Here is a 72,089-nt window from a genome sequence, read left to right on the forward strand (position 1 = left end):
TTGTTTCGTGCAATTTTCATAACAGTATTGACGATATACTGTAGAACTAATTCATCAGCTTTTGCATCTTTATCAAAAAAGGCAGATTATAAAAAATAAAATTTTTGTTTAGCTCATTCATTTTTTGGCAAGAAACGTACATATATCGTCGATGATTTCATAAGATTCTTCCCCGTTGATTTCTTAAATTGAAAAGAAGGATATACATTGGGACGTCATATTTGTCACAAAATACCTTAATGTTGTTAAAAAGGATAAAGTTAAGCCTTCAACACGAAACAAAGGTTTCATATCGCTGTAAGTATAAGACTATCCTTAGCATAAATTTTAGTTGATTTTTTACTAGTTGGCAATCATATGTGTATTGACTTACCGAAATGCAGGATTAAATCATTTAATACGAGTATTAGAATCCTGGAAATAATTAACCCGATAATTGTAAAAATATAGAAACAAAATAATAATTAAGACAACCATAGAACGCATAAAGTTTTGATTAATACTTTTGCAAGTAACAACTTACAAATAAGGCAAAACGTTGGTATAGGCTGCAAAGCAAAGTCCTTTTATAATGCTTTTAAATTCAAACCTGTTAAACAATGATTATCCATTTTAGTTTTTAAAATATTCAAAGAAATATCAGGATAAGTTTGTGTGGTTTGGTTTTTAGAATAGGACTGCAGAATTATGAATTATAAATGACACAAGTGGCGTTATTACTGCACGTTACATGTTGAATTACGAAAACATCAAAAAAAGAAATCAAAATTGCCATAATAACCAGAGTAAAGAAAAGTCTCCACCATCGGCAAAAAAAAATGCTGGTCATCGGAGTTTTTTCTTTTTTCTTTTCACGATTATTAAATATTTTTCAGGAAATAAGTCATTCCTTTTCAAACACAAATATTTCGAGTCATGTCAATTAAAATCAAGTGTCAGATCATATAGCTCATTTAGGTGACATCACAATAAAATAATATCGAACCTCATACAATATGCCCTTCCAAAATTGAATGACGATAAACTATGAAATCATCGAAAAAATTAACGATCGGTGAAATTATTCTGTATTTCAATTGGCGTGCTATCTTTTTTCTATTTCTCTCTTTCAATTTTTATTTTTTCAAAATATTATCAAAGTTCTTAAAAAGTCCATACAAATCTACTATAGGGACAATACTTCTAATACGGAGATATCTGAGATTTTTCTTCCATCATTGCATCATCTTTTATCAATTTTTCCCCTGTCAGATCCTCCTTTTGAAAACTAAGTGCATAAGAAACATGATCAACGAAATTTAATATAAATACAGTTGAAATTAGTCATGTTAAAAACTGGTGCAGTTTTGTTCAGACAATCAATTGACAGCTTCAAGTTTAAGAATGAAATTGATTGCACAAGTTAATGACGGACCACGGGCGTGGAGTAATTTTAGTATCTCAAATTGCTCAAATGACTCAAAAAGACAAACAAAAGTTATGAAAGTCTAAACGTTATCGAAACGATGAAAATATACAAAAAACCTATGTATAAAAGAAGTATATAAAAAATACTGAACTCCAAGGCAAATTAAAAAAGGGGAAGTCCACAAAATCAAACGCTATCAATCAACGGAACGAGTGTAAAACAACTGCCAGGAAGGTAACCAGCAATTACTCCACAAGTGTGATGTTTATTGCTGGTAAAAATACAAATCTGGTTAAATGATTTACCTTTGGATGAATAAATACGTTCCACCCTACTTCGTAAATGTAAATGTGATTTAATAAAAGTTCTAAATAAAGGACAGATAACGGAAACATTTCCTTGTTGTAATATTCAGACATTTAGACAGGAAATGATGTGCATTCATGAATCATAACATTACTTGATGTAAGATCAATGTCTGATGTCTATTAATTTTTGGGTTTTCCTGCATGTGATCAAAATCATACACATATGATATCAGACACGAATATTTACAAAATATAAACTTTGGTACACATTCATTAGGTGGGAATATTATTAAATTCAATAAGTTGTGTCCATTGCATCTTGGTTTCGTTGGATTGCTGTCATTGGCGTAAATAAAGGCAATAGTAGTATACCGCTGTTCAATAGTAGTAAATCGATTTAACTCAAACAAATCAGGGTCACAAACCAAAATTGAGGAAAACACATCAACTATAAGAGAAAAAACAACAGAAATACTGAACTGCTACAAAAACAAACGCCAACATACATAGAAACGGACTATTTGATAACAACTGCCATAATCCTGACTTGGCACAGGACATTTTAAGAAAAAATGGTGGGTTGAACCTGGTTTTATGTCTAACCAAACCTCCCGCTTATATGGTAATGTTACAAATAACGCTAAAATGGCAACATTACGTGACAGGAATACAGTACAAATAAATGCAAGAACACTCAGGACAGAGAAATACATAAAATAAATAATATAATAGTACATTTCAACATGTAAACCACAGAATAACAACAAACACCTAAAATAAGTTTACGACAGTACACAAATACAGCATAATAGAATTATGAACTGTACGTCACACGAATGTATCAACGTAAAAAAAAGTGACGTCACAGGTAAATTTCTAGAAATAGAATATAAATGGGATTAAGTTTGTAATGGTGTTCTTTGATTTTTTTTTCTAACCATTACAAGAATATTAATATATAATTGTGTTAGTAATGGCGTAATTATTTGTATTTATCTTTACTTTTACATACATATAGAAAAAAAATAGAATTAAAACCACAAACGATAAGACATAAAACAATATCCAACTAGAATTACAAATGAAACATCATAACTAAATACATGAATATTGGATGCATAAATTCTGAGAAACGTCTAATAGCAATGTAAATTCACACTCAGCAAAACAGTCATATTCGGGAATAACTCACGTTCAGTACTTTTAAGACCAGACGACGTAAACGCAACATCATATCATTTAAGCAGTCAAATATAGACCGCAACATGTTTACACCAAGTTCAAAGCTTAAATAATTAAACAGGAACGGCCAATAATCAGACATCTACATTTAAATTCTTATACTCTCGATAAGCAAAATATTGAAATTTTTGGTAAAGTTTGTTATTTAGAAAGTTACGTTTTTTTTTTTAGAATGGTTCTAAAAAAGTAATACAATTTCTAAAATAATATGAAAACATGATTTTAGATAATGTAATACTTTGCTGTGTTATATTTGGTTCTATACTGGTATATACAACTAAACAATGTTTCCATTCACATCAGTATTAACAAAAGTGTATGTACACACACTCGAATGTAAGGTATGTAAAACACTTTGTTCATCCCAATCGAATGAAAAGTAAAATAACAAAAATACCGAACTGCAAGGAAAATTCAAAATGAAAAGTCCCTTATTAAACGGCAAAATCAAAAGTTTAAACACATCAAACAAATGGAAAACAACTGTCATATTCCTGACTTGGTGCAGGCTATAGCTAGTTAATCTTCTCACTTGTATGACAGTCGCATAGAACTCCATTATAATTACAACAAACCAATGTGTGAGCAAAACAAACAGACATTATTGGTAACTATGTTAAAAATTGGGGTACAGCAGTCAATATTGTGCTTTAATCTTAATCACTTTAAAAACAAACAACTATGTCATTGACGAAACAAAGAATAACAAACTTGCATATAGACAATCTATAGACAAAGCATATATGCAAAAATACAAAAAAATGACCATAGCACAATAACACAATGGCGGAATGTATATATACCGAGCCATGCCAAAAGGATATTACAAAATATACACTAAAGAGTAAAGGTTTTAAATTATACAAAGACAAACAAAAAGAACACTATGAACTGTATGTCGTTTCATTTATGAGTAATCTTTCTCATTCTGGTACTCTTTTTGGTAAGTTTTCATTCGTAACCCATTGCCATCAAATCAGAAATTCCAATTGTAAATACAAATCGCAGAGGCAAATTTCTTTTTTGAGGTCAAAGTTATAAGAGGTGTCCATTGATGAAGAGTTGAGTACTTTTTTCGAAACTTATATATATAAAACGGCGTCCCAAACAATTTCTATTGTGTTATACCGCTCATTAAGATGGAAAAAAATATTGAGTACTCGATTAAACTAAATAAACTCTTCACACATTTAAGTGCCTATACAAAATCAGGAACCTTTTCAAAATTTGTCTTATAATATATGTATGGTTTTGTATTTTCTCTTGAAAATTGGTGGTCATGATATAGGTTACGAAAATGTGGTCAATTTGAAAATGATGTATCTCTTAACTTTTTATTTTGTTGATATGAGGCAGAATCAACTGTTATTTTTGAAGCCTTTGCTTCAATTGCGTTCAACATAGTCATCAAACTTTTAATAATTTAGTAATAAACATCATCTCTATAGCGGAAGGTATAGTTAAAAGATTATGCTAGCTTATTTTCATTCTTCCTCAGAAGCTCTTGTATGAATTCAGCCTAATATGAATAATGGAAGAATTGAGTAAATTGTTCATACCAGATTTCAGATTCGGTTTTTCCTGACCGTCATTCGCATTAACAAAGTTTATATTTTGTTTATTTAGTGAAGATTCGTGCTACGGGAATTCCAAGTAACGTCCAAATGCAACATTCTCAAAAGGATTTTCGTTTTCATAGTTTGAGTTTCCTTTGATGGTGAGATAGGCACGATCGTCTTCAGCTCGTTTATCAACAATCAGCGAGGTGTAAGGATGTTCATATCCATCATCAAATTGTCTGAAATATTTTTTTCCTTGTTCAAGGATGCTGATGTATGTTCTGTAGACACCATGAATGTAATTTTATTTTCAGTAATAATTCTTGTGACAGTTGATAAAATCGGGTTATCATATTCTGAAATAAGTAAAATTATAAGATATTACATTTATTTTATTAGCAACACAAGAACATGTATATTACAGACAACATCATTGAGACGGATTGTAGCCTAGTAGCCTTGCAGATTGTGTTAAAGACCCATAAGTGGCCTTCGGCTGTTTTCTGCTTTTTTTGTCGGGTTGTTGTCTTTTTGACACATTCCCCGTTTTTATCCTCAATTTTTCATGCAAAAGTTAAACATATTTACAAGTTTCATCATTTGAATTGTTTTGTTTATCCATTTTTGAATATGGTCAATTGTGTATGTTGTTTTTTGGTAAACAATTTATATCTAAAAAATATAAACAAGAAAAAGTTTGATTGCATATGCTATATCTTGATTTACAGAACAAGAAATCACAAACGTCTTTAATTAAATTGAATAGAATCTTATTTGTAATGCATCCGAGAGTAGTGGTGACTGGGTGTATATCAATAAATAACATGCAGACGTTCTTCTGAAAATATGATCGTCTTTGGTCAATCTAATCGACACCAGAACTGTCCAGAATTACTTCTAAAATAGTGTGCACGATATGTGTTCCTACAATTACCTTTATTTGATACGTCTGAGACCACGAATTCAAGTTATCAAATGGTCAAAATGATTCATCGAGGCGATCAAAATTACAGATGTGGTTCAATCAATGTTGCGAAATGTGGTATATGTAATGATACAACTTTTCCCTAAAATTATTTTTGTTTTTGGTCAAAAAATATTTATGTTGTCCTTTAATACACTTCAACTTCACCAACTTAGATCGAAAAAGGGTCACCTGAGCGGTGCACAATTGCTACTAAAATAGTATGCTCGATATGAATTTCTTGAATTACCTTCATAAGATACTTTTAAGAAGAGGAACTGAAGTGAACAAATGGTCACAATACTTTTGATCATCAAATTTGATAAGGGTTTCAAAAAGGTAACCAAGTGTGTTAAAGTAAAATGGACAAAGAAAATTGCAGTTCTAGTTTCATTGCACATACACAAATAAGAAACAACATTTACTATCGTAAAGTGATATCTAAATCGTATTAGTACGAAACCAATGAAACCAGAACTGATTGAACCCTTTTGTACCGCCTGTCGTTTAGAATTGCTACCTTCAAAAAGATAGTTAAATCCAATTGTAATATTATCATTTCTTTGGTAATTGTTTTAGTTTTAGTTTATACCTTGCAATATTGTATGTATCAGTTATCTCTGTATAATCAGCGCTTTCATCCCTAAATCCTTCAGGTTTTTGAAAACTATTTGCAAGTATGTTCCTAAAATGATCGTATTCATTATAATATTTAAATGTGAGTGAGGCAAGCACAATTCTTGAAAACACCATAACACCATAAGCAAATTGCTAACCACTTTACCAATTTTAATTTTGTAAAATGTACGTTTTCCAATTTGGAATTAAAAAAGGTGATAAACTAATCTAAAACATTAAGCATTACATTAAAAACGAAGGAATGAATTAAAACAAAGCATAACAAAAATGTCATGTTTCACCCAACAAAAATTTAGAATGTTCTACATGTGCAAAGACACAAATGAAATACATGACAAACTTTATGACTAAACGTTTCCGCCAAATAATAGATTACTGTCCAAGACCAATTTTGCTTATAGTCTTTAAATTCGGAGACAAAAAAATGAAAATTGAGAGTATCCACTTGATCTTGATATTCCTATATTATATCCGTATAAAAGAGAATTTCACCTTTTCTTTTGCATCTGTTTCATGTAACCTGAAATTGAAGAAAGAAAAATCTTACATTCCATTTATAAGCATTGACCGTTTATTTAGATGATAAATGATAACAGTCGTATTCTAATAAACATCGATCATGCTTACTGTATTCTTCGACATTGAACATAAGTGTTACTGATATCATCCTCTGTATAGTGTGTAACAATCAAAGACATATTATACAGTCATCATTAAATATGAATGAAAAGATTTGAGGGAAAAAAAGTAGTATAACATTTTCCCGTCATTCGGTTGGACTTTTTTGTAACCAAATGCAGGTGAAGGACGTCATCCTTGGAGTACCGTGATTAGATGTAAGGGTATAATATATTTTTTTATTTATTTATGAATAACTGTGGTGTGTTTACTTGCATATAAATTTTGAAACACAGGAAAATATTTATTTGCTTATTATTCGAAAGGGCTTCCAAATTTTCATTTTGATGAAAAATGACGGTTGCCATGGATACAATAAACAAGCTCCGTTTGAAGATGGTCATGCTACCATTCAATTTAAATTTACAAAGCAGAAAAATAAAGTACCGAAACTATCATTCATGAATGTTTTGGTCAAGATTTTTTTTTATACAAAGTAGTCAATTTACAAAATGTTAGTATTGTCGCCTATTGAGAAAAAAAACTACTGTTTTCCCTTAATACTACTGGTATTATACTCTATAATTATGGAAAATTAATTTCGTTTTGTCTTTGATTTGGGACATGAAGTCTAATATTTCGATGTTAAAGTTCATTTTTTTTTGTTATTTATTCCTATTACTTGTCATTACATTAACTAAACCAACCACTGTGAACTTACAAACATATAATCCAATCCCAGGTCATAGGACTGTAATAGTTATCATTAGTACTAAAATAACGATGCCTTGGAAATATAGTGGTGGAGATTTAGCTGAAATAGATAATACATATTTGCAAATTGTAAAGTAGTATATTTACTATACTAAGTTAAGTTTAACCAGTTACATGTAAACATACACAGTTAAATGTACTGTATTTGTTTCATAAATGTTAATGCATGCACTATCATTGAATATAATTGTATACTAATTTCTCTGTAACAATATTTTTTCAACTTTGTACCTTATTTGGACGTCTTTTATCTTAAATGATTTGAACGTCCTTGGTGAGTCTTTTGTCGTACACAGTTTTAACCCTGGTAACTAACTAAGTATAAACATTTTAAGGTTATATAGCTCAAAACATAATCAATCTGACTGATTTAGGATATTTCAGGTCCAAAATTGACATGAACAATTTATTTGTCATTGTTTATTATAGTATTTCAAGTGGAAACATGCTCTGTAATTATTACAGAGGATGCTTCCCCTTGAAATACTATGTTTGTGAGTCCTAATCGACGTATAACAGTTCAATAAAAATAATTAGTTATGTTTTTCAATATTATGTTTGGTTATTATTTTTTTTACGTTTCTAGTGCAAACGATTCAGTAGAAGTGTTTATTTCCTTTATATCTTTTGAACTATGAATGAAATGTATTAAAAATATTTTTGAGTTCAAAGTAACACAACTTATCCCTCTTTGAATTAATTCTCTGATTCGAAATTATCTTCATGATTTTGATTGAATATTTCTATTTATATTAATTTCATTTATTAAGCTAAACATATGGATTTTTTTGTATTATTAAGCATTTACTACAGTGAAATTAAAAAAGAATTGAACTTAAAATTGATACTTTAAGTCGGAAAAGGATAAAAAGGAACAAATTAACTTAACAATATTGATAGGTTATGAAGCTGATTAGAGATATTTGATCTTTTAAATGAGCTATTGGAGTCGTGTTCGAAAAGACAAAAATGGATGTTATGGGGCAGAATATTTTACCCTGTATCGTAGGAAAAACACCAAGAAGTCCAAACATCTTACACAATTTCCTAAACCTCACCTTAATACATCCTCTACAGTGAGGATTTTCTGCATTACGACCACGTAAACTATATATCGCCATTTAATTAGAAATATAGATGTTTTCTTTATTTGAGGCATTCAGATACGTCATCATGTATTTTGTATTAAAATTGGCATAGATTCCGCCGATTTATATTTTGAATTAAAAGATATTTATGAAATGTAAATCACTGAAAAAGATTCAATTTGTATCTTAATGAAAAATTCAAAATCATTTATTTGCTAATTTTCACTATTTAATATTTAATAACAATTACTGGGGACGGAGAAAATATCTTTGTTTTTGATAAATATGGTCCCCTCTACATAATTATATATAAAAAACTATGAATATCTTTTTCGTTTTTTTCAATGCTCTTCAATTTCTTTAATGATTTGGATTTCTTTTGAGTTTCACTCTTATGTGTACAAAACTCGCGTCAAGTGTTAGACATACTTCTTCAGGTAAGGTAAGGGTTTGGGACCTTGGAACATGTTTAACTCCGTCACATTCTGTATGCCAGGAGCCTGTAATTCAGTGGTTGTCTTAAATTGCTTTATATCATGATTGTTTTTCGTTCATTGTTTTGTACCTACACCAGGCTGTTAGTATTCTTGCTTAAATTGTTGTACATTTGTATTTTCGGGGCCTTTGTTAGCTGTTTATGCGTATGGGTATTGCTCATTTTTGATAACCGCACAACGGGTTTTTAATTTGTAATGTTTCCAAAATTAGGATGATAGTTGATAACGGCTCTGCAACCTTTACTGAATGAAATTTCAGGAACATTCAAGAAAACGTATATATATTGCACGTTTGATAGCACTGTGACCCTAATCACAGAAATATAACCCACGTTTCCTTTTTTTTTTTGTTTCCAAAAAGTGATAACAGTACATAATCAAAACAACATATTTACAAATACTTCCTGCTATTTGTCACTGGGGAAAATGTACTAAACGTATTGTTTTTGAATAATCAATGAGGTCAGTTTAATATATTGTTTTAAGCCCTTTCCTGTCAAAATAGGAAATGAAATATTTTGTTCTAAAGTAGGTATTGTTTTATCTTTGACATTAAAAACAATTGTCACCAGATAAAATCACTAGAATAACTTATTGAAATAAATTCAGTCGGATTTATTAAAAAAGTACTAATTACACTGTTGGCTATTATTTTGATTTTTTAAACAAATATGTTGGTTTATTAAAGGAATCAACACATTAATTTTCAACTTAATATGAAGCAAATTTTACGTCTTCTAACAGTTTTTAACTTCTTCGAATTTAACAATTGGTCACAACGACTACGAACAAACTTATATTTTATCTTTTTGAATCACAATCAGAGCTATCAAGTTTATTACTCTACGAATTGTTGCTTTTTCTTTTGTGTTTCCTTTAATTCCTACTTGAATTTTGATTGACCACAGTATGTATTAGAGAATCATTGATTTCTGTCAAAGAGTAGTTTTGTCATAAAGTACTCCGCTATACTTATACTCTTAATGAAAAGTACTAATTACACTGTTGGCTATTATTTTGATTTTTTAAACAAATATGTTGGTTTATTAAAGGAATTAATACATTAATTTTCAACTTAATATGAAGCAAATTTTACGTCTTCTAACAGCTTTTAACTTCTTCGAATTTAACAATTGGTCATAACGACTACGAACAAACTTATATTTTATCTTTTTGAATCACAATCAGAGCTATCAAGTTTATTACTCTACGAATTGTTGCTTTTTCTTTTGTGTTTCCTTTAATTCCTACTTGAATTTTGATTGACCACAGTATGTATTAGAGAATCATTGATTTCTGCCAAAGAGTAGTTTTGTCATAAAGTACTCCGCTATTCTTATACTCTTAATGAAATAAGACGATGAGGTATAATTGCTAATGAGGCAATTATCCACAACAGTTCAAATGACACATAAATTAACAACTATAGGTCAACGTATGACCTTCAACCATGAGTAAAACCCATACCGCATAAACATGATAAAAGGCCCCGAAATGACAAATGTATCCCAATTCAAACGAGGAAACTAACGGCCTGATTTATGTGTTAAATAATTAGCGAAAACAAATATGATATACAACAAAAAATGACAACCACTGAATTAAAGACTCCTAACATGGAACAGGTATATACAGAACGTGGTGGGGTTAAATTTTTTGAAGGAGCGCCAACCATCCCTTAACCTGGGACAGTGGTATAACAGTAAAACATAAGAACAATCAATTAAAAAAAGTAGTTAAGGACTTAACTCATCAATACGATTCAAACAAGAACTATATCTAATAAAAACACTGAGTAGACGTGGCAGGGTACTTATACATCCGAACAACAATACGACACCACGTACACATCTGAGAGTTCTCGCAGTTGCTGACAGCTAGTCCAAAATGGTTTGTTCCTGAATCAGGTCATAAGTTTTTTTCATTTGAATTGTTTATCCGTTGTCATTGCAGGGCCTTATATAACTTGTATTGCCGATTGGTTTTTCCTTATTGTGAAATATCATGCTGTACTAAACTTCAATGACATCTGATTTCCGAAATTGCAGTATTTGTCTGATAATACTATCCCAAAACATAAGTTATAACGCTTAAGACAACATTTTAAGAAACCTTATTACAAAGCGCAATTTGAACCTTAGAAGCATGAAATGTTGACAACGATTCACTTTAGTCAGAACTTTATTCTATTGTTTTAATGACAAGTTTATGTATCCTGCCTCGTTCTGTGGTAGATCAATATTTAACCGGTGAAAATCGTTATCTGCTTTGTTGAAATCGAGCTCAACATAGTTCAGTTTAACATTTTCCTCACTGTTATTTTCTTCACTCTTCACAATGAATATCTGTGTTATCCGGAGAAGTAAGTGTCAAATTTTCTTCACAGACATTTTCATAAAATTGAGTTTCTGTTGCATCTTTAAGATAACTAAGTTTCTCTTTTTCATCAATTTCAATTTCATCAAAATGGGTTTCTGTTTTATCTGTAGAAGAAGAATGGGGCACATTTTCCGCACAGACATTTTCATAAAATTAATTTTCTGCTTTATTAATAGCAAAAGAAAGGAGAACAATTTCCGCACGGTCATTTTCATAAAAATGAATTTCTGCTTTTTCAGGTGACGAATACGGTATATCATTTTCTTGACCGTCATTTTCATAAATATTAGTTTAATTTAATTTAATTCTATATTTTTATTACAGATATTTTTCTGTATATTCCGGGAAAAAATTCAGTTTCACATTTTCTTGGCCTTCATTTTCATAAAAATGAGTTTCTTTTTTATCCATAGAGGATGTAAGCAGCACATTTTCATCACTGTCATTTTCATAAAAATGATTTTCTGCTGTATCAGGTGAAAATTTAAGATTCACATTTTCTTGACCATCATTATCATCGAAATCAGTTTCTGCTGTAATAGGTGAAAATTCAAGTTTCACATTTCTTGACCGTCATTTTCATAAAAATGAGTTTCTGCATAATGCGGTGAGTATTTCAGTTTTGTATTTCCTTCACAAAGATTAACATCAACATGAAATTTTATTTTATTCGGTGATGATTTCAATTTTATATTTTTCTTACTGATGATACTGTTAATTTCATAAACGTTCGTTTCTGTTTTATCAGGTTTGGAATCTTGTTCTGTAAATTTAAAGAAAGTTCCACAAGCACCATTCACAGAAGGAGTTAAATTACCTGTTTTGGTTGGTACGTAAACATGTTCGTCTTCGATATTATCTGCAATATATAAAATCATGGCTTTAATTATACTTAATTGATAACAAAAACAGAATATGTACAAAATGTATATTATTGAGAAACAATGTATAATCCAAGGTCAACTTGTACAGATATAGAGTACACCACCAGGAATAAAGTATATTTTTCAAAGATATTGTCATACTCTTTTACGGCAAAGTTTATGATTTTTTTATGAAATTTTATTATCATTTAGAAACCGTTGATCTGTTGATCTGTATCTGTAAAACGTAAACATTTAATAGCTTTAAATACAGATGCTTTTTTACCCCCGGGAATCCGTTACATTTGACGTCAGTTCATAGTAAATTGAATATAGTTGACTTTAGTTCACACAGAGAAGGTAATGTCGGAGCAGCATTTTATATTAATAATAAGGGGATGTTATATGTTTGCCAATGAGACAACTATCCACCAAAGTTCAAATGCTGTGGACTAAAGTAATATAGGCCATTGCAAAGCATTCGACAATGCAAACAACCCATGCCACACGGTTGGCTATAAAAGGCCCTGACATAAAAGATATGAAATAATTCAAATGAGAAAATTAACTGCCTAATTTATGACAAAAGAAAAACGAATATGACAGACATGAACCAACAACAATCTTTGAACATGGGACATGCAAATACAGAATGTGGTAGGTTTGACATGTTCGTGAACGCTCAACCAACCCCAACCTGGAAAATTGGTGTAACACCACATCATAAAAACAACAATCAAATTACTTGAAAAAGGCAAAGATACACACACACGTTCATTTTTATCTATAAAGAAGTCACTTCTAACTAAATCCCTGGGATGTATTTTAGTTGATTTTAGTCTCTGATGCATGATTTTTTATTATTAATTGTTTTGGCTTTTAACTAGCTGTCAGTAACTGCAAGTACTCTCAAATCGCACTTTCTTCAAAAGTGATGATTTTCTATAAATTGTTTTAAATTTTCACAGTGATACATGTATCATACTTTGTTTAAACCTGTTTATTTACTTTTGACTTTAATTATTTATCCCTTGTAATTTTTTATTAACCGTGTATTTGCATTCAGGTGTCACAGGTCAAATTTATTCGTTCATTGTGTGTTAATTTACGTTTTTTTTTATTGAGTTAAGCCTTCCAATTGATATTTTATAGTGTGTTTTTCTATGTTGTGATGTTATACTATTGTTTCAGAAAAGGGAGAAGGTTTGGTACCATTAAAACGTTTAATCCCGCTGCAAATGTTTGTACCTGTCCTAAGTCAGGAATCTGATTACAGTAGTTGTCGTCTGTTTATGTAGTTCATACGTGTTTCTCGTTTCTCGTTTTTATATAGATTAGACCGTTGTTTTTTCCGTTTGAATGGTTTTACACTAATAATTTTTTGGGGCTCTTTATAGCTTGCTGTTCGGTGTGAGCCAATGCTCCGTGTTGAAGGCCGTACCTTGACCTATAATGGTTTACTTTTATAAATTGTAACTTGGATGGAGAGTTGTCTCATTGGCACTCATACCACATCTTCCTATATCTATTAACTCATCTAATGGATACACAAAAAATATTAAACATAAGCACAGACAGGACTTGCCAGGGTATATATCATCCCTTATACTTAACAACAAATAAATCACTAGGTACAGATCTTAGAGTACTCGCAGTTTCCGACAGTTAGTTCAACATGTTCAAAACTAGTAACAACTAAATAACAAATCATGTATTCAAGACTACAATATCAATCGTTACACATCCAACATTTTATTTGTACATTTCCGTTATTTAAGGGGTTCATGTATCCGAGTCCTTAAATTTCAAAGTAATGTTTTGCGATTGCTGTTTTTCGTATCTAGTTAAGCCATGGTGATGCCTGTTTTTTGGAGCAATGATGTTTTTCCCAAAGTTCAAAGCTACCATTACAATTCTTGTCTACATTGATGAAACAATTTCTTATAAAATTTTTAATTTCATACCTCGAATTACAGGTTTCATCTCAATTCCGTCATTAATTTCTACACAGTAAGCATTTTCAGTACCTGTCCTTGATCCCTTGATCTTCATTAAAGTTCGAATTCTAAAATTAAAATCGAATTTATATATTCGAACACATCTTTAATGTGGAAACAGTTGAAAATTTTATATTAGTGTGTTCTGCTTTAATCGTTTAGTCAATACAGTAACTGTGGATACATTATATTTTTGTTGGACACTTACTTTCGTAGGTTTCATGGGTACAGATAATCCACGAATTTAAATGTTCAACAAATTATAATCTTTCTATAAGGTTGTATGCATAATTTTTGCTTTGAATATCAACGAAAATGCAAATTTACCTCAATCCACCACAGTATTTACGTTCGAATGAATAACATGAATAAGGCTATCATACCTTTGAAAAGTTGAAACTTTAAAACACTAGTTATCAAAATGGTGTTCCATCATACATAACGATATCTGACTAGTTCTTATGTCTCAAATGCTTGTTTAATCACATAATGTTTTTTTCTTTTCAAATCATGCAACACCTTCGGTTTATTTTCTTAACTAAATCTTATTTAGCGTATACTGTTTTTGGAAAGTTGAATTTATGAAAACTAAGGACAGCTATTTTAATTTGAAGCAGCGTTCATTAAATTATTAAACATTAGACATACCGCCTATTGTAGCTTCTCTTTAGGTGTCCTGTAATTTCAATTAATTAAAAAGAGTTAAACTCAATTACCATAACCTTGGCACATTTTACTGAAAGACTAACAACAGTTGGCAGAGGTTGACTCTGTATATGTTTAACGGGGTATATATTCTACTATATAGAGAAATAGGTATTCATGACAAATCGCTGACAGTCTATTGAAGTTATTACTAGATATACTATGTTTTGCAGTAAACTCATTAAAGATAAAAGGCAATTAATTCGGAACACCATACGCGCGTTTCGGCTACATTAAACTCATCAGTGGCGCTCGATTCAAAACCGTTGAAGGGCAAAATCAAATACAAAGTTGAAGAGCATTAAAACCGAAAAAAGATGAGTAAAAAGACTAGAACAATTTACGTCATTTTTGAAAAGCTTAAGCTTAACTGTATATTGATCTTAAGATTTTGGGGCATTAATTTTTTGTTTACGTTTACCAGGAAAGCTGTCTGATTAGTGTAGACCAAAACGTCTTTTTATTTGGAATAGGTAGAGCTTACCCTTTTAAGAGCACCTCACGTAGTCCCGGTTTTTATGTTCGGTTCGTATTGTTTCATCTTTTTTTGTGCAATATCTGTGTTATTGTTGTTGTCTTTTCGTCGTTTTTCTGCGGTTATTCGGCTATAGTGTTATTTGTTTTTATTTGACTTATATTGGTGCCTTTCTCCTTACATAACACAATACAGAGGTTTCGTAGGTTACATTACAACCAATTACACGACTACAAGACGTTAAAGTTAGAAACAGGGATGTGACAACATGTGAACAACTATACAAATGAATTGAAAAAAGGGTAGACCCACCAAAGTGCTTAAAAACAAATGAATTATTTTAAAAACACTTAAAATACTGATTCAATTATACTTGGTGTCACTGAGAGCTAAGTCAAAGCCCAATTTTAACAGATTGATAAACCATTTCCTTCTTTTGTTGTTTGAAATGTTTTTATTCTGCATGTTGTTTTGATTCCGTACAATACAAACAGTACTTACGCACATATGTTACAATTCCAGCTCCTATAAATACAATGGTTATCACCAACGCGGTGATTGTAGTCGAACATCCACAAAAAGTCTCTTGTGATGAAGTATAACTGGCTGAAAATGAAATAACTTTTTGTTCGTTTATTTAAGTTAACATGCAGTAATTATTAAACTTATCATATATACCAGGATTAAAATGTACGCTAGTCGCACGTTTCGTCTACAAAAGACTTATCAGTGACTATCCAATCAGTGGGGTTAAAATGTCAAATAGAGTACCAACTTGAAGTGCAGTGAGAAACCAAAAACTTAAAAGGTTTTGACAGCTTTGGTAATCTTTTCCTTGGGGTAAAAAATCCGTAGTATTTCAAATTTCTGTCAACAATATAATTTTAATTAATTATCAAACAGCATGATTATCTTACAATGTATCACTCAAAACATTGTATTGCACTCTGTTACAGATATTGGGTTTTATAAGATGGGATTTTTTTTTTGGGGGGGGGGGGGGGTCGTTTTGGTTTTATGTATATGTGTGTATTTCTCCGACTTACGGTTTGTGAATGCCCACTTATTATCTTTGTTATCAGGTAGTTTCGTGAATGTTAAAAAAAAGAACAAGAGATTTTTTGCCATTTTTCAAATAATGACTTAACAAATATTTTATACTAATAAAACAAAATGTAACATATGACAAATTCACATTAAAAATGTTCACAAATATGCAGTGCATGTGTGAAACTACTACATGTACAAAACAAAAAAAAAAAAGATGTTTGTTCAATACACAGTCATCAACATTCACAGTTGTATCCCCCCTTTGCAAAGCTATAAAGGGTCCCGTCTGTAGGAAAGTTGTGATTGAAATAACGGTAACTAAACATACAATGGAATAACCGTTAAATCACACTTAACCTCGGGATTACTGTCGAGCGAAAAATATCTAAAAAAAATCAGTGCTGTTGAATAAAAGTATCTGGAATGATTCAATGTTTAAATATAAGAATCTTATGAAATTGTATCAAATAAACAAAGAATAAGCTTTAGCTGCTTCCTCATATATGAGTTATTAAATATGTTGATGTCAGTCATGTATAATGACACTCAATACTTACCAGCTTCTATGCGACGTAAAATATGACAGAAGAAAATACACGTGAGACAATAATTCTTCATCTGTAATCTGAAAAAAAAGTTAAAGAATGAAGTTTGCTTTCAGTGAGGCGCTTTCCTGTATCAACTTAAGTACTCAATTATTAAGGCATTGATCATGCTATAGTTTCTTAGATACCTTTAGACCTAAATCGTCAGTAAAACGTTTTGGAATAACTGTTTGAACTGATATGGTTATTTAATACATCCCTGTATGGGCCAGCAAGTTTTAAAATGATTCGGACGCATACAATTGTTATTTACATTTTTATAGCACAAGTTGGTTATCGCTAATGGTGGATAATTATTCACCGAGGATATCATTGGGTCAGTATTTAAAATGCTTATAAACTGACAGAATTTATGAAATGCCTTTTTCTTAAATTGACTATTCAAAATAAATACAAATTATTAAGAAACTCGGGTTCCAATCCCTCATGCATGTTGACTTAGCTACTGTGTATAGTTCCTTTTTCATCATATTGCTCCGCACAGGTTTCTTAACTTATATAGGATATACATAGTAAACTCCCAAATATTTGGCTTTGAGTATTCCTGATGAAGATAAATCTAGAAAATTACTTCCAGCGTATACAATCAAAAATTGTTATTTTTTATACATAACACAATTACACTAAAAATTCATAAAAAGCAACAGTTTTTTTTTCTCCACATTTATATATATATATAACTAAAAGTTAAATTTAAATCCAGACTAGCTCAAAAAGTTATCACACGACTTGATGCATCATATTCAATAAAATGATAAATTTAATTTTCAAAATATTTCCAATTAAACATGGCTTAGGAAGCTTCGTTAGTAAACACATGTCGTGAAAACTTTAACAGATTCCATTAACTAAGTCTACCTAAATATGTTTACTTTAACTTAATAGGGATGGAATCAAATTGGCTTGATATTCCACATTTAAATGAAATCTGACTTAAATTTATCACCAAAAGTAAGTCCTCTACCTCAATTTTTTAAAGTTGCAGATATCATAAACATACCAGATTTTTACTAACCGTGCACAAAATATGCTAATTGCTTCCTTTTGTTGATGCGAATGCTAGTTTAATCGATACACCAGTTATAAATATAAAAAAAAATAATGATAAAATTTCCGGTTTGAAGAAAATGAATTTTCAAATGTAAAGTTAACCTCTGTTTAATTAAACACTGTCCTGTGTTGCAACGAATTTTTGAAATTAAACTATTAGTTGAAAGAGTATATCTATACTCTTTCATTTGGATTTGTTGTTATTAATACGATATGGTAATGTTACATCTGTCTATGAATTTATAAAGTAAACCTGACGTACTGAAAATGATAATTAAACAAATATAAACAAAAATCGAATAAAATCATTGAAACATTGATAATCCTCTACTACACAGAAAGTCGGTCAATGAAATATTGATACTAAATGGAAAAAAAACCAATAGCAATTTTATCTGAAATCATATGATAAGAAAATAGTAACTAAAAAAACCGAAATCCCGGTGCAGTCAAAAAGTGGAGGTACATAAAAACAGACAAAATCAAACGTTAGACTTTATTAACCAACGATGAAAATTGAATCAACTGGAATTATTTTGACTTGGTGCAGACATTTTTGAAGGCTGTGAGGATTAAACGTAGTTTTATAACCTTCCACGTGTATTGCAGTTGTTGGAATTTCGTTATATTGACACAATTGGGTTAGCAACACAAACAAACATAATAGGTTAATGTGACAATTATAAGTATCTAGCAGCCAAGATAAGATTTCAATGGTATTATAAACGCTTTAAATTGTACAGTTGATGTTTTATCTTTCATTCATCCCACAAAAGGCATTTCATTTTGTTATGCAAATAAAAAGAATGGTTCTCTTGTATGTCGATGTACGTATATTTGCACATTTGCATAAAATGCCTGCTTCGCTTTTTTCATGTTTCTCATCTTCAGTGGGTGAATATCATGCAACAGTACGATGATCTCATTGACACAGTGCCCTACAGACATAAGTATTACCTTCCATTTTACACCGAACGTATGCCATTTTTCAGAAAATAACGAATGTCTTGAATACAAAATATCTTCAAGGATGGAAAATAAGTCAAGTCTAATCTTTTTGGAAATTACCTATGCTAGCAAAATGTTCAAATGTCGATTGAACAAAAGCATAAGGTTTCCCTACTTAATGTAAGAAATTGAAATGGAATATAATTACGATTTAGATAATCAGTGTTTAAAGATGTATGATTCTTCTCGTTTATTTCTACTTGTTGATTAACTTTTAAGTTATAATATTCAACGGTGTTGTAAAATTCGAAGCAAGTGTAAACCAGTAACAGATGTATTCCTAATGCGGTTTAATCTAGTTGTGTTAAATATAAATACAGTTTGTTTGTATTTGTTTAAGGTTGTATCTGATGAGTTAAATTCTAATTCGCCAAGCTCAAACGAATATAAATTATTCAATAAATAAAACAACACATAAATAGGATAAGTGTGCCTACAGGTGTAGCAGCATTTAATATTAATTACATTAAAAATTCTTCAAACTAAAGTCCTTCTCTATAATTTCAGGCAAGCACGCTACCAATCCAATCATATAATAGAATACACAATCAAAATCTATCGACAAAAGAGGAACAAATACATATTAATATAATGTAATATATTTATATACCCACAGTTTTTCCGCTCTTGGCCTAAGCTCTTGAACATTCTTATGAAGTCACTCAAGATTCATAAGTATTTTGATCTTTATTGGTATGCATTAAAGAAATAATAACAGACAAGCCACGAAATTTTCTGCCAGACGAAGGTATTTTTCTCCGGGCACTCTGGCTTCTTACCAATAAAACCTGACTTCTACGATATAGTCAATAGTGATTAAAGTGAAGTTAAACACCAACACTCAATCATCAATTAAAAAAATGTAATTTTCAACAAATAAGTTCACAAAATCTATCTGTATGTAGAGAGAAAGAGAGAATTACTCATATGTTACCAAACATTTTTGATTTGCTTTCAGAATTACGTATTTTCCGGTTAAAATTGCCAAATCTAAAATAGATAGTATTGTGTTAAAAATTGTATTATTTGGATTATCTGTATAGATTCCTAATAGAATATTCTTTTCAACAAGTGTCTCGTTATTTTTTTAAGTTGTAAATTTCTGACAACTATTTTTATCAATGGTTTTTCATTGATAAATTGATAAAATGAACGCTCAAGTGTTTCAATATTGTTATTTTGATCAAATAAGTGACATGTTCCGTCTGACATATGTATTATTTGAAGTCTGTTTTCGAAATATACATTTCCATTAAAAAATTAACTTTTAAACTAATACGTAGTTTACTGACATTTAGCTATTTTTCCCCCAATTTATGTGCTCGCTATAACATTTTTCCATTTTTGTGTGCAACTGAGGGGTCTTAGTTCTGTTTATGGTTAATTATAAACAGTTAAATGTCAAATTGTTGATTTCAAATATTTTATTATCGGGATTTCGAAACTAAGTTTTCACTAATTTTGATTGTGTGACTTTTAAAGTGCGTTGAACATCATTGTTTTGTTTTTGTTTTTGTTTGTTTTTTTGTTTGGTTTTTTTTTTTTGCATTTATGTTTGTGGTATGGATTTTTTACTTTGTGAGTATTCCGAAATACAGTTATGTTAATCTGTTTGATGTTGATGTATTGCATTGCAAGATTTATAAATTTTCGTAGTATCGTCCCATATATCACCAATAGTTTTTATTTGACTTTTTGAAAAGAAGAGGAATTTCGAGACCTGCACTGAATTAAATATTTGAGTTTCCAATCATCGAAATTTCTTTGTATCTCATTTTAACATAGCCTGCGTGATCTCTACATTTAAAGATATAATCTGGTAATTTGTTGATTTTGTCTGGCAACTGTGTTCCATAATGCAAATATATAACGAGATCGACAGCTAGAAACAGTTCCACTCAAACCAGTGTTAGGTGTCGTCTTGAACTTGAAATGGGATGAGTTTGTGTTTCGTATTTCAGTCAAACTATAACTTTGTGATGAATATTTACATATTTACTCAAATATTTAAAAAAAAAATTGTTGCCAGATTATTTGTATTCACAAATATAATTTATCATACATTGTCAGCTGTGGTATTACATTATTGGTTTATATTTTAAAGCCCTTTTAACTTTTTACTAAATACATTTATATGTTATATAGTACTTTTGCCCACCCATTGCGTTTGTCGTCCGTCGATATTTTGCCACTTGTATAAAGATCGGAATTATATTATGATATATTTTGAAAGTATAATCATCAGGTTTATTTACGATAACTCAAAATTCTCATTAGACTTCGCATATGCTTATCAGTTATCTATAAACTTTTGTATTGCTTCAATCTTTTGGACCATTTGAACCCTTAGCGAACCTCCTCTTTTTGTTATTTTCCAAATTTCAACCGAAATTATGCGTTCTTTTTTTTCAGAAAAATAGATGTTAAAGGTAAAATTCAAATTTATATTACATAAGAATTGTTTGTCGTTTTTTCGTTTTTTACTGTAGAGATCGCAATTGTGTTTGCTATGTCATATTATTCGTACGACATCTTAGACAAGTAAAAAAAATCGATTCCGATTTGACTTTGAACATATTTAACTTATACTAGTACTTCCTAGAACGTCATCAAGGAAATTCCTCTTCAAGTACATGTACTTCGTGTATATTAAAATCATTAAGTGTTATTTTCACTTAAAACAGGATGCACAAGCTAGCATATGATAATCATATCTGTTAATTTCTTAAAATCAGTTTCCTGATAATAATGAATATAATGCAAATTTAGTTTGATGCACACTTATCAAAACCGACTAACAATGTCAAAGTACATAAAATTATTTTAAATGACATCTGAATTAAATCACCAATAGTCTAGTCGTTTGGCTGGTTTTAATTATTTTAATAGGCAGAACCAATGTGTGTTTATTAGTAAAAAAATGAACAGATGGGCTTATGTATATTAAACAAATGAACAGAAACAATATACATTGTATTGTCCATATTTCGTATAGTAGACATATTTGGCGGTGATATCATCATGTTTTTTTATGACCAGATTTGTCAGATTTTGCCAAATGTAATGTTTCCTTTACTTGATTTAACCCGGTAGCTGGTTTTTTTTTTTTTATATAATGAAATTAGATAACGGGATCGATTTTCACTTAAACAAGTGATATGGGTCGTCTGCAACTTTAGTGTGCTTCGTGTTCAGGTACTCAATTTTACTATTAGATGAAGGACAATAATACAACCGATGTTCCTTTGTGATACCCTGTAATTGGGTTTACTTTTATTATATATATGATTTTATTTAATTACAAAAGTGTAGTTTTCTGCTACTAAGATGACATGTATTGATAAATTATTTCAAGTACTAGATTGATTACAAACTGTTTAGTATATATTTTACACGTAGTTCATTTTTCTTAACTTGTTTGACATTTTGACTTATTGACAGACGACATGTTTTAGTTGTTTGGATAACTTTCTTATTTCCTACCCTCTTACAATAGTTCAAACACATTGCTCTATCACTATTTTTCCGCATTATAAACTTGACTGAAAGAATTATTCAAAATTTGTTTTATTATAAAGACTGTTCAATGTATATGTTCCGGACCATACGAATATTTGGACCATACGCTTAAGGTCATGACCATATGAGAAAAACGCGTATGGTCCGGGTAATTAACAAGTTGACGTTTAATAGTTAACTCTTCATAAGGTATGACCCTTTTAGCTGTAATGTCATTAAATAGACGATATCAAAAGGAAATTTTGGATTATTTGATTAAGTTATAAATATTAAAGGATTAAGTAAATTAGGAGAAGCAGTTTAAGAGGGTGTGAATAGGGTTTACACAATAGGGAATAATGGACAAAATATGCAGAATAAAGGGCATAAAATATAAAGAATAGATAAAACATAGTCAAAAAGACAACGAATAGAGAATAATGGGGTGTTTGAATATAAAGAATAGAGAATAATTGGGTGCTTAAATATAAAGAATAGAGAATAACAGGCAAAGTTTAGAAAGAATAGAGAAAAATGGTCTAAAAATACAGAAATGAAGGACCCCATCCAGACGCTCGATTAACCATGTGAATTTTACTCACTATTTGAAATTATAATAAACACATTTTATAAAGGTCATTACCGATTTGTCATTGCGAAGGCAATATTTCGACTTGAGAAGATTACTTCAGAAAATATCTTAATGGACTGATAAGCAAGGAGTCAACAGTTTTACTAACTGACGAAAAAGAGTCTATTAATAGGCACAAGAGAAGGCAAGCAAAAAAATACACCCTGATTTAGACAATATGTGAAAGATGAAGGGTTTCAGCTTGTAAATGGTGCCGTTTTGGGCTAGGATCGCAAGCAGTGCACTTATCTGAATTTTGATTCCTATACTATATGCTATATATCTTAAAATTTAGTTGGTTATATTCATATATGATGATCAAAATTATTTGAGTCATTTATTAAAATCATTTTATCAAATTACTTAGCTCTTCATGGGCCCTTTAATTGAAATAAATTATCTTATCTTATACGTGGGTTTGTTTACTTACTGCCGTCGCATCTTATACAATTTATAATAGTGTTACAATGAACACTTACATCCTACTCAAAGATGATTGCCAATGAAACAACTCTCCACCAGAGACCAAATGACGTAAAAGTTAGCAACTATACGCCTTCAACAATGATTTTTTTTTAATTCATTTTGCACCTCTTGCTAGCTTATTTCTCACACTTTTAGTTATTTTTAGGATTTTTTTTATCAAGTATAGTTCATTGTGTTATTAAAACGTTTCTGATACATATATGGAAAAAATACTTATATATTTTGGCCCGTTAATAACCAAACGAGTCTAAACTCATATGCTCTAACCATACGCGTATGGTCGGACCATATGAGTATACACATATGGTCATAACCATACACGTATGGTTCAAATACTCATATGGTCCGGAACATATAAACAAATGATTGGACAAATCATACTTTGTAACAAAATGCAAACCACTTAGATTTGAAAAAAAATCTGAAACAAATATAATTAAGACGTTTGATTATTTGATTGACAACCTATTTATTTGTTTTGAAGACATGTTTTTTTACCAATCAATCGACAAATCAGAAGAAATCAATTGTGCTCCTCATGTTCCTGGCGTGTTTTTGTCCTCATATGACATGTATGAGGCAGATAAGGTTTTTATGAAGAATGAAAAGAAGCTAGCATTATTCTTCAACTTCATGCTCCGCTATCTAGATGAAGTTTACTCAATACATAATTCCAAGTTTGGTGACAATGTTCAACATATTGATTTCACGAACTTGAAATTAAGGATACCAAAGATACTGTTAAGTCTGCCTCATAGCTTGACTTACAAATAGGAATTGACAATGACATTTGATCACAAAAGGTATAATTCTAACTTTTCTTTTATGATCTTTCCAAACCTATGCAGCAACATTCTAGATAACAGCGGCACTTGCATATGCATTATCAATATATGGATATCTTAGCAGCAACCCTCTACCAAAGAAACCTTGATAGGAAACACAATTAATGGAATATCGTATTAACTGGGAGAAAATGCATATAATCCATATCTTGCATATATGCAAAAGATAGGCGCAAGATACCAGAAGGACATTCTAAAAAAGAAAAAGACAAACAAAAAACAAAGTACACGAAACCCAACATAGAAACCTAAAGACTGAGCAACACGAACCAAACCGAAAACTGGGGGTGATCTCAGGTGCTCCGGAAGGGTAAGAAGATTCTGCTCCACATGTGGCACCCGTTATGTTGCTCTTGTTAGTACAAACCCAGTAATAAGTCTAATTCGATAGGTCACATTCGGGAAAAAGGGGACAGGTTTGTAGTTACAATCCGCTTACATCTGTGAAACGGATATTCCATAACGGTCAACTCGTGATGGCGTCCGTAAAATTTACAAAGGTTGGTTTCCACTACACCACTTGGAACTCTTTGTTTAATAGCTTCCTTGTGAGCAGCAACCCTCTATCAAGGACATCATGATAAGGAATAGAAGCCCTGGAAAATCTTATCAACTGGGTGATATATACTTCGTATGCAGGCGCTACTGGAATGTTGGTACATAGAAACTGAAAGTTCACAATTGGGAAGCTGAAATCATCTCTTTTGCCGTAAAGTTTTGCTCTCAACCGACCCTCATTGTCAATTTTTAGATGTAAGTCAAGATATGAGGCAGACTTAACTGTATCTGTTGTATCCTTTATCTCAAGTTCGATGGGATAGATGCGTTCAACATAGTCACCAAATTTTGAATTATTTAGTGAAAGAACATCATCTATATAGCGGAAAGTAAAGTAAATGGATAACTGCTAACTAGTTTTCTTTCTTCCGAAGAAGTTCCTGAATGAAGTCAGCCGTTGTTTGTAAGGACACTTATGTTGTTTAGGTATCCAATACAATAATGGAAGATTCAGTTCTTCATCTTTGGTTGAAATTCCAAAGGAACATAGAACATACCTATTATTATCTAGGATTTCCTCTTTAGTAAGTAAGCGCTGCTGGAATGTTGATTATAAAAATTATAAAAAAGTTCACAATTGGGAAACAAAAATCATCCATTCTGTCGTAAATTTTTGTTTTTATCCGATCATCATAAGAAATTTCTACAAGATATGAGACACACTTTATTCATGTAATCTTAAAATTTACGAATAAATAAAATCAATAAACCCCAAAAATCAATTGTATAAAAAAAGAAATTAGAGACATAAATCAATCAATTTAGTTGTGTAATTACAATTGAATCATAGATACATAGACCCCATTTAATAAAAAGATAGAATTCCACAGAATTTATAGTATCAGTTTTTAGTTAACTGTTTTAGTGACAGAGTAAAATATTCTCTTCTGTTCTTTTGTTAATATTTGTGTGACCGACGAAAATCGTTATCTGTTTTCTTGAAATCGCTCTCACTATAATTCCGATTCATTATTTTCTTCACCATCATTTGTACAACAATGTGTTTTTGTTTGATCTGGCAAAGAATCTTGTTCTGTGAATTCATATGAACATCCACAAGCAGCATCCTTTACAGGAGTTGCATTTTCATTGTTTGACGTCTCGTTTGGAGTGAGATAAACATGTTCGTCTTCATCTCGATTATTTACCAACAGTGTGTTGTATGGATGCTCATAACCATCGTTCAAATCTCCAAAAGCATTTCTGTCATTGTCGGATGATGTTGATGAATGTCCTGCAGACGCCAGAGCTATATCTCTGCTTTCGACAACTGCTCTTTCGACTGTTGGTATAACCGGATTACTGTTTGCTGAAGAAGAAAAAAGATGGTCTCACATTAGTACATTCATGCTAACAATTAAACTTGTATATTTTTACTTAATCACTAATGTCAGTGTTTCAGATTGCTGCGTTATATGAACCATATAAAATTTATATGCATTTGCTTTCTTTTATTTTGTTCATATTTTACTATAATATCATAATATTAATTGAGATCGTCAGTTTTCTCTAACAATCCGTACAAATCCGAAATGAATAATAAATCTTATTTCAAGTATTTTAAAAGAAAAATGGCTAAAAGCAAAGTCGTTAAATGACTGTGCGCTGGAACATGTTTCTGTTATAAATGTCGTTTAATACTTTTAATATCCCCAATTCAATTAATTAGATGTACAAAACAACTCTTGGAAGAATTGTATACAATAATTTTCTAAACGAGACATTCAAACTATCTATGAATAATTTGGCAAATGACAGCTACATCACCAGTTGTATTGAAAGTACTAAAAAAAATGAAGGAAAGCATGTTATCACAAAATATCAATTTAATCACATTCGTATCAAACAAATATATACTGGGCTTGTAGAACCCTCGATGACTGATAGTATATGATTATTGACGACGAGGACTTAAATAATATATAACGGATTACAAATGTGTCGAGTTTAGTGATTGGATAACTTATACAGTTCGATATCGGTACATAATCTGAAAACAACCAGGGTATATGAGACTTGTTTTAAACCAAGTGTAATCTCAAGAAAATGCGTCATTATGTTATTATTGACGTTATTTATATGAAAAATAAAAGAATGTCAAAAGTTCACAAAGGGTAAAAAGATGCACATTCTTTATTCACACTTTTTATGTTAAATCACGCTATTTACAAACAAAATACTATAACAAATGCTGAATGTATCATGATTATGAATTATGGCATACACGAGAATATTATTTAGTCGCTGCATTTTACAAAATAATTCACATATTAGTAGATTTATAAAGATGAAATTAACAAAAGTATGTCTCGTTGTCAAAATACATGTTATACACCCCAAGTTCACGCAAACAGCACATATAACGTAAATCATTTATAACGTAAAACAAATATTATCTTCCATTTTAAACCAACACAAGTAAAGTATACGAAATAATCACAAACAGGAATTGAATATATATGCTGCTTTGTGCATGTTCAGCTACATCTTATACCTAGTACTTTAAAATACATTAACGCAGGAAATGCGCGTGCGGAGTACAACATTTTTAATCCTGATACATGTATCTGTGATTAGTTTATTCACATTACATACCCTCTACCAAGTCCGATTAAGATATAATGGATAAAGTACTTATTTCAGGGTTATCTTTTACAATTCATACCTTGCCATGGCGTCACTATGTTCTCATCTATCATATATATCTCCATATAATGACCACTTTCATCATCATTTCCCATTGGAGTTTCGAGATTAATTGTAGATAAAATTCTAAAATTATGTTGCATGTGTAAATATTTTTTATAATAATTCTTTATTAATAAAGATACATTAATTGTCGAAATGCACATCTGGTGCAATAAAGTTGGTGCCGTAATGTCACGAGAGTCCAGCTTCCTTTAAAGATTGTAACGTTTCCTTTTTTCATTTATCATTGTAGAACGATAAAGCAAAATACTGCGGACTTAGATCTACTAACATACTTGCAATTGTCTGGTGTTTCATCAATTAAAAAACATTATGAGAAATGTACAAATATTATAAATCGACAATTTATTATGATATCTGTGATATATAAAATAGCAAATCATACGCACCTCTGTTTGTTCTTCCGTTTTATGTGAACTGTAATAAAAGACATTGATCAGAAAAAAACATATACTGAATTTACATATTTTGCCAACAACTTTAGTTGATTGTTTAATTTTCCGTTCAATCCAAGATTGAACTGCATTTTCACGTGTAAGTGAAATCAAGAAAATCCACAACAACATTGTTACAATCAAGCATTTTTTGCAGTGTTCATTTCAAACAAATAAAATGATTATGCTCATCTAACGGGACCTTCGACCAAAATGTTATGACCATTTGAAAAAGGTGGAGTTATGTCAAGGGGACACTCAAACACCAAACATTTATTTATGTACAGCATTTCAAACGCTATTTCTAAGTAAGTTTTATCAGGTTTGTACGCAGCGAAGTGCAATAGAAACCGAATATTTTATCTTTGTGGGCTATATTGCCAGCAACAAGTTAGGAATATGACAGTAGATTTCCATTCCTAAGTAAGTATTATCAGGTTTGTACGTAGCGAAGTGCAATGAAAACCGAAGATGATAAAATTGGGGCTATATTGCCTGCAACAAGTCAGGCATATGAGTTGTTTTCCATTACTAAGTAAGTATTGTCATGATTGTCAGGTTTGTACATGGTGAAGTGCAATAAAAATCGAAGATTTTATCTTTTGGGGCTATATTGCCTGCAGCAAGTCAGGAATATGACAGTTATTTTCCATTTCTAAGTAGATATTTTCAGGTTTGTACATAGTAAAGTGCAATAAAACCGAAGATTTTTTCTTTGGGGGCTATATTGCCCGCAACAAGTCAGAAATATGACAGTTGTCTTCCATTCGTTTGATGTGTTTGGGCTTTCGATTTTGCTATTTGATATTAGACTTTCCGTTTTGAATTTTTCTTGGAGTTCTGTACTTTTGTTATTTTACTTTTTACAAAACGAATCTTTCAAATTTAAAACAATACTTTTTATCATTAATGACCAGCTATATTCTAAAGTCGGAGTTTCAACATAATTATAGTTTTCGATACATTCTTTAAGACTAAATAATGAATCTGGTTTTTTTTTAATTTTGAACCGTTTTCCAAATCTTTAATATTTGTTTTCTGTTTTTGTTTTTTTTTGTTTTTTTTGTTTCTTCCATTATTTTATTACAAAATACCGACACTGTGTACTTACAAAAAAGAATTCCTATCCCAACAACAAGCACAGCAATAGTTCCGAGTAATCCCCCAAGGACGATGTTTTGCAACGGTTGTGTTTTTTCTTTAAATATATTATGATTAGCTAAAACAAAATAAACATATTTTATGTTTACACAAAATCTAGATTATAACTTAACAAAAGCATTTTTGATCTATTTTCTAATGATGTTTCCAATGTAACAATGTTTTATTTTACTGGAATAATATATTATTAGAGATGGTTAAAAAAAGGGTGCAATATTTATACACAGAAGATAAAATCTGAATCAGTATAAATGTATTAACCTATATCTCAATTTTTGTATAAATAAATCCGAATTGAAAGTATCAGAAACTTAGATGTCAAAGCTGTTTGATGTTTAAAAATGCTTCTGCCGTTTCCTTCAAGTATGACACAACACAAACAAACAAAAACACCCAGATGATATGAATATACGATGTAACAAACCATACCATACGCGAAAAAAGGTCAGTTTGTAATGTTTACTCACAATAATAGCATTTATGTACAAATATGTAATTAAACAAATATTCGTAAAAAAAAATTTTCTTGTTTCTCTATTTATTCGATAGAAAATTACTTAAAGATATTATCATTGATGAATCCAGAACATTTGATCAATGTACTATATTTTAATGGATAGTTGGTCGACAGATATATTTTTTACGATGTATTATGTATACAGTTGTAATGTCCGTGTGTATTTTACATTTAAAAATTACAAACTCACATTTAACTTGAAGAACAGTAGTAATTGATCCACTTCCAATTGCATTATGAGCAATACATGTGTAGAATCCTTGGTCGTATCGACTGACGTTTTCAAAAGTGTAACAAGTTTCTGTAATATTATGTGTTACAAATATTTCCTGACTTCCATTCAACCATTTCGTTGACGTTATTGCTGTATTGCTATCAACATAACAACAAAGTTTCTTCGTTTCACCTTCATGTATTTCTTCAATCAAATCATGCTTCCTGGAAACCACTGGTTTATCTATTTGAAGCAAAAAAGACGTTCAAAAAAATAGTCAAATTCATTATGCGTTATTATACTATCATCTATAATACCAAAATGCTAGGAACTTTGCAAGATTGTTTAGAGAAACACGTCTATCAAATTGAAAAAGTTATATAATGAAGTTAAATTCATACAAAATGTTCTTGCATTAGCATATGATCTCTTAAAGTCAAAAACTTTCTTAAAGATAATCGAGAAAGCATTTTGTATGCACTATTGCCAATACAATTCTCTAAACTTTAGAATATCTATACCAGGTACTTATGTGCAATGAAGTATCCATTTGTGTATGCAGATTATTCAGTCTACGCGCATTGTAAAATCTTCATTTAAACTGTTCCGGATCCCTTTTCTTTCCAAAGATCAATGATTACTGATAATTAAAAAAATCCTTGAAGTTACCGACGTTATTGTAGTAGTCTCAATGTGTTATGCTCTATCTAATATATGGTCGATAATGATGTCTTAACTTAACAGATTGTTTGTGAAGAGTTATTCGAAACGAAAAAGTCAAATGAATTTACTTCTTCGAATGATATTTTCACCGGATATGTATTAATCAGAGACAACAGATTTTTAATGGAGGGCTTACATTGCTGGACTTTGCAGGATTTTGCTGTTTATTTACAGATGTATCTTTAACAGCGATTTATATCATGACTTTCTTGATATAAATTTGCTGTTTACATTGGAGCTATTAACACAAGAGTTCCACGTGGTGAAATTTAAATCCTTTCGAAAGTTTTACGAATGCAGTCTCCAGTTTGTTGACCATTATGGAATATCTGTTTCACAGATGACGACGGAAATGTTTTAATTGTCTTGACCCCAATCCCCTCCTCTTTTTTTCGATTGAGACCTACCGTGTCAGACTTGTCAACAGGTTTGTACTTACATGAGAAACATGACGGGTGTCATATGTGGAGCAGGATCTGCTTACCCTTCCGAAGCTCATAGGACCAGCCCCAGTTTTTGGTGCGGTTCGTGTTGTTTAGTTGTTTTGGTTTTCTATGTTGTGTGTTTTGTATACTGTGTCTTCAGCTTTGGATCGTTTTTCATTTGTTAACATGGCACTATCAGTTTGTTTACGACAATTGAGATTGAATGTTTTTTTGATGTTTTTCGACTCTCTTTTACACTGTGGTAGGATTATTTTTTTGAAAATAGGTTACTAGAAAAATTGTGTTTGTAGTTCCTGTTGAATTATTGTTGTCCCCTTAACAGATATGTTTTCCCGACAACTCATTTAATGCATAGTACAACAGTTTCTCCTTAGTGTTATCATTCGAAGGTCTTAAATAAAAACGTCCACTTTTCGCAACAACCTGCCATCCTAACACAATAACGTCGATGTCGTATAATTCTTCTTTTTTCATAAATATCTGTTTAAAATGTCCTTCATACTAACTTTGGCTTAGTTTGTATTTCTGTGGATTCATTTATTTTCGTGGGTATCAATTTTCGTAGATCGAGAAAAACTTAAATTTTCGTGGATATTAGATTTCGTGGTTGCTAAAGTCTGCATACATTTCTATAAAAAAAATTGAAGTTCGTAGAACTTTTTAATTCGTGGTATCTCTGTACCCACAAAACCCACGAACATTGGTATCCGACGAAAAATAAAGAATCCACAGTATATTGTAATTCTAACTGTAATGTACAGCACATGCGTACAAAAAATGTAGGTACAAATATAGAAAAATGCTTGTCTTATGCATGTTTAACACCCAGTTTCTATATCATACGAATGAATAAATAATGAATTGTTGTTTGGTTAACGTCAATGTATTAGATAATGAATTAGAGATTCGAAATAATCGTATATATGAAGGTCATCTAGATCTGTACGAATTGAATCTATATTCGAAACTGAAAAAGCTTTTTTACAGTCCATCGAGACAACATTGTATTTTTTCATTTTTTGTCACGCTAAGTAATAAATTATAAACTTACATTTTACTTTTAGAGCAATAGTTGCTGATCCAATTCCAATGATATTCTCTGCTTCACATGTATAGTTACCACTGTCATATCGACTGACGTTCTCAATTGTGCAACAAGTTTCAGTAACATTATGTGTAACCGAAATTTCCTGACTTCCATTCAGCCATCTCGTTGATGTTATTGGTGTATTGCTATCAACATTACAGCAAAGTTTCTTCGGTTGACCTTCATTCATTTCTCTAATTAAATCGTGCATCATTGAAATCAAAGGTTTATCTATTTGAAACATCAAAAATAAACCAGAAAAAAACAAAAAGGTTGTACAAAGTTGTATCATCATATATTGTAAATGCAGCTGTTTATGCGTACGATTGATATACATGAAGGGTAATATAACAGAAAAAAATATTGTCCTCTAGACACATCTTTTAACAGAAGGAAACAAATATTACACTCACTGTCTCTGCTAACGAAATCATAGACGCTATATTGGAATCCAAAAGTGCTTTAAGTACACACAGGGTCTGAGCAGCCGAAATTACAAATTAACGTCAAAATGTTTGCATTTGTGTACACATTTGTAAGTATAAAGAATGAAAATACAGAGAAGTTTGTGTAGTATTTTCAAAAAGATGTTCTTTCATCATTCATGATTAAGATGAATAAATAAAATTACATGAAAATCGATTTTGAACCTTTAAACTATTGTTGTCCTAAATAAAACATTATGTGTTTGTCGTATGTGAGAATCTTAATTGCTTCTTTATATTTTCAATGTTCATATATTCCTGATTATTTTAAAGTTATTTATCAAAAACTTACATTTTACTCGAAGAACAGTTGTATTTGATCCACTTCCAACGATATTCTCCGCTATACATGTGTAGATTCCTTGGTCGTATCGACTGACATTGTTAATTGTGTAACAAATTTCGGTATCATTATATTTAACCGATATTTCCTGACTTCCGTTGAACCATCTCATTGATGTTGGTGATGGATTGCTTTTAACATAACAACAAAGTTTCTTTGTTCCATCTTCGTATATGTCGACAGTTAAATCCTGCATTATTGAAACCTCTGGTTTGTCTATTTGAAGCAATAAATATGTACGAACATTTTTTTAAAAAGAGGTCAAATTCATTTAATTTAAATACTTGTATTTATCATAGTAAATATAAAAAAGAAGATGTGGTATGCTTGCCAATGAGACAACTCTCTACAAAAGACCAAATGACACAGAAATTAACAGATATAGGTCACTGTACGGCCTTCAACAATGAGCATAGCCCATACCGCATAGTCAGCTATAAAAGGCCCCGAAATCACAAATGTAAAACAATTCAAACGAGAAAACTAATGGCCTAATTAATGTACAAAAAAATGTAAGAAAAACAAATATGTAACACAGCAACAAACGACAACCACTGAATTACAGGCTCCTGACTTGGGACAGGCACATACATACAGAATGTGACGGGGTTAAACATGTTAGCGGGATCCCAACCCTCCTCCTAACCTGGGACAGTGGTGTAACAGTACAACATAAGAACGAACTATACAAATCAGTTGAAAAAGGCTTAACTCATCAGATGGATACAAATAGAAATACATATAACAAAAACACGTGGACGTGACCGGGTACTTGTACATCCCAACAACAAAAAGACACTAAGTACAGATATTGGTTTCATCTTCACAATCCCATTTTTTTGGTACACATGTGATAAAAAATGAATCAATCAAACATTTTCTGTTTTTTTGTAAAATACAGCCGTAAATATGATAAAACACATAATTTTCTATAGTAACTGATCCAATTCCAAGGATATTCTCTGCTATACATGTATAGTTTCCTTGGTCGAATCGATTGACGCTTTTGATTGTGTAACAAGTTTTGTTAATATCATGTTTAACGAATATTTCTTTGATTCCATTCAACCATCTCGTTGATGTTGGTGTTGGGTTGCTATCAACATAACAACAAAGTTCCTTCTTTTCACCTTCATTTATTTCTGCAATCAAATCCTGCATGCTTGAAACCAATGGCTTATCTATTTGAAACGTAAAAAATGTGCAAAAACAACAACACTGGTTGTAAATTGTTTTATCATCATATATTGTGAATTAAACTGTTGTGTTTACAGTAAAGTTTTAAAATAACATTATAATGTTCATATGATTTGCATATCTAGAAATACTTGAATGTGATTGGTCCATTGGAGACATTTCCCTTGATTTAAACTTCAATAGCCCAAGTTGCTGAAAATACTTTCGTTATCAATATTAACACTATTTCGATTTAAATATGAACTATTCGTACGCGTAACACATGCATGCGATATTGTTGTATCATGAAAAGTAATATTGACTAAAAACTACAAAGCTCTTGGTCCTATTCTTATGCATACCCAAAAGAAATAATGCATCAAAGGTTGGAAAAATGTATAAGATTAAAATAAAATAAATATCAGCGAAATTGCATGAATGATCTTGGCGAAATAACTTCACTGCGAAAATGACGTCATACGAATGAAAAATCTAAAGTTGAAGGTTATTCCGTTTCTATTTGATAGTGTCTCATAAGAATTACGATTTTTATATTGATATTGATGCATTTTCACCTTTATTTCACTAATTAAACATTTAAGGATTTCTGCAAGTCAATATAGCGGCTCAATCTTTAGTTACGACAAGTTAACTGTGGATTTGTGGCTAATGAAAAACATTGTAAACAAAAATGTAAGTATTTGCGCTAAGAATAATAAGGATTTAACACATTTTTTGTTTAAGGTTATTTAAGTGTAAACTTGGTCGCTGACTCAAAATTTTTCTGAACTAATCGACCAAAATTACACATCAATAATCTCTAGAAAAATATTATTGTAGCTGTATTCAATATCAGGTAACTAATATTACCCTCATTATCGTTCTTAAGAAATGAGTGACGTTATATTGGAATCCAAAAGTACGTTAGAATGTGACAAGTGCAGCTTAAATTTCTAACAATAAGTGTATGCATTTGTTCACAAATATGTTAGGAAAGACCATATTCCAAAAATGAAAGAACAGACGAGTTCTTATTGGTTTGTTAAAGCAGAATTTACAAAATGATTCTTATAAAAGATCTGATGAATCAGTTATTAAAAAGTAAAATATAAATATTTGATTTAACAGCGGTAAATTATTGTTGCATTTTATATCTTTGTCTTGTGTTACAGTTTTCTTTAAACTTTGTACTAAATGTTTTCATTATCCATATGTTGTGCTATTTTACATGTATGTGCATTCATTCGTTTTCGTTGGAACCAATTAAAGTGAATTCAAGAACAATTGTTTTTTCGTGGACATTAGATTTCGTGATTGCGCACGACTATAGAAAAAAGTGAATACCACGAATAATATGAATAAAATTTAACTACTTGTGATTTAAAACTTACATTTTACTTGAAGAACAGTCGTAATTAATCCAATTCCAACGATATTCTCCGCTATGCATGTATAGATTCCTTGGTCGTATCGACTGACATTGTTAATTGTATAACAAATGTCTGTTACATTATAAGCAGCCAATATTTCCTGACTCCTATTCAACCATCTTGATAACGTTGCTGTTGGATAGCTCTCAATACAACAACAAAGTTTCTTTGTTTCACCTTCATTTATATTTTCTATCAAATCCTGCTTAATTGAAACCTCTGGTTTATCTATTTGAAGCAACAAAGATGTACCAAAAATTAAAAACGTTGTCAATTTTTTTTCACACAATTTTAATCTATCGTATTCATTGATAATAACCTATCCTTGGGCATACTATCGTTGACATTTATATCACCAAATTGCACCAGCTCACATTTATTAAGGTATGATACGAGGCAAAAAAGGATAAGGAAATGTTATAATATTTCTATCACATATTTAACATCTTTAACAAATGCATAAAAAAAGTTGAAACATTTATATAATTATCAAGAAGATACATTCATGTACGTTTCATCCACTGAAATATTTTTTTTATCAGAAGTCCCTAATAGTTTCAAATTGAATAATATAATGTCAATAAAATTGAAAAATCTTACCTACTTTTCGAGAAAAAGGGACGCTAGAATCACCCAAATACGAAAGTGGTTTTTACAGGATGAATCTAAATTCAAAGCTAAAACAGTTCGTTACAGTCCATCGGGACTACAGTGTATTGTAGCGTTTCCGGGAGTTCTGAATTCTAATATAATCAAAACAGTTGATCCAGTTAATAGTTAAATCTCAACTACTGCATGTTTATCTGTGTGTCGGCGAAAACGATAAGCATTCAACAAACGACCACATGGTCAAGTGTTCCACATCCGATCAAAACAATGTTAAATTAGATATTATTTAAATCAAAATAACACAATGTGTTCGATAAAGGATTCCAGGGAAACAATCAAAAAGCAAAAAATTACAGAAAAACGGACAAAGCAATGTCCAAAATTATAAACTTCCCTGTTTACAGTATTTCATGGTATTTTCCCTATGCACAAGTTACTCGTTCAACCATATCACGTGTGAAGGTCCAACTTGCAAATTAATTTGACCATCCCGCTTGCAGAACTTAGATAAATACTATTGCGCTGAGATGGTATTTTAACGTCATACTGGAGAGTCAAAATAGCTCAGTAGTATATATTTTAATATGCTATAGTTTTACTTCATTACCTTCTCACATATCATGTGTTTCATATTAGAATACACTTTATCGCTATCTAGTCCAATCCGGAAAAGAACAATCCTGTTTGGGTCTAGTGTCGCTTAAGTTCATCAGTAACGATCTGAGGAAGGAAAGTTTAGAACGCGAACATTTTGAAACTTTGATAGATTATGATCCATTTTTTAAAACACATATCAAAATCATACAAGTGTTTTGTTTGAAGTGTTTACGATGGTTTAAACACGTATCTTTGAAATGTTTTTGCATAATACAATGTTTAAACAGGGCCCCCGATAGCTTCAGCTGGATGAAAACGGTGCGTAATTTCAGAACTTATCCGAATTGGAATAAATAACGATGGAGTACTACAAATATACCTCGATAAAAGAATCAATGAAAGTATCAGAAACTAAATAATACCAATTATACTACATATACAATTGAAAACCCCTGTCAATCTACAAAATAATTAAAAAAAAACAAAGAAGTAAACATCTGTTCGAAATCTATAAAACTACAAAAGCATACCATAGATTTTTAAAAAATCAAAATTCGAAATCCTCAACGTTAAAACGACAAACAAAATATCAAAGTGTACATATTTGTTATATGATCGGTTCATCCTATTTTGACTCCTCAAAATTCAAGAGTCTATCCTAAATTGAGGTAAATCATATGGCCTTCCAAATACCGTTTCGATTCCTAACATCACTGAAGAGACATGAATTGTCGAAATCAGGATATGGTGTACAAAAATCTTTGCACATTTGTTTGCGGTATACCATCTTTTGCCGCAAGAATATTGTATTCTGTTTGGTATTAAATTTATAATTAAGATCCATTTATTACACCTTGTTATCCGTTTATTTGGCAATCGCCAATGGCAGTCAGCAGGGTTTAAGAACATTTGTTTTTCGACCTGTTAGTCAAATGCGTTTTGTTAAAATACACTTTTTCACTTTTTTGGTCTTTTGGAAATTGTTGTTTGTGCTGTATTTAGACCCCTCCAACAAGAAATTTGTTGTGCATGCACACGTATAAAAATTGCGGTTTTTATCCAACGCAATCATAGGTTTGAACGTTGTTTTCAATTTAGACTTGTTCTTATTTATGTAATTATATTTAAGTAAAGACAACTTTTCAAAGATGCGAGGTACGACAAAATTGGAAACTTGCGGTGTGCTAATTTTTCATTAACTAAATGTAAACTCACATTTTACTATAAGATCAACAGTTACTGATCCACTTCCAATGATATTCTCCGCTATACATGTGTAGTTTTCTTGATCGTATCGAGTGACGCTGATGATGGTGTAGCAACTTTCATTAACATTTTGTGTAACCAACACTGTCTTATTTCCTTTTAACCATTTCAATGATGTAAGTGTTGAATTGCTATCAAGATAACAACACATTTTCTTTGTTTCACCTTCATTTATTTCTTCAATCATATCATGCATGCTTGAAACCATTGTTATATCTAGTTGAAACGACAAAAAGCACCAAACATGTATAACAAAAAGATTTAATATTATTATATTTATCATCATGTATTGTAAATCAAACTACTCATTTTTACATTAAAGTAAGGATAACATATTGTCAAATTAGCACTTTTTCTAACAGCAGGTAACTAACATTACCCTTATCTATTAGTTACGAATAGTATTAAACATAATTGGAGTCCCGAAGCTCTTCTCTGTAGGCTTGGATATATAACGGTAGAAACGTTTCGATTCAATAGGAACATACATTTGATTTAAAATTAAGTGAAAGTATCGAAATAAACAAACAGATTTGAATAAATACGCAGACTATTTTTCATAGAACAAATGCATTCAATACAGTAGATTCGGAAAAACTATTGTTCCAATCGAGGATGTTTTTAAAAAATATAACTAGTTTATGAATCATTGAACTATGACTGATTGTTCTGCAGTGTACTTACATTTAATGTAAATTTGTGAAAAAAAGAAGTGAAGGATACCGAGGGAGCATTAAAATTTTATTAATCGAGATACACCGACACAGCAAAGGCTGAAACGAAAATTCAAACAAGTTTACATCACAACGCGGAAAGCTAATTCCACAAACCACTTGGAGTGATCTCAGGTGCTCCGGACAGGTATACAGATTCTGCTTATTTTGTGGCAACAATCGTGTTTCTCAGGAGTTTCGTTTGGGGATTTGGCAATTGAGGAGAAGATAATGGAATTGTGGCACTGACAATTAGAAGATACAGTATCCCATGACGAGCAACTAACTTGTGACGGCGTTTTCAATTTTAGAAATAGTTTGTTATCAAACGACCCTCATTGTCAATATCTAGGTATAAGTAAAGATATGAGGCATACTCAACTGTATAGTTGTATCTTTTATTTCACGTTCGATGAGATAATTGCGTTAAAAAATGTCGCCAAGCTTTGAATTATTTAGAGAGCGGACTTCATCTATATGACGTAAAACTTTTGCTAACTTCTTTTGATTCTTCATTACCAGCTCCTATTTGAAATGAAATATGCCACAAAGGAATAAAGGAATAAGACTCCAAACAGAAAAGCAGTATAGTAGGGTCCATAAAAATGTAGATTGTTTGAAGAAAAAATGCGTCCCCAAAACGTCTCAAATATAAGGTCCGTCAAAGATTCGGTCGTCTTGATTGCAATTGAGTACCAGTTGGCGATCCGCTCTGAATGAACTTTCATTAGTGACTTTAAAAAAAAATACGAAAGCCAAGCTTGTATTTAATATTTTAAACATCTATACAATCTAAGGTCAATTTTGTCTGAGGGAGTCGAAAACTAAGTTTTTATAAGATTCAAAAATGCATTTATTGGACAATTCAAGAAATGTGTGCTATAAATCATGTCAGTGTCGAAGCACTCACTGCTTAGATAAAAGCAATCCTTTATAATTTGTGTTCGTTTGCAGCACTCTTGTTAATTAACCTTCGTAAGGAAAGCACAAAACCAAACATTGTGAAAGTCAAGGTCGTATTTTTATACTTGAAGAGATATACTCATACTCTTGATACAAAAATTGTGAAACTGATTCTGAATAAATTCCATTTTAAGAGACATTTTTACAATATTATTAAAATGATCTAATATTACGGTTTGCAATTCAAACATGCATGAATTAGAACAAACTGACAAGAGCTTTATAGCTTGCTGTTCGGTGTGAGCCAAAGCTCCGTTTTGATGGTCGTACTTTGTCCTATAATTTCTATACATTGTCACTTGGACGGAGAGTTGTTTTATTGGCACTCATACCACATCATCCTCTTATCTATATTAAGGGATTCTCATTGTGTTTGTTATTTCAATTTCTGTTCCTGAGGTTGACTAATTACAATTTGATTATTTTAATTCTAATTTATTACTGCCTTATTTGTTTACTTACTTATCAGTTGAAGAATATAATAATCGGAAACATCATGCATCTCAGAATCCTCGCAAAAGTAAAGACCTTCATCCAAAACTGATGCATTATTAATCTGAAGTCCATAATCTCCTGTTTGTTGACTTCTAATGACTTTTAACCTATTGTGATGAGGCAGTGTACGAGAAACATGTTTCCCTTCTGTATAACGTTTAACTGTCCAAATTTTACGGTTTTCATGCATAGCAATCACTTGTGGCTCATAAAATAAGTTATAGTGCACAGGTCCAAACCATTCAATATCTAGTAAACACTTAAGAAACACTGTCGACCATTCCGGATAGTATTTATATCTAATTCTGGATGCGTCTACAACAAGTTTTTATTGGCTAGTGAGTTTACAAAATACTGTTTTGTCATCATTTTTGGTTTATGTACAGAAATGCATACCTTTCTTTTATTAAAGATTCATTAAAATTTGTATGTAAAATTTCCATCATAATTTAAACAACTGTCATACCAGTGGGAGTTTTAGCTTGCTATAATACCAGATTTAACAAACCATGTTCTTTGGAAACTGCCTGTACTAAGGAAATGTCAGTTGTTCTTAACTTACAACTGTTACGAATAACTATTACAAAACACTATTGTCCGTTCAATTGTTATTGAATATAGTTTGACAACATGTTAACCAAAGGTATTACATACAATAACAACCATAATCGAATCATTGTATCGAAGCTATATATGAATAATTCATGTGTTTCAATTGTTGTATATAATTGTTAAATTGAATACGTATTTGGGTTAGGGGGGCTGCTAATAAAATTTGCATTAGTGACTGAGAAAGCGACATTTATTAGTGATAAGGACTAGATGGACGGTTTTTGTAAGGTCCAGTTGCTTTTTCGTTTCTTTTTATGAAGCCTCAACTTGTGCTTCTTTCCTCGCTTCGTGACTCCCTGTGATATTTCAGTACAATGACTGCTTTGTCATGTTAGTCATCTACTTCTTTAAGTTAGATGTGATGCGCTGTGGTTCTACGGTTGTTTAATTTTTAAATCATATCCTGCGTGATTCGGGAAAAATGGGATCCAAACTATCAATTCAAGGAGAACATTGTACAAAAATTATAACATTACCAATAACTCATATTATAAAACGGAAAATATTATTAAATTACAATTTGATGAGGTTACTGCATACTTCATTGAATATAAAAAGTTACACGAGCATAGTTATTAAGCTCTATCATGTCTATGTAAGGGTCTCATAAGACAGAACACTAAGAAAAAGAAAAATACATTTACAATAACACTTTCTAAAGGAGTAGGTCCAATTTTGGCCTCATATTTCAGATTCTTCTGACGAAAGATTTTGGACACTTTTTGAACACTTAAGTGTCTATTTCAGTTGATTCAATTAGTTAATGTGAAAGATTTTTACTTATTTACACATTAAAAACGCTCCGATTCAAGGTTAAATATGAAAAATCTGTCAAATATGCCAAAAAATGTCACTTTTCAGATGGTTTTTGTCAAAAATACAAGTGGCCGCATCCGTGTTCATCCTCAACCTTTATATATGTTATGTATTATCATCAAATACAACTTACATTTCAATATTAAGAATGAACACAAATGCGGCCACTTTCATTTTAGACGGAAACCGTCTTAAACTAAACTTAAATGCTAAAATTGTGAAGATTTCAGTAATTTGGCATGACTTAATGATGCTAGTACCCAATATATATGCATTGTATTGTCAAAAACAGCCCATATTTGTGTAGCAGAATCTTTCTACTTTCCATTAAATAACTAAAAGTTTTCATTTTAACAATTTTGTTAAACTGCTATATTTTGGGGCCAAAAAAGGGGTCTTACTGGACCTACTCCTTTGGTGCGTCAGAGTCGCTTTTCTGGTTTATCGGAAACGTTCATAACAAAACCACAAAAACCAAAATCGCCTTAAGTACTTGGGTATCAATATGACAAAAAAATATCTAAATCCATCTAAGGTCACTTTTGCCTTAATAGTTTGATGCTGAGTTTCTTAATAAAATTTAAAAAGAAACAATTTTAAGAAATGTGTTCCATAAATCATGTCAGTGGTTAAGTACTCACTCACTAATTAATAAATGTGAGCCCTTATAAATTCTGTTCGTCCGAAGCGCATTTGTTGTTTGATTTTCACAAGGAATACTTTAAGCAAAAAATGTTGAAGTCAACGATAATACTTTAAGAGGTATGTGGATACTCTTTGTAAACAAAAAATTGACAAAACTGCGAAACTAAATTTTTATTCGTGTTATTTGTAGAGATCCTTTATTTTAGATATTTTTTCAAATGATGCAGTATATACTTTTTTTCTTTAATTATACAAGAAATCAAAACAAATCGTCAAAGAAAAGTAAACATTTTCATTTTTTTTTTATTATAACTTCTGGTCCTCAAAAGATACTTATACAAAAACAGTTTGTTTACTTTTATTCTAACTGATTATTGTCTTATTTATTAACTTACTTATCAGTTTTAGTAAATAATAATCGGAACTTGCGTCCGTGTAAAAATCCTGGAAAAAGTAGAGACCTTCATCAAAAATGGAAGCATTATTGATCTGAAGAAAAGAGTCTCCTGCTCGTATTCTCCTTATAGCTTGTAACCTATTGTGATGAGACAGGCCTGGATTAATCTGGTCTTCGTGTGAATAATTACTTGTATTCCACATCTTATGATTTCCATGCATATCAATTACTGATATTTCCCTAGAGTAATGAAAGTGCGCAGGTCCCCACCATTCAGGGATTCGAATCTCTGATTGACACTTGAGTAACACTGTGGACCCTTCCTGATAGTATGTATATCTAGCCCTGGATGCTTCTGCAACATATTTGTATATGAAAATGAGTATACGGAATTTTTTTGTTCATTTTTTGTTCTTTTGTAAATATTCATAAATAATTATATTTTCAATTCTCCATCATAATTTGATGTACACCACTCACAACATTTTAATATATTATAACGACTGTTTTCGACATTTTGAAAATGATGAATTTGTTTTACAGTAGTGTGTTAGACGTTTAATTATACCAAAGTTTTGAAATGACAAATACATATCACCTGCTATATACAACAAAGCATCAAAAATCATCCAGTTTCTAAAGAGATAAGTTGTCTTCATTCTTCAAAGAAATCAGAATAAAGTTGTATCCAAAAAACGTATAATACTGCTTTATTTACAAATCTAAACTAATTGATAATTCTTGGAAGCACTCAGTTCACATAACACATTTTCTAATTTCAATTTTTTCAGTTCCCCATAGTGATCTTGACTCTTACATTTGATCTTAAGAAGGTCATATATCAAGGAGGTCAATACTGAAAACAATAAGGGTCGGTTGTGAACAAAACTGTACGAAAACAGCTTCTCAACTTCTCTATTGTTAATTGTCAATTTCTATGTAGTAAAATGCCATAGCTCCTGCATATGCAATATATATTTCTCAGTTGATACTTTATATGCGTTTCCTATCATGATTGCATAGAAAGAGGGTTGTTGCTATGCTACCATAGAAGCACTTAACTTTGGGTTCCAAAGTTAAAGCCATCCCTTCAAACAATTTACGGACTCTATCACGAGTTGGTTGACAACTATGAAATATTTGTGTCACAGATGTCACCACTCCTTCCGGAACACCTGAGATCACACCTAGTTTAAGTGGATTTCGTGTTACTTAGTTTGTAGTTTCCCATTCTATGTTTAGTGAATTTCTTTGTCTTTTCGTCCAGTTACTGTTTTTTTTTGTTTTTTTTTTGCAATGGCGTTTTTAGTTTCTTTTCGGCCTCTGAGTTTTTAATTTCCTCTCATAATAGCCTATTCCAATTGATTTGAGTTTATTTGTCGAAAAAATATGTTTAAGCGTTCTTTTCTTGACATCACAAATACATTAACTATCACCTATTCTGATTTTCCAAGGTAACTTTATAATGATTTTTTCTACTCTGGAATCATAGAGCGCATGCGTCGCCAGATAAAATCTTTCAATATAATATGTGTTATAATAGTTTACATATCTGGCTTACATATTTAGGTTGTCGAAGCCGGCACTCTGTGTTTCCTAAGCAAGGTTTGCGGCTACTGATATATTCTAGTTGTCGTTACTACAATCCCATCCTCATTTCTCGACTGTGAAATCACCGATGAAACTTATCAATAAGCTCGTACCTACCCATGTAAAAAATGAAAAGTGTCACTATTGGAGCAAATCTGCTTACCATTCCACTAACCCCAGTTGTCGGTCGGGTTCGTGTTGCTTAATTTTGTAGACTTGTCTGTTTTTTTTTTTGTTTTTTTTTTAGTTTTTTAGCATAGTGTTGTAAGCTTGTCAGTATTCGACTTTGTGCCTCCCACCCATTTTACACGCCTATTGAAATAAGTGTTGCAAGTAATAAATTAAATATTGTAAAAAATGAAGAAAAAAAAATATTAATGTGTATGCGTCCGAAGCGCTTTCCTGGATTAACTTTAATCAGGAACGCTCAAAACCGAATATTAGAAAGGAGATGAACGGAGACGGTAATGGCCATAAAAACATGCAAAAAACTATTTTAAGGAGTGTTGATATTGTTACTCTAGAAAAAACTAATCAAAACATTTTCAAAATCGACAGAGAATATAAAAGTAAGAAAAAGTTGTCAGGAATTTCTGAACTCTGACGGTTAAAATCAGATCTTTCTATCATAACAAATTGGAAAATTTCAAAAATTTCGGAAATTGAACCAGAATAGAACCGAAATTGTTTTCAACCGATTCATGTACTCCATACAAGTGTCTTAAAATATCTCTAAACTTTTATGTACATGTGGACATAATGACAGACACAGACGGACGGACAAACAACGATATGATATAAAATGCCCATCTTAATGATGTAGTCATGTCAGGTATGGTGATTTCAGTTTTTTCTTACGATACAGGGTAAAATATTTGCATCTTATCACCAATTTTTCTTTTCATATAAGACTTCAATAGCTCATAAAGGTCATTTACCAAAATTTCTGAAGATTCTAGATTTGTTTTCTTACGATTTAAGACCCCAATAATGTTAATGCTGAATATAAAGTAAAAGTCCGAGTCAGCTTTTAAGGTTTCATCTCCCTCAGGCAAAGTTGACCTTAGATGAATTTGGCTATGTTTTGTGTACTTTTTGGTAATACAGCTCTTCAACTGTTTATGTTCTTCTACATCCTTGAATCTCAAATATTTGGCTTTATGCGTTATTGATGAAGGTCAATCGAGCAAAGCACTTCGAACGTATGAAATTTATAACGTGATGTTTTCTTTCTTTTCCCACTACTTTTTTTAATTAATATCTCGTACAAGATATAAAAATATTAGTGCGTTTTTTTTCTTTTAGGAATGTAAGATCTTGGAACAAATTCTTATAAGTAATATCCTCGTATATAAAAAAATACCTTTTTCAAACATACTTGAAGGATATAATACAAGTTACAAACAATGTTTCTCTCTCTTTGCAATATTTTTTGCTTCTAACTTTACGTTATCTTTTATAATGAGATATATTAAATGTGTTTTTAATTAATGAGTTTTTGTGACAAACGATTTCAATATAAACTATATATTGAAGATCAAATTTAAACTTGCGTATTTTATCGAAAAAACTAATTTTGTTAAGTTTACTTATGTTTGAACAACTTATCGTACCTTTATTAACTGTTGAATTTTGCGGCAATTCATATCAACTTTGTTGTTTTTAATTCAAAAAGAAGAATATGTTTAATGTACTGATTTATGCAAGGAGGTTTAAGAGAAGGACAGTTCACAATCTGCTTGATATAAAATTAGCATCCCAAGGATAGATATGGCCTCTGGCTAAGGTGACAAAAGACTCCAAAATGACATAGTTATAAGGGATTTAAGAAATTTGAGAATGCAATTTTTACTCAACCCCACCTTGCTTTAAACAAAGATTTTAGCTTTCCCTGTGTGGTCCTGTCCATGAGAATTGGTAGGTAATATTATAGAAAATAGAAGAATATGTGAGATACCTTTGTTACGGTGACCAGTGGCAACCGCAATGAATATTTGTAATTGAAACGAAGAAATATTTATCGAGAACCAGCGAAAAGTTTATTTTATATGGCGTTAGGATGCAGATATCAGTATAGGCATAAATGTTCACTAACCATGTTGTCTCATAGAAATGATAATTGGTATGTCATATCTTCGATATTACAGAAATTTCGAGGTAACTTTGTTACGATGACCGGTGGCGACAGGTGCAGAACTTTAATTTAAACAGTGAGAAATTTATCCGAGAACAATATTAAAGGTGTTTTTAATAGTTTCCGTGTAAAATTATATACTTCTTTATCAGTTAATTTTTTGCAACATTGTACATTTCCATTTCCTTTAAATTGAAGTGCTCTTACTGAATGATCACGAATGAAAAATATTAAAAATAAAGAAATATTACATGTATATCAATTTTTTTTAAACCCTAAATCTGAAGCCAAATCAACACCATTATATTATAAACTTAATCAAAAAACATTTCAAAACCAGTACTGCATTGGTTTAACAACACAGCATAGTGCATAAAATTAACACTTATAGTATGTACATTTACATAAGTACTACTAGAATTACTAGGACTGAATATTGATACCTCTCTATAAATATGATTTTTTTATAATAGGCATGGTTTGTGTTGATTCCTTTTTTAACAATAACGAGTCGTCTTTCTAATCAATACTATATTCAGCTCATGCATGGTTAAAATATTGATTCCAAAATGAAAAAGACAGTAATGTGTTAATATTGAAAAATACCACGACAGGAAAATCGTGTCCATTTTTTTATTTACCGACATTTTTAAAAAAAAGTTTTATGTGGAAAATCCATGCGTATTCATCAATTACAAAGCAAATCTGGTCGATCGAGTTGTTAGTCTTGCAGATTGAGAATGTTTCTAGATCAAAGTTTGTTCGATCTGCAACGCTTCGGCGTCGCTAATACAAAAATCGTCGGTCAAATGATGACTTAGATACGTCAACAGAAAACATTCGATATGTATTTTTAATAACCTGAGATCCTGGCCAAATCTCAACTTTTCGTTCTTATGTCTATATATAAACTGTCGAGTATTGAGCTAGTATCTAGCATCTTATGCTATTATCTCGGTCGATTCATAATACTTCGGGTGTTTCCGTTCTTACTCGGATGTGAAATTAGGACAAGGTCTCCATCTGTGACCGAAGCGATCACAACTAATTAACACCTACTTACAGAAAATGTTGTAACATTTTTAGTGTTATTATCGTCTTTGGTGCACTCCCCTTCTAAACCTCCTTGCTTTATATCACAAAAATAAAAAGCAAATCTTCTAGTCTTTCCTTCAACGCGGAGTTAAACTTCACATCTCGCTCTAGAAAAAAGACAATCCTAAGCACAGATTTCAGGGGAAATCTTTTCTGAATGGCCATTAATCTGTATCGGTTAAAAAACGACATATATAGAGCTGGATGAATTCAAATAGTGGTACATACTGTGAAGCGTTGTGGAATACTGCAAATACCTCCACAATTAAGCCGACAAAAGCAATGTATACATGCATAAACATAATAAAGCTTCATACAACCATAGGGTGCATTACATATTTTGAAAGACATGTTTTAGGCTATAACTTCCGTTTGTTAAATATTTACAAAATCAGGATAAATGTTGTGTGTTTTGTTACAAAGAAAGTAAATGCAAATTAAGAATAGCACAAGTGGCAATATGGCTGCACATTACATGTTGCATAATGAAAATATCAAAGAAGCAATCAAAATTACAAAAACCCTGAAAAAGGAAAAAAAAAACATCTACCTTCGGCAAAAAATTAGAGGCTGAATCGCTGATTATTTTCTTTTTTCGCGATTAAAAAATATTTTTAGGAAATTAGTCAATCTTTTTCAGTTACAAGCATTTCGATGGCGTTGAAGTGAAATTGAGTTTTCGGATCATACAGTTTATTAAGGGAGTAGAATAAAACAATCTACAAAGCCAAACAATAAGCCTTCACAAAATTAACTGATCCTAAACTATGAAATCATCGAAATATTGACGACGTTGAAATTATAATGTACCCCCATTTGCGTGTTTTTCCTACCGAAGGTCGGTTGTTTTCTCCTGACACTCCGACTTCCCCAACAATCAAAACAGATATCCACAAAATATGCTTTTTTTATAAATAATGAACATACTATCAATTTTTTATTTTTTTGCGAAGTTTCCCTTTAAAGTATTATTGATAGTTATGTGTCAGAATGATTTTGCAGCGTTTAGGTTGATTTATCACAGTGAATAATTTCAACTGCGCTTTGTAAAAACATTGAAGTTTACTTGTAAATATGTTTTCTTGTCAAATCTCCTTTTTCAAAAATTTCAAATATTTACTGTATTTTCTTATAAAAACTACGCTACGCAATTTACCTATTATTTTATAAGCTTTAAGACTATACGAACATTCAAAAATTTGTTATTTTACATGAGATGTATTTATATCTTGCTATATTTTTTAACTTGCATTAAATATAAACTGTCCGGATTTTGCGTTTGAATAATTTTTAATGAGTCATTTCATTCAACATCATTTAACAATTTATAATTCAAATTTGAAAAACACGATAGAATAAACAACGTCATTTACCTTTTTCATAACTGTTGGTTTTTTAAATAAAAATAAAAAATAAAAAAATAAAAATTATATGCATGTTGCGAAACAAAAACGAATTTCAGAAACAAAAGTGACAGAAGACAGAAAAATAATCAGAACAAAATCAACAGGTCTTTCCATCACAGGTGGAAAGATCTTACTGGAGTATATCAAGTGATAAGCCTGCTTGCCAGAAATCCGAGATACAGGATATTAAAGCCAGATCTATTTCTTTTGATTACATTTTTGTGCAAAAATATTGCTTGTTATATGTGTATTCAGTTATCTGCATAGGGTAAGATATCTTTTTGGAACCCCCGTCTTGGCAAACGGTTTCAGGTTAAAATTATTATCTGACGTAATCAAAATTATTCATAATAATCAGCATGAAATAATTACTATCAACAAATTTAGAATTTTTAAACTTTTCCAAGCTTCACAACTGTCTCCACAACTGCCCCTCCCCCTTCCGTCAAAACAATACTGTTGTCGTCAATTTATTAAGAACTACATCAGATGAATAGTTCCGAATTTGCCTGCGAAGGACACGTGTTTCGTACCGTCAGAAACATGTTTGAAATTCATTTGGTTTACTGAATAGACAAAAATCTAGAGTATCGCACGATATTGTAACAGCAACGATATCCAGGATGCTAGGCTGCTCCTAATTTTCATTTTTAGCTTATTATTTTTATGCAAAACCTTCTACATTTCAAATGTTCGAGTCATATACAAAGATTGAAGAAAATAGATGTTAGTTTTCTATTTTCTTATAATCAGAAGCTTAGCTTACTTTTCTATTGTTAATGATAACACGGCATCGCCCTTTTCGGCTTTTTTTTTGTGCAGTTTTCTAATGTTGTCGTTAGTTGCTGACTTGCTGTCTATCATATTTGTTTTGTCTTTATTGGTATGTACATAAATCAGGTCTTTGTTTTATCTTTCATTTGAAATATTCGTCTACCAAATTCTTTTCTATCAATTACATAAATTTTATGCATCATTGATCTTGAATATTTGCCACCTTTTTATCATAAAATAAGCATGATAAAAGCACATAGGTGCATAGAACCAGAACATATCTCTCCATCACCAGCAGAGTATCAGGACAATTCCGTTTGTCGAATTTGCACTATTTTGCAATAAAAATCGTTTTAATGTACCTCGGGAGTTACGCATAACGTATTAAAGGAAAAATAGGCACGGAAAGGTTGTTTTATTGCCGTTCTGATACAATATAAACAAATCCACTAGCACAGAATCAGGACCCACCAGCGCTGGCCAGAACCAGCGCAAAACATTCCTAGAACAACCTTACCCACCCTGAACTAATTTACTTTATCAGTTATATATAGTGTATTCATACGTTATTGCGCAAAAGTCAGATTAATTGAAATTGAAATCAATAGATAGTAGAAAGTCAAGGATCGACGTTAAATGCAACTTTGTCCTTCAAATTATACACTTCAAAATAACCCGCTAACCTGTAAACTACCATCCAGCGACAATTCCATACTAACTTTGTAATAATAAGGTGATACTCTTAAACTTACCTGATTACTTATCTTTACATTAAACGTAACAATTATTCTTAATTCAAATGAACATGAACACATCTTATGGCCATACAAAATCATTCAGAATGGGCTTCATGTATTTACATATCAAAATTGTAAAATTTCTAACGGAAAAAAGCGCTTAAAACCCAGGAAAGATATAAATGGCATAAATTAAGTTTTTCCTTTTCAAAATGTGTTGAATAAATGATAAAATCTTATCATGTTCTAAATCTGAAGTCAATTCTTCTAGAAATGAAAACATAATTGCAGTGTTCTTAAGGTCAGAACGACTTTGATTCTTATATTTGTAAAATTAACTATTTAACATAATTGTTAGTTGTCTTAAATTGAAATTACGTCATAACGCGGTCAGGTCAGGTATTTCATACTAAAAAAGAATGAATTTCTACTTTATTCCTATATTTCCTTTCAGTCGTAACTGTAGTACTAGTAACTAGACCATGTGCAAAAAAATATTTAAATTGTGACTTTTAATTTTCACCCGTTCCCTTAACGTTTGCGAACAATGTCGCTGTCTGAAATTAACATAACTGTAGTACTTTTGATTCCACAAATGATTGAACATAAAGAAATACAAACTTCTATGTCATTTTGGTTTCTGGTAGCGAGTTATCTAATTGGCAATCATACCACACCTTATTCATATTCATAATTGTTGTTAGTACTTATAGTAATTTTGTGATGAAGACATATCTTTCGTCGTTTAAGCTTGACATGTGGTATAGACACTTATCTTATTGACCTCCAAATGTCAATGTTTTTTTTTTTTTTTTCTGTTGTAGGTTTTACAACTCACTGAAGTAAAATCCACGTTTCCACTTTTTGTTTTACCTGTAAGGAGGAAATATTTATACAAATAAAACAAAATTCTACTACATAAAGTTGCCAAGGTCAAAACGTATTCTTATTCAACTGATACAATTCTTTAAGATCTCGTGTCATTCTTAATGTCATTGTTTTAGTTAATATATTGTAATCATTGTTGACTCATTCTATTGTTGACTACATAAAAATGGCTGAAAAAAACCATAAGAAATCTGATTGTATCATGCATGTCATCAGTCTAAAGAACTATGTCAATTGGACCTGCTTTAATACGATAATTGCATTTGAATTTTTACTAGATAACATTTTTGTTCGCTATAGAGATTACGTATATCGTCAAGTTATCACAATTCCAATTACAATCGAAATAACATCTCATACAAAAATTCATTAACACTTTTAGATATTTGGATGACATATTGGCTCTCAATAATGACGACTTCAGTGTGTACACAAAAGAAATTTATCCTGCTGAACTGATTTTAAATAAAGCTAATACAAACAATGAACACTGCCTTTTCCTGGATTTTGAAATCCATATCTTTAACGGGAAGCTTAATGCCAAATTTTACGATAAAAGAGATGATTTTTCATTTCCTATTGTTAACATCACTTTAAGATGATGACGTCTATTTGTCACCATCTTATGGTGTTTATATATCTCAACTTGTTTGCTCGTGTTTGTATTTAACGAAAGAAATCGCTGTATTACTGAAAAAATTATTATACCAGGGTTTTCGATATCACAAACTTGTCAAAACATTTACGAAGTTTTATCACCGGTACAAGGACATCATTCGTAAATATAAATCAACGTGCAGACATCTTATACGTTCAGATATTTCACATTCAATCATTTATGGTAATTCTCTATACAAAGCACAAAAATGTCGTCATTCACCTCAAAAGCTAACCAAACCTTTAAACAGACTTATTCAGAAGGGATATAGATACGATACTGTTGTCAGGTCATTAAAGATGGCATATTTTGGAATTAATATTGATTCACTCATAGGGTCTTTGCATCGGAAATAAACACATTTATTCTAAAATCAGTTGTTGTCATGATACGGGTTATGTTCTTCTCATATATTTATGATGGTATGATACAAAACCCCTAACGGGAGGGATGTTGCTTGATTTTCATATGATGAAGACATTATCTTTCAATCAGTTTAGTTGAGGTCTGGAGCTGGTATGTCAGTAACTGCTAGTAGTCCTTTGTTAATTTATGTTGATCATTGTCACTTTGCTTAGTTTCTTCTATTACCTATTCTAACATCAGACTCAGACTTCTTTTGAACTGAGTTTACTGTGCGTATTGCTGAGTGTTTGTTTATTCTACATTGGCTAGAGGTATAGGGGAGGGTTGAGATCTCACAAAACATGTTTAACCTCGCCGCATTTTTGCGCCTGTCCTAAGTCAGGAACCTCTGGCCTTTGTTAGTCTTGTATGTTTTTGCTCACCTTTTCAAAGGAAATGTGAGCTTTTGCCATCACTTGGCGTCCGTCGTCGTCCGTCGTCGTCGTCGTCTGTTTTATTTTCTGTTTCGTCAAAAAAATGGCCGCCATGTCTAAAAATAAAACATAGGGGTAAAATGAAGTTTTTGGCCTATATCTCAAAAACTAAAGCATTTAGAGCACATCTGACATGGGGTAAAAAAGTTCACTAGGCCAAGTTCTATCAGCCCTGACATTTTCTGATGAATTTAACAACCCATTGTTGGGTTGCTGCCACTAAATTGGTAATTTTAAGGAAATTTTGCAGTTTTTGGTTATATATATCTTGAATATTATTATAGATAAAGATAAACTGTAAACAGCAAAAATGTTCAGTAAAATAAGATCTACAAATAAGTTTTATGACCAAAATTGTCAATTGATCCCTTGAGGATTTATTGCCCTTTTAAGGACAATTTTACACAATTTGTCAATCATGTTTTCTAACTTTAAAACATTTTCTCATCTGAAACTACAGAACCAAATTAAACCAAACTCAAGCTGAATGATTCTTAGGTTATCTAGAATAAAGTTTGTGTTTTATTTTCTGTTTCCTCAGAAAACATGGCCGCCATGGCTAAAAATAGAACATAGGGTAAAATGCAGTTTTAACTTATATCTCAAAAACTAAAGCATTTAAAGCAAATCAGACAAGAAGTTAAAGTATTCATTAGGTCAAGGTCTTCCTGCCCTGAAATTATCAGCCAAATCGGGTATCCGATTTTTAGGTTATTGCCACTGAATTGATGATTTTAAGGAAATTTTGCAGTTTTCGGTTATTATCTTGAATATTATTATAGATAAAGATAAACTCTTAACAGCAAAAAAGTTCAGCATAGTAAGATCTACAAATAAGTTTTATATAACCAAAATTGTCAATTGACCACTTAAGGAGCTATTGTCCTTTAAAGACAATTTTTCACAATTTGTTCATCTACTTTGCTTACTTTAAAAAAAATCTCCTTTGAAACAGCTGAATCAATTTCAGCCAATCTTGGGCTGAATGAGTTTCAGAGTATCTAGTATAAATTTTGTATTTTATTTGCTTGTACGTCAAGAAACATAGCCACTATGCTTTTGAAGAAAATATGACAGATACAAAGAACATTTAAATGGCATTTTTAAGCCATTCATTAATATATATTATGAAAAGCAAAAATTGATGAAAGATTTAAGCAAAAAATTACAGGTGAGCGATTCAGGCTCTTCAGAGCCTCTTGTTTTGATTTTGGTTCATTTATATGTTTCGGAGTTTAGTGTGACGTCTATTTTCTCTGAAATAGTACACATTTTTGTTTAGGGGCCAGCAGAAGCCCGCCTCCGGGTGCGGGATGTTCTCGCTGGGTTAAGGACCCATTTGTGGACTTAGGCTGTTTTCTGCTCTTTGGTCGGGTTGTTGTCTCTTTGACACATTCCCCGTTTTCATTCTCAATTTTATTCAATCAGTGTTAATTTCATATAAAAGGGTTTTAATATAACAGTCCGGTTTGAATATTAAATGGACGCAATAATGATTTGGTGTACCATTATTGAATATCTGTGTCTTTGTTAACAAGGACTTATGTTTCATTTCTGGTGGTCACAAGTCGGTCTTCCTTTCTTCGATTATTACATCACTATATGCGACTTCTCATTAGACTAATATAACGTATTTGTGAAAAATGGAGCAACAAAAAGGTTGTTTGATTGCCGTTGTGATACAATGTAAACACATTCACCAGCACAAAATCAGGACCCGCCAGCGCCTGTCAGAACCAGCGCAAAACATTTCTAGCAGGACAACCTTACCCACCGTGAATTAAGTACTTTATCAGTTGTATACAGTTTATTCATGCGTTATTATACAAAGGTCAGATTAATTGAAAGTTAAATCAATAGATAGTAGAAAAGTCAAGGATCGACATTAAATGCAAGTATGTACTTCAAATTTACACTTCAAAATAATCCTCTCACCTACAAACTACTAACCAGTGCCCATTCCATACTTACTTTGTAATAATAAGGTGATACTACTTACCTGATTACTCATATTTACATTGAACGTAACAATAATTTCAAATTCAGGTGAACATGAAAACAACTTATGGCCTTACAATAGCATTGAAAATTTGATTCATGTCTTCATATATTAAAATTGTATCAATCCAAACAAATTTTTCACGAGAAAAAACACTTAAAGACCCGGATAGATAACAATGGTATAAGTTATGCTTTTCCTTTTCAAGATATGTTGATTAAATGATAAAACCGTAACATGTTCTAAAGCTGTAGTAAGTTCCTCTTGATATGTAAAACAAATTAAGTGTTCTCACGGTCAGGACGATTTTGATTCTCGTATTTGCAAAATAAATAAACTATTTAAATATAAAAGTTGGTTTTCTTAAATTGAAATGAATCCTTCCAAATTTATTTTTCAAACTTCCATAGGAAAGAGAATTTGGCAAGACAAATGTGAACACGGTAAGGTCATGTTGTTTTTTTACCAAAAAAGTATGAATTTGTACTTTTCCCTATATTTCTTTTCAGTCTTTATTGTATATTAGAAATTGAAATGTCAAAAAGCATGCAGTATCAGTCAGTGTTACATGTATTTACTTGGATAATGATCTACCTCCCATGTATAGGAACATGTTTTTACATATTTGTTATCTATAATGAGAAAACTCGCGTCTTTCCGCATATGATATAAAAAGCAGAGAATAAACCTCAAATTGACATACGTTTTGCTTGGATACTTGCCTACTCTCCACGGTTCATCTCTGCAAATATGAACAGAAAACATAAAGGTCAATGAAGCATGAGATTGGTTATTTTGACCTACTTATTCCTGAACCTAGTTGACTTTTTTCATATAGTGTCAATACATCTTTGTTAATTATGCTACTTTATATCGTATGTTGTTTTTTTTTTTCAATATTGGAACACTATCCCCGCTTTAAGCAAGGGATTTACTCGGGTGCTGTGAGAACAGATAAAAGAGAGGTGGAAGATATCTTAACTCATATATCGATGTCAAAATTACAACGCCATGTCAAAAAAACGAAACCACAACCAAAAGAAAACAACAGTATGACAAACACAGTATATAAAACTAAAGACTGAGCAACACGAACCCCACCAAAAACCGTACGTATTGCGCTTGTCCTTATCATCCATGTACCATACTGCTTATAAACGTTGAACAATCGTCAATAAATCAGTCAATTACAAGGATAACGTTTAAAACTAATCTTGAATTACAATCTCTACTGGACTACAATTTTAGCCACCACGTTTATGAAAAGTATTATCAAGATATCATTTTAAAGTGGTTCATTTATTCTAACATGTCTAAGAACAGTTGTTATGAGAACATTTGAAAAAATATTTTATTGTTTAATTGACAAGTTGATGTATTCGGACTCATGCTTTTTTGAATGAAATGATGACTGATGAGAACCATTATCTTTTGCAATGAGATTCTTCACATTACCATTCAACTTCCCATTGTCTTGACCTTCATTTGCATAAAAATGTGTTCGTACGTTATCTGATGACGAATCTTGTTCTATGATTTCAACAAAATGTTCACATGCAGCGTTCCTAGAAGGAAGTATATTTTCAATAGTGGAGTTCTGTTTTGAAACATGATAAACATGTTTGTCTTCATCGCCATTATTTGCCACCAGAGTTGTGTATGGATGTTCATATCCGTTGTTCAAATGTTCTGTTGTATCGCTGTAACTGTTCGATAAGGATGAATTCTGTTCTTCCGATATCTGGGCAATATCTATATTTTCTGCATCTATGTCGTCTGTTTCAATATTCAGGCTATTATTTTCTGAAATAAATTTCAAAATATAATGATATAAACAATCAACCAACGCATCATTTATAATACATTTTTTTCTAAAAGTTTATTTCTTAACAAAGAGAGATAAGTCAATATAACAAAACTTTAACCCGATATGTACAATGTATAAAAACTACATTAAGATAAATATGAAAACAAACTGATTGAGTACAATTGTTGCTATAATTACCATCATCAGGTACGATTGCAATTTAAAGCTTTACAAGAAGGTCTAGATCTTCGCTCGTGACGTGAGTATATATGCAATTGTATAGTATATGAACTCAAGTCTTAAATATGACAAAGAGAAGGGTTTTTTGTTTTTAATAATAATCATTTTTAAAGTACTTAGAATTACAAGAAACATATTTTTCAATGACGTGTACACAACTGTTACTGTGTCTTTTCTCTTTTAGATGTAATGGTTTTCTGATGTCATACATTTACCTTGAGATGTGTTCAACACGTTATTATCTTCTATAATGTCTATATAGTGAGCACTGTCAGCGCTAATGTCTTCGTCTGCTTGAATATTTATGGTATCTATGAACCTAAAATTATGAATGTCTGAATGAAATTCATATTAAAGTTTATTAAATTATGTATTTGATCTCTATTTTTTATACTTTTTTTTCAAATTACGATAACAAAGGATATTTAACAGCGTCAGATCTATAGATGCATTCGTACGATCCTTACATCTTTATTACAACGCGTTCATTTTACTCGACATATTTTTTTTATGTACTTTGTGTTTATTTTGTTTAAGGGGATTATGTTGCTGTACTTCTTTCTTTGGCTTAATCGTTGCAAGAGCGTCATTTACTATAGAATATTTACAATAAAAAGAGATACTTAAAAAGATTCTCCTTCTGTTGACCTGATGAAATTGTTTGTTTTCATGTTTAAAACTGAAAGCTATAACGTTCTGTTTACATAAGACATGGATGACTTTGTGGTTTTTCTCAAGTACAATGTTTACAGGTTTAAAAATACAACCAAGCAATTTAATCCTACAATCACACAATACAAGACTTTCTGTCTTTAAAATAATTAAGAAATCACAGGTACAATTTCATTGAAGGCTACAAATGTATGCATTATTTTGTGCTATATAATAAAGGCAACAGTAGTATACCACTGTTCGAAAGTCATAAATCGATTGAGAGAAAACAAATCCGGGTTACAAACTAAAACCGAGGGTTACTATACCAGCACAGGAATATTAAGATTGAACAACCAAATGTATTTATATCTGTTTTGTTATATAACAACATGCACGAAGTTTACTCGCCTCTTTCTGTATCTCCGTTTAAGGTACACTGTAATTAAAAATGACACAAACTATACATTATTAGTTAGTAGTAGTTTTTCATACTAGAAAATAAGTTCTGAACTAAATTTCCTAACTTTTAAAACATTTCCGAAAGTCTTTTCAAATACTAAGACAATAGTTTAAAGAAATATGTAGGTGCACTACTTGTGAAAACGGATTTGTATTCTATTAATACTTTATGTTACGAATCAATTTCCCACAAAGACGTTTGTGAATGAGATAAGTTTCTAATTTTTAGTCGTATGATAACTATATATACGGTTTCTAGACTTTCTACGAAAATATGAAAATAAAAATTTCTAATGAACATAATGAATTGTCCTAATTTGACTTTTTTTGTTTGTCTAGTGAGTACTTACATACATATGTTCCCGTTACTACCAGAATGACAACAATAAGCACGAGTAATACTATAATGACAACGTCTTTTGAAGATACTGTGTTTTCTTCTGAAGAGAAGTTGGCTGAAAAGCAAAGAAGTCATTAATTTTAACAAAAATCAACATAAAACTGTTCTAAATAAATTTAAGAGGAAAAATTAATATATGTTAAATTTGTTATTTTATAAATTGCAAGTCCTTTGCTCATATTTATTCTTACGAACCACTACGTGTAAAATGACCATTTAATACTAAAGATAACATTAAAGACATGTGTATGACGTCATAGTCACATCACATATGACTTGTTACACTACTATATCAACCTGTTCATTTACCAATAGAATACACATAATTTACTAAGGCGTAACAACTTTTACCTGTTTTGCGATTAAGGGACCAACATAATAAAAGCTTGTTATCGGCTCTAACAATAAATAAAGATAAAAAAAATTCAATTAAAGGCAGATCGGGTCTAAATTAAAATCTGTAGAATTTTTTACTAATTTGCCAAAATATATTTTATATTTTTTTTTAATCGTTATTATGAGGCAAACGTATAATGGTTTAGAAATGATAATGTAACACGATTTAAATTGGGGTTTCTCCTTATAACGAAATAGATACCAAATCAGATGCAATATAAGTCAAAATCAATCAAAAGTTTGTTTAGTCAGTTCAATTCCATCGCAAAGTATAAATAATGTCGAAAGTGCAGACTTTTCTATTACATGTAAGCGATAAGTCATACGTTGCAAATATACACAAACCTATTTTCAATAAAAACATTTTCTATTATACGTTCAGTATTATAGAAAACGCTAATGGAGTTAGTTCGAGAAGGTACTAAAATGGTCCCCATTCCTTGCTAAAATTTCAAATTAGAATTATCTGAAAATTGTTTTCAATGAATCATAGTTAAAGCAAGGATTTGGTAGGGAATGTATTTTTTGTGTCAAATGTACAAATAAGCGTTCGTTTCATGACGTAACAAATAGCTCAAATTTTGGTTTTCATTGAAATTTTTAAAAAAGTACATCTCAATGGATTTGTTGGACTTGAAACACAGAAAGCATGCGTTCACAAGGTAACATTCTAGCAAAATGTTGTTATTTCAATTTATGTTTCTTATTTGAATATTTAGTTTGTTGAAACCTGTGTTCTATTTTTCTTAGGTCTAAAATTGATAGAACTCCAGATGACTTTGTCAAATTTCATTAAAATCTCTACTTTAAGTCTACTTGTGTTAACTGGAAAACCTTAATTAAAATAGTTCTATTTCACTATTTTACCGGTGTTTTTTTAGAAACTTGAAACTTTTTTTATCCGCATACATTGAGTTTAATATTCGGGGCCAAGTATTGCCCTGATCAAAGTTACTCCTTTAAACAATTGTTGCAATTTATTATAGAGTTATTTTATCATTTGAATGATGAAACAGTGCTAAACCAAAATCAAACTTAAGTAATATATCAAGAGTTATGTTTGCAGTGACCTTCTGGTCTTCTTGTTCAGCTTTGCATGTATATATCCCGCTATCATTGCGACTGATCTTCACAAAATAAAGGCAAGCTGTACTCGGATTCGAACGATCCTGTCGACCAACTTTTGTGTTAAACCACCCAATAGTTTCATTAGGCAAACGGTTGTTAGAGAGACAACACAAACGAAGTGAACTTCCTTCGTGAATGGGCATTGGTGGTTCAAATGTGATAATCAAGTCTGGTATATATGCAAAAAATAAGTATACGAAATACAAGATATGTGATGTGTGAGCGATATAATATATATGTGTTGCAACTCTTAAGCAACATTGTTTCGCAGTCGTAGATTTTAAGATATGAATTTGATCGTCTGATCTATAAATTATCCGATGGTTCCTATTTCCGATTTTGAAATTCTCATGGAGTGATGATTAGCATCCCGGGTGATGAATTCGTAGCAGGCGACGCGCTCCATGTCGACGATCCCAGACTCACTCCTTTAAGACTTCTAATGATTACCTCAGCCTTTGTATTTAATCTTGATTGTCTTCTAAATTAATTGATGGGATTTTAAGATCGATAATAATTAATATTAAATTTAATATAATGACAAATTCAAAACTGGGATAAAAGTTACAGTAGCTTACTTAATAAAAAAAAACTAATACGTAAACTAAGGGTGTTCATACTGATTGTTGCAGCCTCATCTTTTTCCTAATTTCAAGCAATATTCGATATTTTAGAATGTAAAATAATCGCTTTGACACGTGATTGAATAGCTCATATTTAAATGCATAAAATGTTTCAATGTCTAATTTCCTGATATTATAGATGCAATCTAATTTAAAAAAAAAACACCTTGTTCGTATCAGCTGATGAATCTTAGTATTAGCATGCAACCAACAATCCGATAAAATACGGTCTTTGAATTAACGTTCCTTGTGTATTAAGTTTAAGCGTCTGGCTCAGTTTTATATTCAGAAATTTGAATTAAATTAAATTCGGCAACCCGATGTATCTTTATAACATGACTGTATCCTGTCTTAAAATATATCCGTAATTGCAGACGATTTTGTCAAATAACATCAGAATATTTACTTTTCACCTACTTTGGTAATACCGGTTGATCCTTTATTGAACAACAAAAAAATGCTTTCTTACGTTTGTTTTCATATCTCCAAACAATAGACTTTATATTCGTAGCAAATATGGCCTTTAAAGATATTACTTCTTTAAACAATTGTTGCAAAATATTAAAATTGAGATATTTGATCTTTTAAATGATGAATGATGAAACAATTACAAAAACAAAATTCACACTTACGTAATACATCAAGAGTAATGTTGGCAGTGACTTTCTGTTCTTCGTGTTCAGCTTTGCATGTATAGATTCCACTATCATTGCGGCTGATCTTTAAAAAATGAACGCAAGCTGTACTAGGATTCGGACGATCTTGTCGATCAACTTTTGTGTTAAGCCACCAAATATTTTCATTCGGAAAACGATTGTTAGAGAGGCAACACAAACGCAGTGAACTTCCTTCATAAATGGGCATTTGTGGTTCAGATGTGATTAACAAGTCTGGTATATCTGCAAAAAAATAGATATACAAAATATAGAAAAGGTGATTTGTGAGCGAAACAGGGGAGCAGTAGCAAAATTGTTTCGCAGTCAAAGATTTTAGTATACGAACAAAGTACTCTAATCTACAACATTATCAATTGCTTTCTATTTCCGATTGTGAAAAAGAGGATTGGCATCAAGGGTGCTGGATTCAAAGCTGGTAGACGTGTTTCTTGTCGAAACTACTAGAATGGCTCCTTTTGTGGTTCTTACGATTTCCTCAGCTTTTGTATTTCATCTGGTTTTTCTTGTAAATAGATTAATGATAATGAGATGTTAAGATCGGTAATAAAAGAGAGGCGAAAGATACCAGAGGGACATTCAAACTCATAGATCGAAAAAAAACTGACAACGCCATGACTTAAAAAAAGAAAGAACAAACAGACAAATAATAGTACAGATGACACAACATAGAAAACTAAAGACTAAGCAACACGAACCCCACCAAAACCTGGGGGTGATCTCATGTGCTCCAGAGGGTAAGCAGATCTTGCTCCACATGTGGCACCCGTCGTGTTGCTCATGTTATTACAAACCCGGTAAATAGTCTAATTCGGGAGGTCACATTCAAGGAAAGGGAACGGGATTGTAGTTACGACATAAGGAACATATCCGATATTATCTGTGAAACGGATATTCCGTAACGGTCAACTAACTCGTGGTGGCGTCCGTACAATTTACGCAGGAATGATTTCAACCTCACCATTTGGAACTCTTGGTTAAATAGCTTCCTTGTAAGCAGCAACCCTCTATCTATGAAATCATGATAGGAAATATAAACCCGGGAATATCGTATCAATTGGGAGATATATATTCCGTAATAACTGTTGCTTAGATTTAGCATAATAACATCAAAACTCATGTAAAAGTTAAAGTCACTTACAAAATAAAAAACACAAATATACAAAATCAGGACTAATATAGAAATTGTTGCTCCCTTTGCTTTTTACCCAATTTCAAGGAGTATTTGATGTTTTAGAATGCCAAACACGCTTTAACATATGATTGTACAGCACATATCTGAAGAAATAAAATACTTGAATGTTTTTTGTTTTTTTTTCTTCATATATTGATAGCTGAATAAATGTAATTCAAGTTAAACAAACGCCTGATTCTTACCTGTTTATACATCTTAGTAATAGCATACAACCACCAATCTGACAAGGTACGGCCATTAAATTAGCATTTTTGTGTGTTGATTTCCGGTATCTCGTTTAGTGTTATAGTTTAGAAATAAGTCTAGGGGGGGGGGGCTTGAATGTATCGTGATTTTACCACGGGTTGGCCCTGTATGCCGAATATTTTACCTCGAGCGATAGCGACAATAGGACAATTACGGTATCGGTTTTGAATCGAAGCGTTCTAGGTCAAGGCAAACACTGGTTGTTCCTGTAATTGAACACACTACGAGTGTTGACATTAAAGATGTGAAAACTGAATAAGTGTTTATCTTAAGCGAATTTTCAATTACAGGCGGTTATGATGCATTTTGAATGTTGAAATGTAATTAATGTGTGTGTATCTGTCAGAAAAGATTGAAGTGATCTTTGACTTTGATTTATAATTCAAATAATCACATTCGAAAATGGCGCTGTCAATGAGGTAGGTTTAATGTGTATCGCCGATGTGTAAAGTGTGGTTTCCAGTTACGTGTCACAAATTATGCATCTTTAACTGTCTTATTTTTCAACAAAAGTACAGTGAAGTCGTTCCTATTTGTGATTTGAGTGACATTACATGGTCAGACCAAATCCTTGTCGCATTGTTCATTGTTTATTTTGATGTACACAAAATGTAAATCGAGTAGAAACGGAATGCAACATAAGAGTGGATCACACTTTATAATATTTTCCTAACTTTATGACAAAAGAGGGACGAAAGATACCAGAGGGACAGTCAAATTCATAGATCGAAAACAAACTGACAACGCCATAGCCAAAAAAAAAAAGACAAACAGACAAATAATAGTACAGATGACACAACAAAGAAAACTAAAGACTAAGCAACACGAACCCCACCATAAACTGGGGGTGACAACATAGACTATAGAGATATTATAACAGAAGATAACTTGTGAGTCACTGATAGCAAGTTGAAACTTTACATAACATGATTAACGTCACAGTACCCAAATTGCACCAAGTACCCAACAGAAATAGCTGCGGAAATCTTAATTTTCTTTGAGACTAAACAATTTGTATTTTTATGATTTGACATGATACACGTCTTTCGTCATAGCTGAATATATTTAAATATCCACAAAACGTTCACAGTCAATATCAATATATGAAGCGTTCACTTGAAAAGGTAAATCTACGGAAACGTCACCATGCGACGTTCTCAAAAAGTCATCTTTTAAAAATGAGCAAATCAAATATGTTACAAGCATCAATTTCTTAAAAAATGAATAGAAAGCATGGACTAATGTCAAGTTGTTCTAGATATTTGAAAAAATGGAACAAAACATCTGTTATTCAAATTTTAAAGATGCGAATTTAAGCATGGATACAATTTTTCTATGATTCAATATGGATTCAAAATAAAATTGATGTAACTATAAAGTGAATAAGGATACATCTACAAAATAAACACAGAATGGAACCTTTCCGCGGAGCACCTGAGATCACCCCCAGTTTTGGTGGGGTTCGTGTTGCTTAGTCTTTAGTTTTCTATGTTGTGTCATCTGTACTATTATTTGTCTGTTTGTCTTTTTATTTTTGGCCATGGCGTTGTCAGTTTGTTTTTGATCTATGAGTTTGACTGTCCCTCTGGTATCTTTCGTCCCTCTTCTTTGTCAGGATCATAAAAAAACGTAGGCGAAAAAACTGTCAAATAGGTGCAATTTGGGTACCCTAACGTTACAGTGAATGGTTTTCATCTTTCTGCACAATGTTAAATGTGAAAGTACCACCAGTGATTGAGGCATTGTTCGTAATATTGAGTGCGGAATTAGACATCTGCTCCTTGGACATTCTGACTTCAATATCCCGACCTGTGTCTGAAGAGGAACATACAGAGTTGGAGGTGAGTACTGTACTGAAGCTGAAGGGATAGTTCCTGCTTGTAAAGCTGAAGATAGTGTCCTTCTCTCACTAGCTGTTGGCTCATTTATGTAGCTTTCTAGACTTTAAACATTGCGATGTCGGGTAACTGACATAATTTCAGAATATCTACCCCTTGTCTATTCAAAACTGTTGCCACAGTGGCCCTAATGCAGTGGTTTGCAGTTCTTGAAATCCTAGACATCCAGGATGCTAGCTTTTTTTTCCCAATCGGCTGGGCTGCATACCAGCAATCTGACTTGGGGTTCATCAGCGACTGCTGGAAAAAGGCAAAGCATTTTGGACTCAGTTTACTAAGGTAAAGATCCAAGCTTTTCTCTGGGTAATTAACATCATCTGGACGCTCATACATGCGTGTTTCTTTAATGTTTTCTTTACCATCCACCCCATGGTGGGTTTTATTACACTCATTGTATGGCATTGTATAGTATTTAATACCTTTATCATCAGCATGATCAGTTTGTTTATGGTTAGAATTTGACCTCAGTTCAGGTAAACCCTCTTGACCGCGACGTCCGAAGTAAAGCATAACATCCCAGAACACTTTGTTTTGCAATGTGTCTGGTGAATCCACATTGAACACTCCACTTTTCTATATCCCCTTGTGAAATAGCTTTTTTTATGAACAGTGGTATATCTGCCATCACGTTTTAGGAGTTTAATTAAACCTAACAGCACATGGTTGGATGTCATAAAGGCCCGATCTGTCATAATTTTGAATTCTCTGTTGTACGGTGAAAAATTAAGATGCTTGATATTGCAGCCCTGATTCCAATAAGAGCGGACTTGGAATATGCCGTGCCTTGGTTGGTTCTAAGACTTCTATAAAAAAAAACTTAGGCGATCATTTAGCGTTGACTCATCTAATTTTTCAAATTCTATGTTGTGTTCATTCTCCTGTAACCAACCTGAAAATTACAATTGCCCTTTGAGTATTATCTTTTTTACTGTAAAATATCAGCATAATTTATAAATGGTCAACCTGTTGTAAAATCGAAATAAATTCATGCCATTGTGAATGTTAATAAAATTTACTGTATTTGTATATGTTATACTTGAACATGTTGTATATATATAGATTTAAAGTGAAGGGTAAAATACCAGCATAAATGGTTAACTTGTGCAATGCCATGGTAAAATCAAAAGAAATTGTTCTCCTAAGAATGTAAAAATAAACGAAAACTATTATGTGTATGTGTGCATGTATATATATTTTCAGGGGTAAAATATCAGCATTATTGGTCGACCTGTTTAATGCCGTGGTAAAATTTATATAAATTCATGCCCCTATGAATGTTATTTTTTAACTGTATTTGTATACATTGTATGTATACATGTAGTGATAGGTAAAATATCAGCATAATTGGTCAAACCGTGGTAAAATCAATATAAATTCATACCCCTCTTTTTTTATATATATATTTGTATATATATTTATATATATACATGTCTTATGATTGGTGCTGTAGTGTATCAAAGGTGTGAGTTCGAAACCCGATGAGTGACAAAAATTAGTCAGCATAAAAATCTAATTCTAACACTGTTGGGTGTAGTTTTCAGACTTATATATAATTCGTCTAAATATCAGCCCAAAAATGTTAGATCTGTAAATTTGCAGATGCAAATTTTTTGTTCTTCCCTGGCTGGGATTCGAACTCATGCTACTGAGATATCGTGGTACCAAATCGCCTTGCACTATGCCCGACGCGCTAGACCACTCGACCACCTAGGCTCTACAATAATAAAGCTTTCGGTGGCAGGGTGTTACCTTTCCTCGTCAGTTTTATCTAGCGTCGTAACACAGTACATTATATATAAGGCATGAAGATCGAATTTTACAGATCAGCTAAATTATCTATCGTAGAGGAACCTAAAAATTAATGTAGGATGCAGTCACAGAAATAATTATATTATAAGTACGTCTGAACCAGTAACAAATCTACGACAGATTTCATCCATCGGATCACCAGTGATGGTGATACAAGGCTGAACACACATTCTGTAAATATAATTCGTCTAAATTTCAGCCCAACAATGTTAGATCTGTAAATTTGCGGAAGAAAATGTTTTGTCCGTCAATGGCCTTCACTTTATATATATATATATTAAATATGAGCAAAAATTAAAAATCTATACAGAAATGATGAGTACCTCTAAATAATTGTACACCCCAAAGTGTCTGTTTGTCTGTATTCTTTTCATACCTAGCTTGGCAAATTTTGTCCAGTTCAGTCTCTGAATAAGATGTAAACCTCTTATATGGAAGGGCAGTACTTTCAATATCTTGTTTATCTGCAGCTTCATCATTTTGAGGGGGTCAGTACTTCCTTTATCTTGTTCATCAGCATCCAAATTGAAAAGGTCGTCATCGGATTGAGATTCTTCCAAGAATTCCTCTACATAGACAGTCTCAGATTGACACTCTTGGTGCTTAAATACCTTAACAACACGGCTAGTTTGAATTGATTGAATTGTGTAGTGTCCTGCAAAATGTTTTACGGTTTTTCATAGTTAACCATTTTATAACTATCTCCTTCCATGTCTACTAGTGTTCCAATTTCGAACCGAGCTGGTAATGACATTGGTACTGCCGTCATTTTCCAACGAGTGTTTGTGTATGCAGAAGACAAATTAATTATTTAGACCTATATCTTTTTTATCTGTTTGATTACTTAATTTTTACTGAACAGTTTTTTTCAATTTTATTTTTATTTAAGAAATCGTGCTTTCAACAAATTCGTATCATCGTTTGTTTATGTTTCCGTGTTTATTTATAACTACATACGACATGGGGAGTAATTTAGAATAGCAAAAACAAACTGTGACGTTGCCGATCAGATTACACAATATATTCGCATTTTACCAAGGGAGTGTACTCAAAGCGTTTGAAGGACGTCTTGTTAGAATTGGAAATAAGCGTCAAATTAAGTTCTGAAAATTGGTGTATTTGAATATTATGAAAACCACTAACGATCCCATGACAAAACGAAAGCAGAAGTGATACAAACCATAGTCTATAAAACAGTTCAGAAAAAGTTAATACATCTGTTTTAATTTTGTCTCCAATTGCTAATCTCGCCACATCTTCTTATTTTTATATATAGCAATGTAAATCCTACATTAAATCGGGGTTAAACCCGTTTGATGCGGAAATATAAGTTTCTGCACTTCAAGTAACACTAATGGTGTTGATCATGGCCAGCGAATTCATATGATGTCTTAATAGAGAAAATTAGGACACGATAGTTGACAAAGATATTAAATAGTTGCAAGCTCTGGTATATCGCATCAGCTTGCATACATATGAGTCATACGCATTCATGCTGAAATGGTTCATAGAATTTCTTATCTCAAAAAATTTAATTTTCAAGTTACCCTCATTTTCAATTATAGGTTGAAAATCAGGATATGAAACAAGCCAAATACTCTAAGTTGTTTCCTTCAATCTATAGTCGATGGGAAAAGATCCGATCAAAATGGTCACTAAACTTTTTGAACTGTTTCATGCGTTTGAAATATTCAGTGAGAGGAAGTAAAATATAAATCCAGCAAGCTGTCTCAGATCAAAATATTGGACGATTCGACGAGGGGAAGAACACAACTGTTTCCCATAAGAATTTGTACTTTCTGTTGTAAAGTTCGACCACCAGACGAATGAAATAGGAAGTCATCAAGTAACGTGATGATGTCAGTTTCGAAGAATAAGTATGACTGAGCTCAGTTTGATTTATCTTTAAGCAAGATTGTTGTACTTTTTTGCTCTTTTCGTGAAACTTAGTTAAAATACGTTTTACAAATCTGTTTTTTTTTTTAAATGAAACACAAAACTCGTTTATAGCATTGTAAAATCGGAGAAATTTGAATATTTATATAAAAATGTGGCGCTTACTGGGTTTTTATATTGGCCTCCAAAGCATTTAGTCTAGAATGTCTTAGTCAGAAAAAGATTATTTCATAGACAAAAGTAGGCACACATAATGCGGTTGTCAGTTTTAGCATATGGTGATAAATGTATCAATGAACGTGCAAAGGACAGTATCAAACATTGAATGAAATTTATAGAAAATTACAAATTTCATAAAATGAATAGTATATTATAAATGTTACCCATCAGCCATTACGTTGGTACCTGTGTGAAATTATACCATCGATTTGCATTAAGACTCGGAATGCAAGTAAAGGATTTTCCGAATAGCTTTGATATTTTGTAATTTGGCATTGCTGCTAGCTAATGGTTTGATGACACTTTCGGTCAAACGGAGCTTATCGGGGATCGTCAGCTGACCATGAGTCAGTGTTTAGGTATGAACACATTTATTTCTAAATCGGTATTTCATTTTAGTGTACTACCCAGCTCAACAGATGTTTTGAATAATTCAATATCTAATAAAGAGTAAATTACAGAAAAAAATGAACATATCAATGATAGTTCATGTCAACACAATAGAGCCTACTATAGCCAGGAACAATGTAATCATCCGGTATTTCGCTAGTTATTGTTCCACTACTAAATTGTCTATTCTTCATACCAGTACACTTGGTACAATCAAAAACCTGATAATAAATTGTTCAAATAAGGCCTTCGAAAATAGTGGAATTAATTACTTTTGGAGTGTGAAGAACTCGTTGGAAGTACTTGATAAATTACATGCATATATTGGTGATTTTGAATCTGTTCAAAGTTTTGATTTTTCTACCCTATATACCACATTGCCTCACATTCTCATTAAGAAAAAATTCACACACCTAATTAAATGGGCATTTAAAAAGTCAGAATGTGAATATATATGTTCAAACTCTTTTAGGTCATTTTTTAGTAGCAATAAACAAAAAAACTATGTCAATTGGACATGCTTTGATACTATATATGCCCTTGAATTTTTACTTGATAACATTTTTGTTCGCTTTGGAGATTCCGTATATCGTCAGGTTATCGGAATTCCAATGGGGACTAACTGTGCACCACTTATTGCGGACCTTTTTTTGTATTGCTATGAGTTACAATTTATGACAAAAATCAGCAAAGACCCATCGAAACAACATCTGATACACAAATTTAATAATACTTTTAGATATTTGGATGATATTTTGGCTCTCAATAATGACGACTTCAGTATGTATACTAAAGAAATTTATCCTGTTGAACTTACTTTAAATAAAGCTAATACTAACAATGACCACTGCCCTTTCCTCGATCTTGATATCTATATCATTAATGGAAAGCATAATACTAAAATATATGATAAAAGAGATGATTTTTCATTTCCTATCGTTAATTATCCATTTTTAGATGGTGACGTTCCCTTTTCACCATCTTACGGTGTTTATATATCTCAATTTGTACGATTCGCTCGTGTATGTAACAATGTTTTAGATTTTAACGAGAGAAATTTATGTATTACTGAAAAATTATTACACCAGGGTTTTCGATATCACAAACTAGTCAAAACATTTACTAAATTTTATCATCGGTATAAGGACATTATTCGTAAATATAGCTCAACATGCAGACTTCTTATACGTTCAGGTATTTCACATCCAATTTTTTATGGAAATATTCTTTATAAAGCACAAAAATGTCAGTATTCACCTCTGAAGCTAACAAAACCTTTAAATAGACTTATTAAGAAGGGATATAGTTACGATACTGTTGTCAGGTCATTAAAGATTGCATATTTTGGCGTTAATATTGATTCACTTATAGGGTCTTTGCATCGGCACTAGACACATTTATTTAAAAACCAGTTGTTGCCATGACACGGGTTATATTCTTCTCATATATGTTATGATGGTATGATACTAAACCCCTAACGGGAAGGATTGTGCCTGATATTCATATGATGAAAACATAATCTTTCAATCAGTTTAATTGAAGTCTGGAGCTGGCATGTCAGTTAACTGCTAGTAGTCTGTTGTTATTTATGTATTATTGTCAATTTGTTTATTTTCTTTGGTTACATCTTCTGACATCAGACTCTTGAACTGAATTTTAATGTGCGTATTGTTATGCGTTTGCTTTTCTACATTGGCTAGAGGTATAGGGGGAGGGTTGAGATCTCATAAACATATATTACCCCGCCGCATTTTTGCGCCTGTCCCAAGTCAGGAGCCTCTAGCCTTTGTTAGTCTTGTATTATTTTTAATTTTAGTTTCTTGTGTACAATTTGGAGTTTAGTATGGCGTTCATTATCGCTGAACTAGTATATATATTTGTTTAGGGGCCAGCTGAAGGACGCCTCCGGGTGCGGGAATTTCTCGCTGCATTGAAGACCTGTTGGTGACCTTCTGCTGTTGTCTGTTCTATGGTCTGGTTGTTGTCTCTTTGACACATTTCCCATTTCCATTCTCAATTTTATTGTATGATGCCACATTTTAACAAAAGTGAACTCTCGACTTGTAGGAAAAAGTAAAATCACAAAAATACTGAACTCCAAGGAAAATCCAAAACGGAAAGTCCCTAATCAGATGGCAAAATCAAATGATAAAACACATCAAACGAATGGACAACAACTGTCATATTCCTGACTTGGTACAGGCATTTTCAAATGTAGAAAATGGTTGATTGAACCTGGTTTTATAGCGCTAAACCTCTCACTTGTATGACAGTTGCATCAAATTTCTTTATATTTACAACGATGTGTGATCAAAACAGACATAATAGGTAACATTGTCATCACTGTGTCACAATCTCAAAACAAACAAACATTTAACAAAGAAGCACAAAAAGCATCTATCAAATATAACAACCACATTCATTGCTTACTTATATATGTATTATAAATCAACCCATAAAGGATTGAAATAGTTAAAGTCTTGTGACTGCATTCACATCTACTCTTAAATGTAAACGTCACACTGGAAGAAATATAAAATAATTTTGTCGTTCAAAGTATTTTCAAAATATTTATTCCACATGGGGAATGGTGGTTTACAGTGTTGAAAAATCAAAAGTTATTGTTAAAACTAATTTCAGAAAAAGACCGAGATTTAAAATTATCCAGAAGTTCTTTAGAATTTTTAAGAATCCACATATGGTTAATACCACTACGCGAGTAAAATAATTTTGTCGTTGAAAGTATTTTCAAAAATATAAAGGAAACGTATATGTCTCTCATAGAATGTTCACAAAACAACAAATGATCCTTTATCCAGTGATTACATGAATAAAACGTATATGAAGTAG

The 72,089-nt window shown here is 31.5% G+C and overlaps 2 long non-coding RNA genes across 2 annotated transcripts in view; both read right to left on the reverse strand.

The window, feature by feature from the left end:
• Nucleotides 1-26,054: 26,054 nt before the first annotated feature.
• On the reverse strand, nt 26,055-29,609 carry LOC127717883 (uncharacterized). Its single transcript, XR_007989455.1, has 4 exons — nt 29,502-29,609; nt 28,346-28,373; nt 27,913-28,019; nt 26,055-26,556 (listed from the first exon to the last, which is right to left on the reverse strand). It is a non-coding gene; the product is annotated as an uncharacterized LOC127717883 (long non-coding RNA).
• Nucleotides 29,610-58,313: 28,704 nt separating this feature from the next.
• The window catches only part of LOC127717884 (uncharacterized), a 16,712-nt gene continuing 2,936 nt past the window's right edge, over nt 58,314-72,089 (reverse strand). The window contains exons 2-4 of the long non-coding RNA XR_007989456.1: nt 61,545-61,811; nt 58,716-58,820; nt 58,314-58,342 (exon numbers count right to left, since the gene is read on the reverse strand). This is a non-coding gene — a long non-coding RNA (uncharacterized LOC127717884). The remainder of the gene's footprint in view (nt 58,343-58,715; nt 58,821-61,544; nt 61,812-72,089) is intronic.

Source organism: Mytilus californianus, unplaced genomic scaffold, assembly GCF_021869535.1.
Source record: "Mytilus californianus isolate M0D057914Y unplaced genomic scaffold, xbMytCali1.0.p SCAF_10, whole genome shotgun sequence".
NCBI lineage: Eukaryota > Metazoa > Mollusca > Bivalvia > Mytilida > Mytilidae > Mytilus > Mytilus californianus.